We start from the raw sequence: 72,089 nt of genomic DNA, 5'->3' as shown, positions 1-72,089 counted from the left end.
TTTTATTTTATTTTATTTTATTTTATTTTATTTTTGTCCTGGAAAGTTGCGTAATATAATAATAAGGACACAGGGAGTGAAAAACAAAACTTAATACATTCCAAAATGACACACAAGTAAAGATGCCTCCATAAATCAAGAATGATGGTTGTCTCATCTGTATTCATCTCATCTAAACTGTGCCTCTGAGATGAAAGCCTTACCTATCATCTTTGTAGGTATAGACTATGTTTTATATTACTTTTTCCTCTTAAACACACACACACACACACACACACACACACACACACACAGGTGTAGAGTGCCAGTGTTATTACAGTAGAAGATTGGCCTTTTCTTCTTCCTGAGAGATCAACCATCGATCTTCAGAGTCAATACAACACCTCATGCCTGTCTGATATTTGCACATGGGTGCAAACAAACATTAAAACAGGGACATGAGGCAATCACAAAATGAATGTAAGAAAACCCCTGCCATCCTCTCCACACATACACACATGCACACACTCATATAGAAATGATGCTGTGACCACCAGGGTTTTCATTTAAATAAACAGAGATGCAGAACAGTCTTGTGTCCTACACACCTTGTTAGAACTGAAGCAATCACCTGCTGTCTACAGGCAGATTCACACTAATCAGAAAAATGAGCATCTACAACTCAGTGTTGGCCACAGTGACATGGTTTTCTTCTGGGTATACTGCATACCAAATGTTCTCCAACATGTCTATCTGGTGAACACAGCAGTGTTTTCACTGACTACCCACTTTACACCTCCCATTCAACTCTATTTAAATCATTCTTTCAGCAGGATGGAGAAGGAATCACTCTATTTTTGTTCTTGTTGTTTTCTCAGTTGCTTCCCACTTCCCACTTCTGTTAGGACTAGTAGAAAATTCACATCCTGAACAAAACTGGTTGGAACAATGAACAAGAGCTTTTTCTGATGTCAAATGACTATGCTTTGTATGTCAAGTTGAAGTTTTGTAGCTCTCCTTGCCAGTCTGAGTTGTGTGTTGTCACTGGACTGTTACTCAAAGTCAAAGGTTTTCATGTCAGATATTTAATATAAAGTTTTTCCAAGACATAGTTGGCATTCTTTTCACATTTAGAAAAGGAAACAATTCCTCCACTCCACTCTTCACTCTTTATCAGAGCTGCACCTGCCCTACAGCTATATATATCTTGGTGTTTCTCACCTCTCCCACATTTTTTCTTTCAATTTACCACCCTCACACTTGTCTTGCAAGTTCCATTTTTCCTCTGCCTTTCAACTGTCACAGACACTGTAATAGACATGGTGGTCCATACTTTAACCCTTCTGCCTTCAATCATTTAATTAATTTTTAAAAATTCTTTATGTGTGTTTATTGCGTGTGCTGATCCTTTTCTTAGAATTTTGCTACTCTGTACTCTGTAGCAAAACTGGCTTTGACAGTGTGTGAAAGTGAGGGAGAAGAATCACAAGGGGAAGCATAACAGATTTTGGTTGAGAGCAAACAAGAAATAACCTATGGAAATTCATTAATGATTGAAGCAAGCAAGTCATCAGTCTGAAAAGCACGGTTTTAGAATATGTTGAGACTTGAGATTCTTGGCAATATTTTGTGACCAGAGTTCAGTTCAGCTTCTTTTGCTTGTAATCTTTAAAGAGCATGGCTGTGAGAAGGCCATGCAGATCCTCGCTGCCTATGTGCATTTTCCTGTGTTTCTGGAATACTGCCTGACCACAGAAATGCAGTGGGGGTTTTATTAAATTATTTTTGTGGGCACTACGTGCGTTCGTTACATGACAGAGAGTAGTGCGATGACAGAAAACAAAGGAAGAAGAAAAAGTATGACTAAGTTTATAAACATAGAATAGCAGCAATTCTTAAAATATAGCTAAGTATATAAGGTATATAAAATATAACTCTTAAAAATCTAACTAACAAAGTATAGCTAAGTATATAGTTATATAACATGTATTATAATATATAATACATATTATGTGACATATTATGATAACATGATATAATAATATGATATAATTAAGCAATACATCACTCCAGTCTGTGATATGCGCTCATTATACCACAGCTAAGGGGCGTTCTTCGGCCCAATGCGTAGCGTTGATGTATTGCTTTTATAAAACGGTTACTAATAATGGCAATATGAAAGAGGAATACATAATAATTTTCATGTAGGTTTTAATTAAACAGAAATACATATTATCTAACAAAATAGCCCCGCTGTGAAAAAAGTAGTCCCACCTCTCCGTACGTTAGCTCTGCATGTCGCCTTTTTTTCAGGAGAAAGTCACTGCTCAATCAAGTCTACCATTGTTAACCCTATCTGGAGGTGAAAGTTAACCTTAAACATGTGAATTCAACTAATTTAGTCTATTTGTTAACGTTCTCAAAACACCGCAGCAACTTTTTGCTACCTACTGTAAGAGTTTGTTGTCATGGATACATTGTTGCTTCTCTGACAATCAGCCCTGTAACGTAAACAGAGTTTTTTTTTTTTTTTATAGTTTTAGCTTTGAGTGATCACTGACTTTATTAAGCCGACTATATGTGACATCACGGCAGGCACCTGGAGACGCAGCAGCGGCATCTGAATATCGTGACTTTGAAAGCACTAAATTACTTGCCTTAACAAATTTCGTTATTAAATAATGTGAAGAATTGTAAAATATCATTTCCATGAGGCTGTTCAATCAGACATTGACACCAGACAGATCACCCTATAGAGCCCTAAGTGTCATAGTCGCTGTCAAGGTGCTGATCCTGTGACTGACCGTGAACATGTTTGAATGTTGTTAACGCCTTAAAAAAATAGACATCAAAACCGGCTACTTTTTGTACTGTAACAGTTGGTTGTTGTCATGGAAACATTGTTGCGTCCCTGAAGTGAGTGATATGCTGTGATAAGGCTTTTTAGAATAGTAGTTGTGGTATACGCTCATTATATCACAGTTAACAGCCAATCAGATTGCCGGATTTCACCTTTCCGTTTTATAATACAATATAACTAACTATATACTTAGTTATATTGTATAGTTGTATTGTTTATATAAACAAAGAATAACAGCAATTCTTAAAGAGCGAGAGAGAGAGCCAGAGCTATAAACTATGTAGCAGAAAAAATATGAGCAAGTTGCAAGTGATAAATAAATGTAAACAATAAACAGTAGTGTGCAATATTGCAGTAGTGCAAATAATATGTAAACATTGAACTATTGGAGTTTGTGAGGTTGGTGGAGATTAACTGTTTGAATAATGTTGTGCAGTGTGATGGCTCATGGCAGGAATGAGTTCCTGTCCTTCAGACAGCAGAGCTGGAGCAGTGTGTTGGAGAAGGAACTCCACTGTCTGTCCACGAGATGGTGAAGAGGATGTTCAGGGTTATCCATGATGGATAACAATCTGTCCAGTGTCCTCCTCTCCATTACCTCCTCAAATGTGTCTAATTTGCAGCCAACAATGGTCCTGATCAGTTTGTTCAGTCTGTTGATGTCACCGGCTCCAATGCTGCTCCCCCAGCACACTACAGCGAAGAAGAGTGCACTGGCAACAACAGACTGGTAAAAGATCTCCAACATCTTGCTGCACATGTTGAATGATCTGAGCCTCCTCAGGAAATAGAGTCTGCTCATCCCCTTCTTGTAAACAGCATTGATGTTAGTTTTCCAGTTCAGTCTATTGTCAAGGTGCACTCTGAGGTATTTGTAATCCTCCACCACTGTGACATTCTCCCCCAGAATACACCGTGGTTGTGTGGTCGTCCTGTTCCTTCTGAAATCAGTCACCATCTCCTTGGTCTTGGCCACGTTAAACGGCAGGTGATTTCTACTAGACCATTCCACAAAATCGTATACCACTGCTCTTTATTCTTCCTCTCGTCCATCCTTTATACACCCCACCACCACTGAGTCCTCCAAAAAGTAGAGACAAAAAAGCAGACAAAGCTCAGGCAGTTAGTCCATAAATATCTCTGATTCAGATTCAATTCATCAACTACATTTACAGAAGTTATAAAAGAGTTGTAGAAATTGAATCCCATAGAAAATCTGAAAATTCTGTATCTGTAATTTAGAAGCTGTAAAGTTGGTGTAGCTTTAATGTGTGAACTCTGCAGCAACAACACACAACCCTCTGTACAGCAGTTTACCAGCAATGTCGGTATAGACGTAAGCATAGCTACCTTCCAAGCAGTTGACCTGGGTTCGATTTCCGGCCATTGCAGTGTAATTCCTTAATCTTCTCAGGCAATCTTTATATGGCAGCTGTGGCTCAGGTAGAGCAGTCGTCCACCGATCAGGAGGTCGGTGGTTTGAGCCCTGCCCTCTGCAGTCGCACATCGCGAAATATCCTTGAGCAAGATACTGAACTCCAAAACTGCCCCCGATGCTGCCCCATCGGTGTGTGAATTCATATGTTTGTCACTTTGGATAAAAGCGTCTGCCAAATGCCAAATTGTAATTGTTTGGTTGCTGTGTTTATAGCTCTGCTACTGTGGAGTGGATGACATCACGTGCTTTTTCCCTGTGATCACGATGGTGGACGTAAACTCCCGAGGCAAATAATAAGGCCGCTTCCCCACAGCTAGCAGCTCAATGTTCAGGCTACAGAAATGTTCCTTAAAAGTAACATGTCCGAGATAACACCACTTCTCATTCACAAACAGTGCAATCCCTCCTCTGTCTGTCCGCACACAGCTGAAGCCGGGTACCTCCATGCTCTGGTCTGGGACATGTAAGTGAAGCCATGACTTGGTAAAGGCCATTAGGCTGCACTGTCTGTATTCTCATTGTCTCCTGACCAGTGCGACAAGCTCGTCCGTCTGATTTGCCAAAGACCTCGTTCCCTGTGGTGATCACCGGAATGAACGGTCTGTATCTCTGTGCCTTGGCCCTCCGTTTAGCTCCGGCTCTGCTCTTCGACATCGCCTCTTCAACTCGTCTGGGACTACAACTCTCTCTCTGTGCAGTTGCACGGTTTACACAACACAATCAGCTGCTCATGTGTGTAGACAGTGCCCCCACTCCTCTCTGTACGGCCCTCCGTTACGAAGAGTGCAAAAAGAAGGGCCACTAAAAAAGTTGTAAAACCATCGTGACACAGTTACCAGAAACACAGTTGCAAAGATAGAATTTAAAAAAAGGGAAAACCAAATTAACAGAACTGAATGAAAACAACGGAGCTACTGCAACAGGCGGCCACCTAACAAAGCATCATCTCTGCAAATAGAAGGGCTGACTAGGGTTGCCACCTTTCAGAAATGAAAATAAGGGACGCCCACCACAGCTCCTCGGGGCCATGACCACCATGGGCAGTGGTATGTTTTATTTTGTGCCACTGTTTTTAGTAAAGGGGTGATCAAGAAAGCAATAGTCATACTTAAAGCTTGAAATGCTTTATTACCAATGAACACATTGTTTATTGTGCAACACTGTTGCATATAAAGTGCTGTTAATTAGGCTACATAAAGCCGTATTACATGCATCCCTATTTAACATACAATGAGGAAAATATATAACAAAGTGCCACAATGCACACAACTTAGTTATTGCACAATCAATTAACCTAGTTAATGAGATACTGTATGATCTACCACATGGCAGTAGCACTAGCACCTAAAGGAGATCTGTTTGTGTGGGGTGTGCAACAATGAACTTTTAAAATATAAACAAAATAAACTGAGAACTTAAGGGAGAGCCACCAGGTTGTGACATGTCGTAGAATTTCCTGGAACTCAGCATCACAAAAGCTACAAAACTCTTTGAGTGATTCTCTTTGTTTGGCAGATTTGGAAAAGAAACCATAGACCTTCAGCACAACATTTTCCACATCTACAGTAAGCTGGTTAATAGCATGCTTCACTGTGTTATGTACAATGTGGGCATGGCAGTTTCCTTGCAGCAGATCTTTTTGTTTCTTCTTCAAGTTGGTGAAGACAGAGTTGTGAATTCCGTAATTCACATTTGTATTGTCTGCACTAAATGCTGTCACTTGATCAAATGATAAGCCAAATTTGTCAAGCGACTGCTCTATGAGAGCTACAATACCAGCAGCAGACTCATCTGCATTCTCTGTGAAATCAAGCGTTTTGTTGGTGACCCCACATTCTGGACTGAAATATTGAACAGCAAGGAGAAACATCTTCCTGTTGCCTTTATTTGATGCATCTGTCTGTATGGAGAATGGGAGGGGTTTATCTGATGTTAGGGCCGTGAGAACATCATCCACTGCCTTTGGAGCAAGGACATCTTTAACCACTGCCTCTGCCTTTGTTCTCCTTATAGTGATTTTTTTTTTTTTTTTTTTTTTGACAATTTTTGAATCCGGTAGAATCTTTTGATTCAGTTTATGTCCCCAGTCAGCACTGTTGTAGCTGAGGTTGTGTCTGACTGTGTGGTACACCTGTGTCACCTCAGCTGTGGTAACCTAGAGGGGAGGAGTGAGATGACAAATTGTTAATTAAATTGAACAGTATTTGTTTGCTGCCTGTCTTATGACTTGAAAGGAAATCAGGTCATCCAAACAGTTAAACCACACTAATAAAAGAATTTATGTAATAATCACTGAACACTGAACACTGTATTCCTCAAAAATATAAACATTTTGACATAGGATACACAGAAAGCTCTACAAACATTTTTAATCTAGGAAATGTATATATATTTTAAAAATAAATGTTTTCTCTTAACAATATTTATTTATTTATTTATTAACTGCTAATCTATTAGTATGATTTGTTCTTTAAATGGCCATTTATATTGGCTAATACTACTGTATTTTAAATAAATGATCATTCATTCGACTTTAAAAACTCAAAATCTTAAACAATCAATCAAACCACAATAGTCTACTAAAATAGGCTATGCTCATGCACCGACATATTCTGGCAAAAACACAACCAGATAGGAAATTGAATCAATCATGACATAATGTCCCATATCATATCAGTCTCAGGAGACGATTGGGGTATGAAGAACTGTGACACTGACACTTGGGTCTTCTGCGTTCTTACGTGCCTCCAGAGTTACTCTCCTGATGCATGCTGTCTGATGTCAGACAGCATGCCTACCTCTAGGTAACCTGCTCAACCATGCTGTCATCCGATTAAAAGCACCATTTAAGGAGTATGCGACAAAAGCACAAATCTGACATAAGACACTTCACTGAGATAAAGCCATACTCACTTTCAAACCTCTATCATATCAGCTGCTATTGTTCTTTGGTGGTGGGTATTCCCAGACAATATTTAAACTGAATTGCTTCTAAACTGAATTAGAAGGTAATAACTACTAAACTAAACTAACATAACTATTTTGTTGCTTAGGACTTGTTGGTTTTAGCTGTTTGTATCCATCAAATGCAGTCTCCAAGTAGTGTAGCATCTCCATGTAGTTGAAGTGACATCCTGTTAGACTTTCCAGTGTGCTACATTTTTGATTTTGTCTAACTCTGAAGAAATTCCATTATTGCCAATTCTGACTGTGTTTTGCCCAATCTCCTCTCATGATCTCAGCTTCTAATTATGCGAACATGCTAAGCAGCCTGAGAACATAGAGCAGATTTTGGGCCCAGTGCCCATTCAAATCCCAACATTGTGCTTGATTACAGCATGAATTTGATTTGTGTTTGCTCCTAACTTATTTTTCTCTAATAACTCTTCATATGCAAGAAAGAGGAAAATCACTACACAACAAGCAATGACGAAACAAGAGGGTAAAAAGTGAGAAAATCTATGAGCCAATGAGTTGTAGATGTGCGAATAAGAGGGAATGCTCCAAAAGATGAAAGGAAGGACAGCCTGGAAGAAGAGGATGAGAGAGAGAGAGAGAGAGAGAGAGAGAGAGAGAGAGACAGAAAGAGAGAGAAGTGATGACAGGTTATTTTTCACCTTTCCTCTCCTGACAACTGATGTTATTTCCCATTCTCCTCGGACACACAGCAGATCCAATCTAAGGCTTCTCTGGATGGCCATTCTGAAGCCCCATAACCAAATGAAAACCTTTATTACATAGACCTTACACAGACCACACACACATGCACACACAAAGCGGGAAAATGCATTCAGGCAAGGTACAGAGTGCAACTGAAAGCTAGGAGCATGCATGCATTTGAGACTTTCTCTCTGTGCGTGTCTGTACCTGTACTTATTATGTGGTGAGGGTGGGAACAAGATTTTAAACATTGAGGACATTTTGGGCAGTCCAGTTAAATTAGAGTACAAATTAAGTAAGTACAAAGTACAAATGTGTGTGTGTGTGTGTGTGTGTGTGTGTGTGTGTGTGTGTGTGTGTGTTAATAGTGAAGGCAATGTAGTGAGGTTTAATTCTTTGGCTGTTAGTTTACAGAGGTGTATTATTGTTCACAAGGCTGACTGTGTACACTGGAGACATATTCAGTAAATGCACACAAACACACACTTTTGCAAGTACAACAGTGTACGGCGTTGTGTCAGACCATAAAAATAACAGCCCCTTAGAAGATCTCTTTTCTGAGTACTGGTAAATTATTATTTTACCTTTTCCTACCTCCCTCTCCTCTCAGTTTTCATTCATTTTCTTCTTCCTCCTCCCCTCTCTAATCTCAGTGATATCTCATGCGTGTAAGATCTCCAGACTGTGGCAAGACCGTATTTACTCTAATTCTTCGAATGACATTCAGACTTTTGAAGAGAGATTCACACATAAAAGGAGTCCTACGAAGACTGAGATTTAGCAACATTTAGATCTAGAGAACGAGGGTCATAAAGAGAGAAAAGGAGCTCCTCAAAGATACTGAAAAACAGATAAAGACAGAGAGAGAAGGTGATGACAGCTAATCAGATAGGTGTGAGATAGGAGAGTCAAGGTGAATGTTTCTCTTAATATGCCACTACTACTATTGGATCAGTTCAGTCTATTAGCATGACACAGAGAGGGGTCATACACTGGGAACTGTGGGAAATTGAGTTTTTGTATGCATTTGGGGTATGAGTGTGAATGAGAGAAAAAGGAGGTCAAAATCACGCATTTCTCTCTGCAGATCCAATCTTTGCTGTGTTACTTTATTTTCTATTTTCTATAATTTACAAAATAAAAAATGAAATAAAAAAACTCAAAGTAAATTAATTTCTAATAGTACATATTTTTACTACACACATAAATTGTCATTGAATATGAATATCCTTGTCTCACATTACAGTCATTGTTAGATCTTACAGAATGCCATTGGTTACAGCTGACCTCCCTGCCCCTCAGACAATAGAGTGACTACTATGTGTGTGTGATTCCAAGATGTCCAGATCCAAGTGTGTGAAGTGCTGTTTGCGGTTGAGAAAATATAGTGCTGATGGCAAGGTAAAGCTCTGAAAATATTGAAAGCATAGTGTAAACTTACAAAGATATTGATGATTTCAGGTGGGTCTTTTTTTAGGTGAATAAAGTATTTTTGGCTGCCGACCCTGTCCACAGCAGCACATTGCTTAGCTTCTGTGCTGGTACTGAAGGTATACTAACCGCCATCTATTGTAGATAATACACTGACTATTGATAATTACCTCATACAACCCCACTTCACTCTCAAAATCTGCACTCTTTAATGTGGCTGAGCTCATCTTCGGGGCCATAAAGTATCAGACTGCGTAGCCAAAGAGTGAGATGATCAATCCACATGTACATCTTCTGGAGCATTAAGCATTACAGGGGTTTGAGGCTATCCAGGTTCCTCTTAAGGAGAAGACACATAAGGTGGCGGAGCTGCCAGACAGTGAAGTAACGCTATGAACAATCCAGTCAGTTCTGAGAACAGCTTTTGTTTATTACATGCATGTAAATAAGTAAATTAAGAAAATAAATATATGATTAATATGTTTGTTGGGATCAAGGAATTCTTTAACTAGAAAGTAGATAAGGGCTCAAAGTAGTAACTAAAGTTCAGTGAGGGTCTAAAATCAAAACCAGATCCAGGTCTCCCTGGTACTGCAAAATTACACCCTAACCTGACCTGAGATTATATATTTGTTTAAATTTTGTGAGTTTTCTTCAAGACAAAGTTTTATGCTTGCTTTTGAAAGGCTTTTTCATACATAAAAAATAATTAATCTGACAATGGTAAATGACCAACAAAGTATATGGCACTGCCACAAAACATGGCCAATTGGTCATAGCTTTAGTTATAATATACACATTGCAGTCAACTACCATGTATGTATGTATTATGTAGCACATAATGTGTTGCATCTCAAAATAACAAGTGCAAAGTCACAGATGAATGCATCCATGCATTCATGCAACCTCACAACAGTTAATCATCTGTCCTGTGGCTCAGGACAACCCTTTCCACAAAATCTTGTGCAAAAATTATGTGTTTGGGAGTTATGCACCTTTTTGCAATATGCCACTCCCATTATCACACCACTTTTTAGCCACTTTAGCCACACACTCATGCACACACTGGTGATGAAATTTTTGTGGGCTGACTGACCCACCAACTGACCAATTAAACAACCAATCGACAGAGCAAGCTATAGAGCTGTAATTCTAATAATGTATGTGCCTCTCCCCAATATCGATCGCATGAGCATGGCTCATGACGTTTATTGTAAGTCAAGTACAGATTAAAAAAAAAAAAAAAATAGGGAAGAAAGAAAATTTTGCCCCTCGTTCTTTTAAGGCATATTACAGTTTACGAAGTATGAACATATTAACATCTTTTATAGAGGAGTCCTTAGACTTAATATAGCCCGAAATTTCTGAATTATCCTACAATTCTGTCTTACAAATTGAGACTGTAGGGCTTGCTTGGTATAATTGATACCCTCATAACCATTACTTTATTTATGGAATTTATCCAAAGGCTGCTCCACTTTTCTCACTAGACTTTTCATTTGCTCTCTAAACATAGAGAGAAAACATATGCACTCAAGGTACAGTTTCAGATATTAAGTATGTCTGCTCTGAGTGGTTTTACTTTGTCGTTGACAGTAGATGGATATCATGTAATATTGATAACAGATTTCCCGAAGAGTTTGTTGCTTGTTTCAGCTGAGTGCTCTCTCCATGGGAAAAAGGAGCACAGAGCACAGAGCACAGATGGTAAATAAAAAACATTTTCCAACAAACATCATACATTAACTGGACTATAACCAAACACACAATAACTACTAAAGAAATCACTGATCCATTTCTACCTTGATCACCTGTACAAGCCCCTTGTATCACTCCCAACAATCAATTTATAGTTAAAAACATAAGAATATTGTGTTTACACAGAGCTGCATTAAAGCTGCAGTAGGTAAGATTGAGAAGAGAGCAGACTTAGCGTGAAAATTTGAACACAAGTTCCACGTCACTCCCCCTCCCTCTCCGCTGCACTCATGCCCTGCCTCCAAGCCCCTCCTCCCTGCGGTGTCTGCGCAGGGAGGAGGGGCTTGTCTATGTCTATGAACATACCGTACGCGCTGCAGAGTGGTACTGTAACAATCATCATATTAGGTTAATGGTTATTTGTTGTCTTAGCCGTATATGCTGTTGTTGGCAGCGGCGGTATGGGCAGTTTGTCCTTTGCGGGTGGCTGTTGCTCCACCATAGCTTTCACTAGCCTCCTGACGCCGCTCACAGAGCTGTTTGACTGAGTGGCAGCCAGCAGCATGAACGGAGGGAGGGGGCGGTTCGCAGCGTGTGAGTAGTGATCGACAGATGTCAGACACTCCCTCAGACGCTCCTCTGGCTCTGATTGGTTGTTTTGTGTCGGGCATGGTGGATTCTTGCAAATCGCAGTAGGAGCAGTGGGTGGGACCATAGACATATAAAGACTAGACGCCGCATTGGTTGCTGGGGCGCAAGAAATGCGGTGGCCATCTTGGACCGGTCATCGTACTCCTAGTTGAGCAGCAGAAGAAACAAGATGCCAGAGCACTGTGCAGCATATTCCTGTTCAAATCAGCGGACCGTTGAAAACGGGGCACGGGGGATTACTTTTCACAAGTAAGACTGAACATTACTATCGGTTGTATTTTGTGAAACGAATATTACTGTACTGTATTTATGCCCACCAGCGAAATCATAGCCAGCTAGCTAGGCTATGTTTAGTGCCGGTGTTCACCCGTCTATGAACTGAGACTTTATAAGTCATATTCCATAACACTGACTTAGATTACAACTGACACAAGAATACTATTGTAGAAATAAAACAAATACTGGTATAACATTGACCAGGGAATTTTACACAGGTGGCACAGACTGTATTATTCACATGTAGTTCACCCTAACAACAGTAAGCTATCTCTCATGTCTCATACCCACCCACTTAAAAATACAGACAACTGGACATCTGACTGTAGAATAGTTTGCAAGCAAGCTTATTCACAGTTTTAGTAGTTTTGGTTCATTCTCAACAGATATGCATCAAAATAGGAGGTAGGGTGTATCATCATAAGGCTATTAGCATTCGTAAATGTAAATATTCTATTGTCAATCACAGGGCAGGGTGAGATACTTACCCCTGTATGTTCTTTTTCATTTTAGCCAGAAGGGCAGGACTACATTTACCTCCAGAAGAGCTGAAGAGAGCCTGTCCGTGGCCTCTCAGGATGATCCAGAAACTGGAACCTCACACCCACAACCTCAGCCCAATGATGTGAATATTTCTACTGTAAACATCATATCATAATGGTCCTGGACATATTCAAATCTCACTTGTTTGCTGCCACTCACATTAAACACACTCACACATAAACCCATTCACACGCAATTGAAGACATGTTGAACATGCATTCCTGACACACACGCACACACACACACACACACACACTGTGCTGGCAGTGGCTTTGATCGGTGATGACTATAAGAAAGAATGTGAGCCATACACTAGTGGTGTCAAAGTGATGTGTGTGAAGTGAAACATCACTCAAACCATGTTCATCCCTCTCTGTAGGACCATGGCTATGCTTTGCCTGCTTCTCCTACCGCTCTTAAGACCAGACTCAATGAAGCCCTAGCAAGAGTGGAAAGTCTGGAGCAAGAGAAGAACAACGCCATAGCCAGAGAAAAGAGCTCAAAGAGAGGCTTGAATTCTACTCAGGTGAAATGAAATTAGCACTTTGAAATTCATGTACATGTTATTCTTACACTCTTTATTAAACTCCTTAGTTATTATCTGAAGGGGACTTATTCATTTTTGCTCATAAAATTTCAGATCTTCAGATAGACTTCATGGCAAAGCAGGGCCATGAGTATACAAAAGACTACAGGGAGTTTGCGCTCATGCTCCATCTACATGGTCCAAAGGCATACAAGTACCTCAGAGAGACTCAACATTTTTTATTTTATTACTGTTAATCCCCCTATGAATATTAAAATACGCCGAACCATTTGTCCTGTAGCTACATGTATGACGTTTGCAGCAAAAAAAAAAACCTAAATGAGTGAAAATCAGTTTAGTATTCAGAGAGTTACGATGGATTAAATGCGCTGCCAAACAGCATTGAGTGGAGCAGGTGACCGGTCCAAGATGGCAGCCCCACGGCTCCTCAGCGCCAATAGGCAGTAGCGGTCAATGCGGCGTCTACTCTTTATATTTTTTTTCACAGATTACATGTTTCATGTACTGCTGTCTATGCATAGGGAGAGTTTTAAAAATATGCAAGTTACATACTGCAGCTTTAATGTGTCAAAGAACTACTGAAATTTGGTGGCTACTGTAAATGAAAAAAATCAGTTGATCCTTGGAAATATGCTTTCATCTTGTGCTTTTGTAGTTCACCATTTTGGAATTGTAAATGTGCTTATAAATACTGACTACTATTTCAAATATGAGTTGGATAGCCCTGCAGATATTCCACTAGTACCCTTATATACTGTATGTACCATCAGTTGTCCTATGGAAGACTAGATGACTGTATATCTGCAATGATTAATGGCACAGAAATGGGCTACAGACTTGATTCTTGCAAAAAATGGGAAAATTCCACACTAAGTATAAGTGATTGCACATGCATTTTATGTGACCACATACAACTCAAAGAACACACTGTATAAAAGGGTTTATTCACAAAATGCTTTTTGCTACCTGCATTAAAAGATTTTTTTTGGTCACCTGGGGGTGACAGAAACATCATGTAAACACACTACTGAAATATGATCACCTTTAAAGTTGAGATGGCAATTTTGTTAATAGTAACACATCAACATTAGTGTTCATCTGAAGTTGCTCACCACCTGATCAATTATACATTCACTCTCCTTTTAGACCAGTCTTGGTCTCTACCATCTGCTCGGTAGAGGCAAAAAAATTCATTTGTGAAGTAATATTCAATAAGTTGAAAGACAATGAAAAAGTCCATGGAGCTGAAAGGAACCCAGTCAGGGGATAATTAACCACGGGATCTCCACAACAAGCTGTCATAATGAGTGTAGTAAATTAGACCCCAAAACAGAATGAAGGACAGTGGATCCATGTACAAATAAGTGACGAGTAGCAGACAGTTACAGACTGGAGTGGCAAGACAGAGAGAGTTGGCCGGCTTATGGAAGGAGAACCAGGCGGTGAATGGCTCGAAGGTTTTCTTGGACGAGGAGATAAAGCACAGGTATAAGATTGTAAGAAACAATCACCAGTTAAAAAATAACTTCTAAGCAAAAGCGAGAGCAAGATGAGAACTGTGATGAATACCATAGTACTGGATAACAGACAATCTGGTGAAGTGAAGAGTCGTCATTTATACACTGCAGGAGATGATTGTCAGATGAACCTCAGGTCTGCAGGTGGGCTGGCAGCAGGAGGGAACAGGGAGAGACAAAGAGAAGAGGGAGACAGAGAGACACACAAAAAACACATAGGAAAAAATGCCAAAAGAGTGGTACTGACTAAATCCTGACACAAGCAACAATTTCCATGTTGCATGTAGTAATTTGATCCATTGATGATATAAAATTACACACTAGAACGGTGTTAAACATAAATGTTTACAGTAGAATGTGAGGGCAATGATAGGTCCACTAGGGTGACACACAAGTGTTTAGACAACCATATTTCAACCAGGAAAGATGTAATTAAACAGAGCCTTAAAGAATAATCAGGTTAATTTATTTAAGATGTGCTCATAATGAAAATAAATTCAAGAATGTGGGAATTTTTTTGTGATCACACCCCTTTGTGATGTCACTATGAGGGGATAGCGATTCCATGGGTCACTGGTGTAAGGGAGTTATGACGGCCCCAGTGCACACTATTATATCAGGTCCTGGTGCACGCTAGTTACAAGTTATGAATCACATATATATCGTCTCATCACGTGATCAAATAGAAACTGCTTGACAACATCAACATACATTTTACACATCAATCATCAGTGCATATCTGTATATGACAAAAAAAATACAGTTTATGTAGAGTAGGACTATAATAATTTTATCTAGAATTGATACTGTCTATTTTAGCACCAAAAAATATATAGAGCAATTGGCACCAGTTTTGATTTCATGTGATGTCTTGAGCACAGGAGTATGACAGAGGTGGCAATCTGAATGACTCACAAGGGCTTGTTCTACATTGTTAGGGGTCCAGTTCTCTCCATGTGCCCCCGATGCCTCTAGTTTGGGTAAAAATGTTACCATCCGTCCTTGTTCCTCTTCCAAATATTGCAAGTTTAACAAACCTGTTGGCTTGTTTACAACCTATATAATCAACTGATTGTTTATTGCCCCTTTTTTAGTGATACCACCGTGTTCTCAGATCTCTTCAAGATCATTACTTTCATGAGTATAATGTTATCATAACCAACAGAACTAGACTTTCATAGAGCTATGAAAATAAAATGAAAAAAAAAAAAAAAAATCCAAGATATAATGAAACCTGTAAACTTGCTTTTTTTTTTTTTAATTTTGTCCAGCTTCTTATGCCTTCCAGCCATCATATAAGTCACCATTTAACACTTGTAAGAAAATATTTTAATTTTGAAAGTATGACTTGGTTATACAAGTAAGGAACTGTTTCATGTTGTTCTGTTGGTCCAATGGTCCTGAAAATTACTCAGCACATAGAGGACTCTTTTATATAGGACTTGACAACCTTGCAGTGCACTAGACTGTCACGTCCAGCAACCATCAGACCAACCAATGTCCTGTCAACAAAATGTAATCAGGTTTAGAAAATTAGATCATAAACTGCACTTTACATATCAGATTTGATTATTTCAGCAGAGGTGCTGGGTGCAGTGACAGACAATAATTCACTTAATGGCTGGCCCACTTCAAAAATATGCCTATAAATAGCCAGCGTGTATGTTAATTTATCTTATGCCAGGACAGCTCTATATAAAATAACCTATTATATTTGTGCCAGCCTGCTGCATCAGAACTTAGAAAAAAGCATTGATACTGCACAATGTTTTGCAAAGAGGTCAGGAGTTAGGCCACAGCAAGATTAAAATTGTAAAATTTCTTAGGTTAGACAACAAATAATTTGTGAGTAGCAGTGTATTACTGTGGAGAAAGCATGTTATTGTTGGATAGACTGGTATATATCTTTGTACATGCTCTGAGAGATTTCATTTTTCTTTTGTTCCTTCTTCTTACACCATACTCACACCAGTAGCCAAATACATAGACTGCACCAATATTCACATGGATTGTCTTATTTTTCTATAAACAAGAGGAAAAAAGAAGCTATAATCACAAAAAAAAAAAAGATTGTGAATTTATAGATACACAAGTGTAGATTATTATGGTTGAATTTATGCGTTTGTGAAAGTAGATGTCAATGATGATGTCAAGATACACATTTCCATATTATTGTTATTATATCTTACCCATTAGTGGGGATGAGGGTTAGTAGTGGGAGTGTTGTGTAGATTGAGTAGGGTAGATGGTGGGTTGAGTGGAGTGGAAGTTAACAAAATACTTTTACTCAAGTGCTGTACTTGTACTTTACTTTGTATTTCCATTTTATGCTATTTTATACTTCAACTCCACTGCAATTCAGAAGGAAACAAAATGCTCTTCATTCCACTACATTTCCTTGATAGCTGTAGTTACTACTTTGAAGAAGTTTTACATACAAAACCTCAGATCAAATCACTGAATTACAAAAAAACATCTAAAGCAGTTAAAATTAGCTCCACGCTGACCAATTATAACAATGAAATGCTACTTACAGATGAATGCATCAGTAATAATCAAAAAACATACTGTAGTATATACATTCTCTCCATTACCAGTACTTGACTTTTGATAATTTAATTGAATTTTGCTAATAATACTTTAAATGTAAATACTTTTACTTTAAATTTTGCTCATGAAAAGGCTAGATAATTGCTTGACCAATTTAATAGATTATATGCTTATTTGCATCTAAAGCTCTTCGTCCTGTTATCAGCTAACAGATTTATAAAGCAGCTGTCTTGACAAAAATGCATTAGGGAAACATAAAGATAACATGTCTGTATAACAACATGCTGCAGGTGGATAGGTAGTGGGAAGAACCAGGTAACCATTCCCAGGTCAGCACAGAAATGTAATAATAATAATAATAATAATAATAATAATAATAATAATAATAATAATAATAATAATAATAACAAACAATAAACTTTATTACAGACTCAATGGTCCAGATAAGAGCAAGACAATATATATAAAAGATATAAAAAACACAATAAGAGAACCGTACACAACATATTCACAATGCAATATGTACAGATCACTTACGATCAGTCAATGACCTCAGAGGAGACTACTATCCCAATGCTTCCATATCTTGGACAGATAGCGTGTAGTGCTTAATGTGATGCTTGTTAATGCCATGATTATACAATTCTCTGAGTTGTTCAGCCGACATATAAATTTATACATAAAATTTCTCAATGTGGCTTGCAGTGTATTATCACCTGCAGCCAAAAACATCTCGCTGGCGCTACACCAGCGTGGTCCTCTCCGCAGAATTCTCAAGGCATCTTTGTAAGCTACCTGGAGTTTACGCAGGCTTGCTTTGCTGTAATTAGACCACAGGTGGGCAGTATAGAGAGGAGTGCAGTGTGCTCTGAACAAAGCCACCTTCATTCTATCTGTACATGCACCAAACTTGCGAAGCAAATTATTTGCTTGAGCATATAAAGCACGGCATTGCCTGGAAATGTCTTGGTCATCCTTCAACTGGTCTGTAATAAGATGCCCAAGATACTTAACTTTGCTCATGACTCTCAAATTATTACCTGCCAATTTGAATGTAGGAAACATTAGACATTTGTCCTCCTTTGTTCTACAAATCATGACCACACTCTTATCTGTATTAAATTTCATGTCATGGACAATACCATATTCAGAGCAGACATTAAGAAGCTGCTGGAGACCAGCACTGCAGGGACTAAAGACCACAAGGTCATCCACATACATAATATGATTCACCAAAGTATTGCCTATCATACACCCAGTGTTACAGGTGTTCACGCTGAGAGAAAGTTCATCAACATACAGATTAAAAAGAATTGGAGAGAGGATTCCACCTTGTCTGACCCCATTCCTGACCCCAAAAGGGGCAGAGACACAGTGACCCCATTTTACATGCATTGACTGGTTGGCATACCAGTAGGACAGAATTCTCACAATACATTTAGGTACACCTCTGCTACTCATTTTGTCAAAAAACTTGAAATGATTGACCTGGTCGAAAGCTTTTGGGGCATCAATAAAGCTCATTAAAACTGAGGAATTCTTATCTCTATGCGTATTGACAATTTCCTTTAAGGAATATATGGCCATGTCTGTGCTTAGCTTTGAAGCCAAATTGGTTATCAGTAGAAGAAATAATCTCCACAATTCTGTCCAACAGGATGCTTTCAAAAACTTTAGACAATACACTGGCAAGGGCTATTGGTCTGTAGTTATCAGAGCAGCCAACTTTACCAGATTTGTCCTTGATCACCAGAACTAACAAGACAGATATCATTGTATCCAGCAAGAAACCATGAATTAAAAAAAGCATTGAAGCAAATGGCAAGAAGGGGGGCTAACCTCATGCTGGCATATTTAATGTGCTCAGCAGTGATGTGATCCAAACCACTTGCTTTGTTATCTGTGAGCTTATTTATCGTGCGGGATACCTCATGTGAAAAAACTGCCTTAGAATCAACACACTCAACATTATCAGGCACATAAATATCACTTTTAACACAATTAAATAAGGTGCAGTAGTGCTGTCTTCACAGCTCCGAGCACCAAGTCATCCAGGCCGGCGGCACCTCCACCCAAAGCCGTGGACACCTCCAGGCCATCTCCTGGAGCCAGGTCAGACGCTTCCAAAGCACACACTCAACGGTTAATATCCGTTGTAACTTCCCGCAGATCCTCACACACATTCACCTGCAGCTGCATTACGCGCTTCATGGAGCAGACCTCAGAGGACAGCTGCTCCATTTTCCCAAGTAAACGCAAGACGTCCATGTTGAAAAAAGTTACCGGAGGTAGCTCTTCCAAGTAGTGAGAAACAAATCTGGGTGTCTTCTCACCACACTCATTCATCACTTTGAGACAACTTTTTACGTCCTTCTGTGATCCTTTATGGGAGACAATGCGCTGCGTAGTAGTGCAGAGATCAAACAAAACATTTTTGGATGACTCTATCCACTCTGAGTCAAAGGTGTTTGCAGCCAGCAATACAATCTCATCTTGACTCTTCATTTTAACAGCAAGAAAGTTCAACAACTCATCCTCGACAATGACTTTGCCGTCCACAGTTCTGTATAGATCTGGTTTTAAACGAGGGCGGCTGAAAGCTCGAGTCGCCGCACCTGCAGAATCCGCCATCATATAATGTTAAATGTTAACATAAGATAAGATAAGATGAGATGAGATAAGACTTTATTGATCCCACATTGGGGAAATTATGTCTTTTTTTTATAGAATCAAGAAACATGGAGGAAAAATTAAGAAACACAGAGAAAACACAAAGAAGGGGAAAAACATAGGAACACAGGGGATAAACACAGGCATGAAGCCAAATCCCGACAGTCAAGCTCAATTATTACACTGTACTGTAGCTGTGACCACATTCTTGATTATCACTTACACTATTTGGTTGTAGACCTGTTTTAGTTGAAGATTAACTGTATTTTGAGACATTTGTGATCCATGGCCTGTGTTCAGAGTTGTACTGTAGCTTTATTCAGTGGTTTACAGCTTGTTCCTTGCCTGGCTTGATCCAGATAAAAGTTACAGTTACCTGAGTTCAAGACATGAATAACCTAGCTGCTGCTGGCTCTGTTAATTATTTAAATATTTAAGAATGTAACATTTGTGATTTTGCCCTGGCTGCCTTACACAATTATTTAAGCCTCCTCTTTCATTAGGCAGAGCATGCTGAGATTGAGAGCCAGTCAGGTGCATGCAAACAGGAGAGTGTACATAGGCTTGTGGAATAATTGGGACCAGACACCATTTTGCTGACTGCCTCCATACTTGCTCTGTCAATGGCTCCTGAAGAGCTTGCTGAGTAATGTCCCAGTGGTCAACTGCATCCACTACCTCTTTGTGTTTCTCCTTGTGTTTTCCCCCATTTCTCAGAGGTTACGACATGTACAAGCAAGTGGAAAGCTGAGATGAGGCACTCCACTGAAACAGAAAGAGAGCAGCAAGAAAGCAGAGGGCATTCGTTTTTTCCTCCTGGCTAAATCTCTTTGAGACAGTGGTGAGAAAGCACTGTACCTCAAGCAATGTTATGGTGCAATGACAAAGCATGCTCACATGATTTCGCCTACACACACACATACACACACACGCACAGACATAGTACAATGGGGTCTCATGAGGGAGGCCAGTGATCACATCCCAATGATGTCTGGTTAACCGTGATCCCTCTTTGTTTACCTGCCACTGTATGGGCACGTTTTGCTCTGGAAGACTGCCTCTGTCTCTGTGAGAGTTTAGTGTGTGTGCAAACTTGCGTAGGTATGTTGCTTTGCAGAAAACTGTGGGACTTGAGATTTCTCTTCTGTTCTTTCAAATGAAAAAGTGTGTGTGTGTGTGTGTGTGTGTGTGTGTGTGTGTGTAAGTATGTGTATGCATGTATTATGTATATGTGTGTTGCATAAAGTTTCATTCACACATTTTCTCCACACCTTCTCTATAATTTATTCATACCTTTATGCAGCAAGATCCAGGTCACTTCCAATGTTAAACCAAATATTTTTGGTTAAGATTTTTACACTCTCTGGGAAAATATGCAGCACTGAAATAAAAGTGATAAAAACAAGAGTGTTCAGTGCAAAGCACTTGTTATTCTGTGTGTTTCTTCTTATTATTATTAGTGATACAGTGCTGAGCGCTGAACACAGCAGGGGCACTCTTGTTATTTTGCGTGTTTCTTCTTCTTCTTATTATTATTCATCTTCCGTACAAATTTCAATTCGCTACTCGTCAAAAACGATAGCGAGCACCCAGGCACATGATACACCAAAACGTGCAGCTTGATCGGACTCTGTGTGCTATCATTTATCTCCACAGAATACGCATTAAATTTCCCATTCAAAGTGATGGGGACGAGGCGAAAAAAGTGAAAAAAATTCAACCTTTTTCAAAGGACTACTGCTCCGGCATACGTTCACCTAGAGACGCCATTCCAACTTTAAAACGTAGACACAAGTCTTGTGGATTGGTGTATTATTCCACGAATTGATAGGTCATATAGTTTTTGATCAATCGCTGTTCAATGACCATGATCAATTTTGGAGAAATTTTGAGATTATAATGGGTGTGTATTGCACGGAATGTTTGTGTTGATGTCATCAGTCAGAGTGGCAGAGAGCCTAAAAAAACTCCAGATTTTTTGTCTTTCCACACTCCTCCCAGCCACAATTTACGCTCTAGACGCATGATTTTTTCCACATTTGTAGACACATTTGTTCCGTCTCTCACAATGTGCTCAAAAAATCGGAGAGACTTACAGAATTTGAATTGGCAGCCTCTAAGTGTGGCCACGTCTGCCTCCTCCTCTCCTGCTCCTCATTGACTCCAATACAAAGATTTTCTGAGAAGCAGAACGGACCCCTGTTTTAAAATCAAAATATTTTGTGTAGAAACACCAAAAGCACACCAAAGCGTTCAGGAAGTCCTTACAGTGACGATGGTCTGTGTTTTTTTCTGATAGGAGCTACTGTTCTCTCAGGATAAGCCCAAACGTGAGAGCAGTGCAGAGGCAGAAAATGGCTCTGTTTCTCCGCTTTTCTGTCTGCCCCTGTCTGTCTGCCTGAGGGGCCCCAATCGTCAATGGCAACCAGCTCAAGTTGCCGTGACAACCTCTGAGCCTCAGTACTTCTCTGAGCACTCCTCTCCCACACACCCAAACACACATATGAAGCTTCGTGTGATTCCAGATACACACACAGACACCCACAAACACCAACACTTGTAACCAGGGTTAAAATCCTGGAGTAGACCTCTATAGCATTTACAAGGATCTCATGTAGTGTTGTCTGTGGTGTTTACTAACACTTAATTTACTAACACTTACTTTAATAGAACTGCAGTGCTATAGAGGTCAGTGTTCTGTCTTTAGTACTAGCCACACGCCCCGGCGTTTGCGCACTGTATCACTCTCAAAATTTCCCGCTGGGGAGAAATTGTCTAGTTAAAGTTGTTGTTCCTAGAGAGATAGCTTATCTTAGCTTCTTTTTTCACAAATTACAATCATCAGGCAATTGAGACAGAAAGCATCAGAAACACATTATGTCCTGATCACAGAGAGCAGTTCGATGCCTCACGGCAGCCTATATTAGGCAGTAGAAAGACAACATTTGTCTCATTGGATAAGGTACAGAAGGCTTCACTTCAGCTCTTCCTTGTAGGTGAGCAGGTGGTGACAATGTCACCAGCCAAACATTGAAAATGCTGCAGCCAAACTTGTTTACTAATCTTTAATTAGAGAATCATAGAGGCACGTGTGATAACAAACTGTACATTCAAGTTCAGTTTTGCATCGCTCATTGGAAATAAGAACATGCAGAATAAATACAGAGAATGCAACAAACACCTAGAATAAGCCAGCATTCCTCCTAATGGGCTGTTTTGCTACAGACGTTGCACAATACCGTCACAAGTAATTTGACAATTACATTGAGGAAATTATTCTACATTCATCTACATCTACACATTTTACTTTTTTCTATGAATATCAGCTCCAAACAACACACTCTATGCCAAATCATATATCCCTATCCTTTTTATGTATGGTAAAAATTGAGACTAAAATAGAAAAAGTGACAATTGTTCCTTTCAGCATTCATACCTAATTAGCTTACAAATAGTGCATCTTTTTCTAGTGACAACAATAGGTCCAGACAATATGCCATGTACCTAGAGCCATTTCTTCACAGTACACTGCCTGTTGATTATTTTGTATTTCTTAATGCTATCTTCACAATCACAATAGAGTAAATGCATCTTTATCTCATATTTGCTTGATTGGATTATTTTGTTTCAGTCTTTACTTACCCCCCAGAAAATAAACTTTGGTAATTTCCCTTCCTAAATGTCATGGCAGCACTGCATTCCCTCAGAGTCTGAGCCTAGAGACCAGCAGTCAGACAGACAGCCTTGTCGTGCAGAAGTGATGAATATGGTAGCCATGAACGCGCTTTAAACTCTGCTGAGCACAAACCAACACACACACTCAAACATAAATACTCTAACAGATGTATATACACACACACATCGACCAAGTAGGTGTGTGGTGGCAGCTTGCTCCTGTCTGTCACTCCAGTTAAACTGCAGTCAGGCCAGTATCATCCTCTCTGTTCCTTCTGTATGCCAGTGACAACCTGAGACAGCTAACACACACACAACCACAATTTGCCTAACCCTAACCTAAACTTACCCTAAGCTTAACCCAAGTCTTCAGCCTAAAATTTAATGACTTTCATGATGGGGACATACATTTCGTCCCCACAAGTAGGGCAAGTCCCCACAATGTGACTGTGTAAACATATTTATGTCCCCACAACAGAGTAATACATAAGCATACACACACCTCAAAATAAGTCCAAGACAACTCATGTCTTATCACAGCATATAAAACATTTTACAACACCATATATTTGTGAATTCTTCCACATTTTTTTGTCAACCTGTAAAAGTTGTGATTAGTTTTCAGTCTGTGAAAACAATATTCTGATACAGATGGTTTTTACATCAAAATCCAAAGAACCCACCATTTTACATCTTCTAGACAGTCATTTCTGCTTGACCAAAAACTAAATCAAACAAGTGACATTTCACATTCCACTTTTGGTTGTACCTGTAGCCAATGATGAGGCAACATTTCTCCAAACATCCTGACCATTTGCTGTTGAAACAGGGAACACAGTTTAGCATTGTCAATCGACATAATACCATTTAGTCTGTCCTCATTTAAAATTTTATCAATGATTTGTACATAGTTTTGCCTCACATGACATTTAAATTGCTTTTGGAGACTTGCTGGACACCAATAGTTGACTAGAGCAGTCTTTAAAATAAGGAACAAGTGTCAGTGCAGGGAAAGGATTATCAAAATTTGGTTGACAGCGTCTGTTACAGCATGCATTTAACAAAGATTTAAAAAGTAATTTATATCCCTGACAGATCTAACTCCCAAATGAAAGGCCAGATCTGTAGCACTGATCAAACGAGGTGCACTTAAATAGACAGGGAAAGAGAACTAATCAAGACAATCACAAGGGAAAACACAGGAAGTAAAGCAAACGCTGACATCCAGCAAAATGTATTTTCTGTTTTCTGAGTTGTCCTTTAACTTCCTCTAAACCAGTTGCACACAAAAGAATTAACAGCAAGATAAGCACTAAGATATTAAATTAACTCAATACAGATACTTCTATTCTTACTTCAGTTATCACATGTAAAGTTAATGGGAACTTCTACATAAACTATGTGTTTATTCAAGTATTATACATAAAAGCAGTGTATTTAAAATGAGTTACTTTATCTCCTGTAATAAATTACAAACCCTTACAAGCACAGTTCTGAAAATTTTATTGCCACATCTAACGCCTATTCCAAGCAGGCCAGGTAACAACTTCTCAATTGCTGTTACTGCCAAATGCATTTGTTCAATCGGCATTTCCAAAAACAACTGACCCATCAACATGTATTGCATATCTGGGTAAAACATAAACATACAAGGCTTTCCAGTGTGGTAATACCACAGATGAAAATGAAGGCACGAAGACTTTAAGTACACCTGTACAACCTACTGAAATTCAATTGGACAACTCTGCTGTAAATTCTACCTGTACAAAGTTTAAAATGTTCAGTTTTGTGAATTTGTCAGAAATGTTTATTCTGGCCCCCTCATGTATCCAGATGTGAAGAGACCATCACTGACTATGACCTTATTGTTGAACATCTAATTAAGACCTCCATGACAATGTCAACAAAAACAATAAGTTATATGGGAGAAGAGTGTACAGTCATAGCTAATTAAGTGGCCACAGTGTATACTGTATCATTATGTCATCTACCAGATAGTTTGTGGAAGCTGTTACATGGAATGCATTGTTTATTCCTCTTCATTTTTAACAAAGACAAAAAAGTATGATCTCAATGCAAAACTAACTGTTGATGATGATGATGATGATGATGATGATTATTATTATTATTATTATTATTATCATCTTTATTTTAGGTGTTTGGATCTTTTGGGACAGTTTGTTGCCATCCAATTTCATCAGCACTTTCTGGAAGAACTCCAATATGAATCTGAGTTCCTGGGGATAGCTCAGGTTGAGTGTGTAAATCAATTCAAAGAGCATGGCACATCCAAAGGAAATACTTCTCAGCTTGCATAGCAGTTCCACGCCTTTCTGCCTCTTAATCAGAACCTTCATTGCAAATCACATAAAGCTCATGGTGGTCTGTGCGATCCCTCTCTCAGCTTCCTCAGTGTTGATGTTCTAATAATGAGAAACAAATTGATCATTTTGAAATAAAGAAAAGACCTGAAGTTTATTGTTGAAAGCTCAGCAAAATGCCATTACTAACCAAGTACTCCTTCATGAGAGTGTTGCTATCCTCATTGAGGTAGACATAAAGACTTCTAAGGACACAGTCCCTCTTAAATTCAATATCCTCATTCAATACATTTATGGCCCTCTTATTCTCACTGCAGTTGTTACTTTGACACTGAAGACGCAGTAGCATGCTGATACACAACATATCCTTCTCTGGGCTATCAGATTTGATCAGAAATTAGCCCTTCTTAATCCACACCTGGTTTGTTTTACAGAGTTCATAATTCTGAAATGCTGAAAGTGAACTTGTGTTATCCTCCAAAACTGAGTAAATTGTATAAAAAATTGTTTAGATTTAAGAGCAAAGTATGCTGTCAGTTGATGCCAACAAGGACAGGACATAACAAATTACCATCACCTGAAAAGGCACCATTCCTACAACCAAAGCATTATTCTAAGTTACAAGGCAAGCTAACTTGTATTGTTTTGTGAAGGCAAATAAAACATTTTGCAAAGTTAAGTGATTTGATCAAGTCCCTACAAATATATTATTTTAGCACAAAATATGTTGCGAACCAAGCAATGTTTGCCATGTTGTTATGTTTACATCATGTAATTCTATTTCGTATTTCAATAAACTCCTCTAAAGCTTAACTGATGAACCCTGTGGTTTCTTGAGGCTTCACTCATTGTCAATAAACTCTTCATACTGGCAGTATTATAGGAGCCCTGTTAAACACCAATGTAACATGAAAAAAAAAAAAAGATCTTACTTGGCTAAATAATGTAACAGTGTAATGCACTTGTCTTAGCAGTTGGAGCCACGAGGCATTTGATCTTCCTTGCAGCAGCTCCTTCTCTATTGCTGAAGACCTTAATAGGATAAGATATGGTCAGCCGACAGAGGAAGAGAGAACTGTGTGTGCGTGTGTGTGTGTGTGTGTGTGTGTGTGTGTGTGTGTGTGTGTGTGTGAGAGAGAGAGAGAGAGAGAGAGAGAGAACAGTCTGATCTTGAATTAACAATCAATTAATTTTAACAAAGTCAACAAAGGCCACCGCAGTCTGAATGTGGTTCAGCTGACTAAGTGTAGAACGAACCACCAACCATTAGTTCAAGTGCGGAGGAGTAAAACACAATGAGGTCCACAATGAACTCATCTGGAGAGCTAACCTGTGGTCACAAATGAAGACAGCCTGAGCTAGCTTAACCGAAGTGGTTTCCGACTAGTGGCAGTGGCGACACAAGGTCTATTCTCGGAGGCAAGGAGGCTTGCAGTGTAGGCTACGAGCATGTTAGCATATGATGCAAAAGACACAGTGACTAGGTTGACAAAGGTCGAAGTAGCTTGTGCTAAACCACTAGTATTATGCAGCCAGGGCCAGCCCAGTCAATTATGCAGGCCATGAACTCTTAGACACTTGCTAACTTAAATTCACTCAAAATATAACTGCCACAACAGTTGTATTCATCTGTAAAATATACCACAAAATGTAAATTAATACTTCTGGAATAATCTATTTGTACACTCTAACACAACAGATTGCAAAAATTAAACCTTCCTTACAACTTACTTGTCACAGTTGTCAAAATGCCAAGCCTGCGTTGCCAGGGGTCAGGGTTCATGTCCATTCACGTCAGTTATAAAATGACGGGATCAAGTAAAATAAAGTTTTCTTGATTTGTTTACAACCCCATTTCCAAAAAACGTTGGGACACTGTATAAAATGTAGATAGAAACAGAATGTGACAATTTGCACACAGAAAGTCCATATTTAATTGAAAGAGCTCAAAGACAACATATCAAATGTTGAAACAGAAATTTCAATGTTTTTGAAAATGATATCCTCATTTAGAATTTGATGCCAGCAACCCATTTCCAAAAGTTGGGAGAGGGTTATGTTTACCACTCTGTTGCATCACCTCTTCTTTTAACAACACTCAGTAAATGTTTGGAAATTGAGGAGACCAATTGCTGTAATTTTTAAAGTGGAATGTTTTTCCATTCTTGCTGACGACGGCCTTGCAGAAGAGGAAACGGCACTTCATCTTCCTCCAGAGTTGGCGAAGTTGTTCAGAAGCGACACCGAGGATGAAGAATTCAATGGATTCAGTGATGTGGAATGGGATCGAGAGCTTGGTGAACTTGCTTACGGTAACTTGCTTGTTGGACTTGCTGGCTTGTTATGTTAATTTAGTCTATTCAGCCTCCCAGTGTGACTTATATATGTTTTTTTCCTCTTCATTATGCATTTTTTGACTGATGCGACTTATACTCCGGAACGACTTATAGTCCGGAAAATATGATACTTTACGTTTCATAGTGGCCAAACGTTTTGGCACCCGGACTCTTTTCTACAGAGCCATGCTGTTTGGAATATTTGCAGAATGTGTTTTGGCATTGACTTGCTGAAATAAGCAAGGCCTTCCCTGAAAAAGATGTTGTCTACTTTGCAGCATATGTTGTTCCAAAACCTGTATATATGGTTCAGCATTAATGGTGCCTTCACAAATGTGCAGGTTGTCCATGGCATGTGCATTAATGCACCTCCATACCATCACGGATGCTAGCTTCCGAACTGTGCGCTGACAAGAAGATGGATGATCCCTCTTCTCTCTAACCCAGAGGATGCAGCATCCATGATTTCCGAAAACAACATTTTTGGAAGTGTTTCTGAGTCCATGCAGTGATGTCCACTAAAAAATTGTGTCTGTTTTCAATGCAGTGTCATCTGAGGGCTCGAAGATCAGGACCATCCAATATTGGTTTTCAGCCTTGTCTGTTGTGTACGGAGATTTCTTAAGGTTCTCTGAATCTTTTAATGACATTATGTGCTTTAGACAATGAAATCCCCAAATTCTTTGCAATTTTACAGTGAGAAACATTTTTCTAAAATTGAGCACGGTCTGTCACAGAGTGGCGAACCCCTCCCCATCTTTGCTTCAGCCTCTGTGGGATGCTCTTTTTTATATCCAATCAAGTTATTAACCTTTTTGCCAGTTAATCTAATTGATTGTGAGATGTTTCACTGCGTGCTTTCCTTTGGCATATCAACTTTTCCAGTCTTTTGTTGCCACTCTCCCAACTTTTTTGAAATGTGTTACTGGCAAAAAATTGTAAATGAGGATATAATTGTCAAAAACAATAACCTTCTCAGTTTCAACATTTGATATGTTGTCTTTGTGCTATTTTCAATTACATATGGTGTTTATTTTATTTTATTTTATTTTATTTTTTTGCAAGTCTTCACATTCCGTCTGCATTTGTGTTTTATACAGCATCCCACCTTTTTTGGAGTTGGGGTTGTATATTCAGTTTATAATCAGCAAATTTACATTGTGTTGAACTATTTGAATAAATAAAATTTTGATTTCATATTTTTCAGTTACATTTTACTTACAATAATAATTTATATTTATAAGGGCCAAGAATAATTTTTTGAGTGTAAGACAAGCTTCCTTCTCAGCTCATCAGTCACTGCTAAAGCTTCCATTTTTCTCCAGTCAATCTTTGCAGAGCATAGTGCACCAGAATCATTAACAATTTCAACAAGGACATTAATATTATTTTGTTTTTTGACATGGACAACAACATCATCAGTGTTAGCAGATGTCCTTTCTTAAGACCAATGATCAGCAAATCATTACAGTCAAGGACCAGAAAACCTTTTAAAAGTCTGAATGAAGGCAATCAATGCCTGGAGCCTCTCTTGGTTCTGCATCGCCACATTCAGCTCTTGAGCAGAGATATGTGCATCCAAGTTTGCGTTAGCCTCCACAGGAACCTTCTGTAGCCCCTCATACCATGACTGTGCCTCTACTGCTCTCCTGTGGAACTCCTCAAAGAGCTCCTCATAGAAGGTGAATGCACATCTGCAAATCTCTGCAGACCCCTGCAGCAGCTGGCCAGTGTCGGACTGCGGAGAATGCATGAGTCTTTTTGTCCATTTTTGCATTTGAGGCCAAAGAAAGTGAGAGGGAGCATCTTTTCAGGTAACATTTTGAAACTAGGAGCAAAACAAAGCATCCTGAGCTGAAAAACCCAGCAGGTCAGATACAGCTGACTTTTTGCCTTGATAACTTTAATGTGTGTTCTTTCTCCTGTGGAATCTGCTAAATCTTGCCACTCCACTATTTCTCTCTCCTGAGCTTTCTTAGACCTTGTAATGTCCTTTGTGACATTGAGACATTGTATGTACAGATGGTTTATTTTAGCCTTGCCTATATTCTACCACTGTTGAAAAAGAGTGTGTTCAAATTTTGTTTTTGTATAGTTATATATAGTATAAGACCAATCTTGGAGGCTCCATTTGGTTCTGGATGGTTCCTGTATAGATTTGTATTTGCAGTACAGTAAAAGTTACCACCCAGGAACATGTATCCTTAAACAATAACACTTGTTAACAACAGTGTTTGAAGTGTTTTGAAAAAACACTTTCTCTGTGCCTATGATGGAAATATATGAGAATATAGACATTAATGAAAGTAATTTCTACATATTCAAAAGCTTGTATTTTCAACAAGCCCTCAACAATTTCTGATGAAATTATGTTTTTTTTTAACTCTCACAAGCGTATACGGCCTTCTTATGGGATCAAGTGAAATGAAGTTTACTTGATTTGTTTACAACTCTCTTTCCAAAAAAGTTGGGATGCTGTGTAAAAAATAAAGAGAAACAGAATGTGATCATTTGCACAAAACAAATGATCACATTGACTTAATTGACTTAAAACAAATGACTTAATTGAAAAAGACATCATATCAAATGTTGAAACTGAGAAAATTAAAATTATATCCTCACTTAAAATTCTAGCCAGCAACATGTTTCAAAAAAAGTTGGCAGTGGCAACAAAAGAATGGAAAAGTTGCGAAATGCTCAGATCAAACACCTGGTAGAATGTCTCACAATTAATTAGGTTATCTGGCAACAGGTTAATAACATGATCAGGTATAAAAGGGGCAGTAAAGATGGGGAGGGGTTCACCACTCTGTGACAGACTGCACTGGTAAATAGTGCAACAATTTAACAATAATGTTTCTCAAGGCAAAATTGCAAAAACAAAAGAAAAAAAAAGAGTTTGGGGATTTGATTGTCAACAGTGCATAATGTCATTAAAAGATTCAGAGAAACTGAAGAAATCTCTGCATGCAAGGGGAAAGGCCGAAAACCAATGTTGAATGGCCATGATCTTCATGCCCTCAGACACTGAATTGAAAACAGACATAATTCTGTAGTGGACATCACTGCATGGTTTCAGGAACACTTCCATAAAACAATGTGACACAGTTTATCACTGCATCCACAAATGCAAGTTGATACTCTACATTGCAAAGTGGAAACTGTTATTATAGGTAAACAACATCTTTCTCAGGGAAAGCTTTTCTTATTTCAGCAAGACAATGCCAAAACATTCTGCAGATATTCCAAACATCATGTCTCTGTAGTAAATGAGTCCAGGTGCTAAAATGGTCAGCCTACAGTCCTGACTTGTCACCCACTGAAAATGTTGACAAAGGACACCCTGAACTGTTGAGCTGATGAAATGGCACTTCAAGCAAGAATGGAAGAACATTCCACACAGCAATTGGTCTCTTCAGTTCCCAAAAGTTTACTGAGTGTTGTTAAAGGAGAGGTGATGCAGCAGAGTGATAAACATGACCCTGTCCCAACATTTTGAAACCTGTTGCTGGCATCAAATTCTAAGTGAGCATATCATTTTCAAAAACAGTGAAATTACTCAGTTTCAGCTATTGATGTGTGTGTCTTTGTGCTATGTTCAATTAAACATGGACTTTCTGTGTTTCGCAAAACATCACATTCTGTTTCTATTTATGTTTTACACAGTGTCCCAAAATTTTTGAAAACAAGGTTGTATTTACTGTCTGTGCATGTTTTTTTTTTTTTTTTTTTCTTTCCCCCAAGACAGGTCAGCAGCTGTAAATCTGATATAGGATGGCTGTTGAGCAAGCATGTTTTGTTTTTTATTCTTTTTAAGTAACTATTACCACCAGCGAGATTTTGCCCTTTTAGCTAAATAAAAAGGAAAAAAATACACTCTTAACTGATAATTACATATATTCATATATCATATTTACTTACAATGATGAAGAACAAATCCTATTATTTTTTAAATAATATAAAAATATGGACGGTACTTAATATTTGCAGTGGTACCCCTGGGGCAGCTACTGGCACTCTGTGGCAAATATTAAGACATTTTCGCAATTGTAAATTGTATTTTCATTAAATGTTTTAAACTACTTAATTATATCAGTGTCTGTTGTTACTCTGATGCTGCTTAGATGCTACAAAGAAGTGAAACAAATAGGTAACAATGAAAAACAAGCAAAAAAATAAAGAGACATAAAAAGAGACATGAAAATATGTAACCATGTATCTGGATTTTTCCTCATATTTTTATTTTGAGTTTATTAAGTAGCCTACATGTTTTATTATATTCTTAAGGCGTAATAAAATTGAGTATTTATGTCATCATTGTAACCGATTTTTAACAAAAGTCATTATTAGTAGAGTATTTTTGTTCCATTTTATTTAACTAAATTGGCGAAATCATAACCTAAATAATTGCATAAAAAGAAAGCAAAACATTGTGTTCGACAACCTGAAAAAGATTTACAGCTGCTCACCCAACTAACCATGCACAGATATTAATTACTCGTGAAGCATGTATTCTCAATGGCCCCTCAGCTGCACTCCCGCAACATTTCATTGTTTCTGAGGTCATATGCACAGTATAATGAAAGTCATGAACTTTAAATTTGAACATCGGATTCAACTCCTTGTCAAAACACGACATGTTTTTGATGAACAGATGATGGGGATCATCTTTGTCGGAGACATTCACTGTCCGTGTCTCATCAGCTCTTTCTCAAAAGACAATTTTTCAGGGGCACATTAGAAATAATGACCTTTATAAACAGGACTTACTAGTAACGGCACGGGGGTGCAAGCACCTTTAATCTGTACTCTGCTCGTAAGCAGCTGATTCACTCTTTCTGTACTGTCAAGAAAAATCACAACAGCACTGTTCATTGTGGATGCAGAGAAAGTGTGATGGCATTTCAGCGTGTTTTACGAAAGCTGGAGACTTGGCCAGTAGACTGGCCACGCTGACAACCGCCACCATAACTTCATAACTCCACAAAACACTGTTTCCTCAAACAACGCAGCAACTACACAAACAGTGAAAAGGGCTAGAAAAAAAAAGAGTAAGCAAACTCACTAAATTTGTCACGCACTCAGAAGCACTTTGACACAGAGAGAGAGAGAGAGAGAGAGAGAGAGAGAGAGAGAGAGAGAGAGAGTATAGATGTGGCTTGTCCGCTGCAACCTGCATCTCAGATAAGTCATTCTGGCCAATCACCATCAGCTTGTAATCGAGGCTGAAGGAAACCCCAGGGAGAGAGAAACAACAACAAAGAGCAAGGGAGGAAAACAGCAGGAACAACAGAGGGGAGGGAGGGGGAAAATAGAGAGACAAGGAGAGAAGAATCCAGGAGAGAGCGTTCCTGTAAAGAAACTGAGGGAGGAGACAGAATGATGGAGCAAAGGGGGGAGATATGGGAACAAAAGAGGAAGGGACAGTAAAAAATAAACAGTCATGATGAACAAGAAAGTGAGACAAAAAGAAAGATAAAAAAGAAGTAGGAGAAGATAAAAAGAAGTGGGAGAAATTGAAAAAAGAAAGACTGAGACAAAGTATGAAGGACAGACCAGTGGAGGCACACACTGAAAACAAAAGGCTTTAAAATGTGTGCTGAAGTTGTTGCATGCTATTCCAACTGTGTGTGCAATACCACACAATTTGACTTTCTGCTTATCCACTCACATGAAGCTGATGAATCTGCCAAAGTCTTAGTATTAATGGACTGTGAAAGCAGTTGCGTAATGTCCATCGTGGCTCTGCAGGAAGCTTTCTTAAGTCTGAAAAAACTCAAGTTACATCACTTGAATAAACTTGGTTTGGGCTTTACAATCAAAACCCTTGAAAATAGATGTGTGTAACTGGAAAGACACGGGTGTTTAAGCAAACGAGAAGATGCCATCAAGTTGCATTATGGGATGTGTAGGATATACTGTTTTCAGAACTTTACCCAAGGGACTAAAAGTCAGGGTACCCTGCCCTCTGCTCCATCAAATTTCACTTCTTGTACTGTAATACTGTTGGTATGTCTTTGTTGGTCTGGTTTCCAGTGGTCCTCACTTGCACTCACTATGCAAAAATTAGATTTTACATAGCTTGAGGAGGTATTTACCCAACCTGGAGCGGTTTCATGTTTACACCTAATAAGCTGGTTGCCAAGCATCTTAACAACTCTGTTTTTGAGCAGTCTGCTGCTTCAGTGATGATCATGATGATGAACAGAAACACATCATACAGTAAGTGTGGACCGTGCATGTGTGTTCATCTTACATGGCTCCTCCATCGTCAGAACTGCTGCTGCTTTAAGTGGTTCAGCTGTAAGCTGCTGAGAAGACAATGTGTGTGAATGAGGTGAGTAAGAGAGGAAAAGCAAAGAGATGACGAGAAAGAAAAAGAATACAGTAGTATGTGTATGTGAGGGAGTGAAATTAGATAGATAGATAGATAGATAGATAGATAGGATAAAATGAAGACAGTGAGAAAGAGAGAGAGATGGGGAGTGTGTGTGTGTGTGTGTGTGTGTGTGTGTGTGTGAGAGAGAGAGAGAGAGAGAGAGAGAGAGAGAGAGGCCGGGAGGGGGGCGGTCGTCACGCAGTGATTGGAAAATATCGAAGACGCGCACGCGCTAATCCGGAGATGGGTCTCCGTTATGGCGGGGAGGGAGGGGTCTGTGAAAAAAAAAAAAAAAAAAAAAAAAAAAAAAGCAGACTCGGACCAGGGCGGGAGCATCTTGCGCTCGCTCGCCCCGTCTCTTCCTCTCGAGCCTTTTGTGTTTGAAACTCTCATATCTCACTTATCAATAATTCAAACGTGCGAGAGAGAGCAGACGGAGCTCCCCCTGCGCGCTATGAGTTCTGCTGCCTCGTCACTCGTCCAGGGCCCCTCCGCACCGTGCGCGACTCCCGCTTATTGTGTTTCCAAGTGACAGAGAAGCCGCTGAGAAGTGAGAAAAAAGGAAAAGAACAGGTGAAAAGTGGCGACTGGCGACTAGAGAAATTAGGGTAACAGAAAGAAGTAATTTTCGGAAAAAGGAGGGAAGCCTAAAAAATAAACCGTTTGGTTTCCCCTCCAACAGACTCCGCGGGGAAGAAAGTGTTTGCTGTAGGCTGATTATTTGCAAGAAAACGGAGAGGCATCTAGTTCTAAGACACGCTTTATAAAGGTTCATCGGGGAACACCGGGAATCTGTCGCTACCTCACTTTTTTAAAGGGAAATAGACCCACGGTTTAAGGCGTGAAGACGACGGAAGAAGTTCGTCGTTCTGGTCCGGTATGTTGGCTTTTTGCCTGCTTAGTGCCGTGTGGCTGGCGGCGATCCCGGGACGCGCTCAGAACGAGACTGAACCAATCGTCCTTGAGGGGAAATGCCTCGTGGTGTGCGACTCCAACCCGACCTCGGACCCTACTGGCACGGCACTCGGGATCTCGGTGCGCTCGGGTAGTGCCAAGGTGGCGTTCTCCGCAGTCCGGAACACCAACCATGAGCCCTCCGAGATGAGCAACCGGACCATGGTCATCTACTTCGACCGGGTAGGAGGAAAAAAAATCAAAGCAGCAAACTAACTTGACAGTTGTTTTAGTGAGTCTTGTTTTAGGTCTGTTTCATTTTAAAAGAATGCCACCTGGTGAAGGAATGGTGTAGATCAGTGCAAATATGAAGTTTGAAGTGGTGGGGGTGTATGTGTGTTTCATGTGTGGCATGCGTTTTGCCGAACGAGGCAGTCGCCAAATAACCTGTGGATGGCAAAAACCTGTCAATGGACTCAAGAATAAAATCTCATTTATTTTACATCAACACCAGAAATAAACAACAAAAACAGGTCGTTTTTTCTGCGCGATCAACCCCCCAGAAGAATGTACCGTGTGGTCTCTTCTACGCATCTTAAATGACATCAGAAAAAACTCCAAACACTGAATAGGTTACATGCAATAAAGATTTAACTTACTCTCGGGGCTTGCTGTGTGGAAAACTTGATTAGGCTGTGGATATAGGCTACAGTGTCTGGACGAACGCATTGCTGCAGGTTCTGTGTCTCTGTTAATCGTCTTGTGGACAGTAGAGAGCAGTTCCATTCAGCAAAACTAAAAGTGGAGCGGAAATTAATCTCTCTCGGTGACGATTCTTTTTATACTGTGGATAATACATTTCCAAAGTAGTTAGGTAAGTATAACCTGGATGGCGAGCCTTTTGAATATTTCAACTTTTTGAGGAGGCAATATGGGATATGGGAACTGACACCCCGCCAAATAATTCAGTAACAGCAGGTCGCAAGGGTGATGTCCTACCCGCCTGCCGTTAAAGGTTAATTCTCCCTCAAACTGCCGTTCAATTACACGCCATAGTTCGCCTCCATCCATAAAACTAGACATTTGGCTGCAGAAATGCATAATTGAAAATTTAATTTGAAAGACTGATTCAGTTCCTTTTTCTTCTTTTCTAAAGTTTGGAAGTTCTGACACGGAACTGATTCCACTGCATCAATCAATCCGAATCTGTGGTCCGGGGCCAGAGGGGTCTTTGGAGTCCTGTATCAAACACACAAAAATAAAAAATAAAATCAAAAAAAAAAAAAAAAAAAAAAAAAAAAGTACAACAATGACATGTGTGCTTGGTTTCAGGTTCTATTGTGAAATTAGACAAAATAAACTATGATAAAACTATGCAGTATATGAGTCAATTTCGGGTTTGCAACAAGAAAACTTTTGAAATTTTCTTTTTTGATGTGGGCTATGCCTTTGGTTGCTGATGTTTGTCAAGATGTCCTTATAATAAATGTTTTATGCGCCCATGTGATCTAGTGACTTCGGAGTGTAACTGCTGTGTCAGACAGCAATTTCATCGATGCACTTTCTTTCTTTCTTTCTTTCTTTCTTTCTTTCAGGTTTTGGTAAACGTTGGGAGGAATTTTGACGAGGAGAGAAGTAACTTCATTGCGCCGCGCAAAGGGATTTACAGTTTTAACTTCCACGTAGTGAAAGTCTACAACCGTCAAACTATACAGGTAGCGCGTTTCCGTGTGTTTGTCTGTCTGTTCCGTGTGTGTGTGTGTGTGTGTGTTTATTTTATGGGTGTTTGTGTGTCTGTGCGTGCGGACCACACCAGGCGCCCTCATGCTGTTTTTCCCTTATAAAAGTTGGATATCACCCGTACTGGAAGTCATTTTTTAGATGTTGAGATGCCATTCCGGAGAGACAACGACGGAGGCGGGTGTTAAGAGATGAAAGCTAGTCGCCCACCACCCATAATCATAATTAATCAATACATGCACAGAGGACTGAGCCAAATTAAGCGCGTGTAGCCAGCAGGGGGACGGGGTGCTGTGTTGAGCGCGAGGAGGGGCACGCCGCTCCAGCACTTTGCTTTCAGCACCGTGGACAGCGACGTTCCCTTCCTTGCTTCTTCTCATGAAAATCAAGATTTTTGATTATTTAGAGGAGCAAAACATTAAGTTCATTCATCCAAAGTGCAAACAGAAACAAGAAACTTTAATTTTCTGTTACACACAAACATTCATAAACACTTTCACATGGGTTCTATGTGCAAATAACATGTTTTCCATTTCGTTTCTCACTCACTCACACACACACACACACACACACACACACACACACACACACTGCCTGCAGTATGCCCCATCACAACTGTCCTTTCATCCTGCTAACATCTTGTTTTCACTATGCCTTAGATGTAGTTTTCATATTCGTTTGATGTGTCAAGTGATAGGAAGAACTTGAGCAGTCATGAGACCATTTTCATTTAACATGCACGTGATGTTGCTTTACAAGGCACACAGTTTTAATTATAATGTATCTCTTGCAAATTAAAATGTTGTGTAATTATGCTGTTGGCTCCCTTGGGCTTTGGCATTATGTTTTGCTACTTATACTTTATTACTGGAGTCTTTAATTAATAAGCATGGCAGCAGCAGTAACAACAATATCAACAACTAGAAGGGCGGACAATATGTGAGCGGGAAGAGCTGTGTCAAGCTTGGCGAATACTTCCAGTTATCCTTGTGTGACTGATTGCAAATAGGCCATGGATTGCAAACACTTAACTCATGGTGGTGAGGTAATTAGGTGTGTCATATTATGCAGAACATAATAGTGATAATGCCTGTCACATTGGTGCTGTTATTTGTGCTATGTATTTACATTCTTTCACTATGAAAATACACTATTGTTATTAGACATCATTAGCAGTAAAAGAGTGAAAGAGGGAGAAAAAAGGAAAACAGATAAATTGTCATTTGACAATTGCCTGACTTTTACAATCAGGATCTTGAGGCTAGTGTACAACACGTTTGGGCAAAGTCCTGTGAAGTTAAGTCCTCTGAAGCCCAAAAAAGTTTTAAATAGTAACATTTCAAGATTTAATTTGAAACTTTAGGCTTAAATGGCTTTAGGAAAAGCATCTGTTCTGTCCTGTCATGTTTCTGACATGAAATAGACAGGTGTAGGTTGTCCTCTCTCCTCCAAACATCCAGTCTGTTCTCTGCTCACCTTCAACCTCTTCCACTTATCCTCCCATCCATCCAGCACATCTGCTGTGTTGAAAACTCCCACTGTTTGATTGCCTTAGAGGCAGCTACTGTGGTGCATGCAAGAGATGAGAGACAGCAGGGAAAGGAGAGTGGTAGGGATGACGGAGATGGGAAAGAGAGGAAAGGATGAGAGTAAATGTAAGTAGTACATGTACCAGTAAGAGGGATGAGGGGAAAAGAAAGAGGGAATGACTGACAGAGGGGAAGGAAGTGAGAAGGAGAAAAAAGAAAGTAACCGGGGAATGGAAGAATGTACAGCAAATGGAGAACTCAAAAGGTGGGAGAACTGAAAGGAGGGGCTGTAGAAAAAAGGGAAAAAAGAGAAAAGAGGGACAAATTATGGAAGAAGAAAGGATGGACAGTAAGGAAAGGGCAAGAGGGTTCAGGCAGGTGAAGAGAGCTATGAAAAAGCCAGACACCATAAGTAACCATGGATCAGTGGATGCTGGGATGATGTACAAAGGGAAGAATAAACAGTTTGTTCCATCTATCATTAGTCCTTACCTTGCAGGAATCAGTCTATTTATGTGTGAGGGGTGAGAGAAGTGGTATGGTTGTCAAAAAGCAAAAGTATAGAAAATGAAAAACAGTATATCCTCTTATCTAAAGCTGTGTCTATACTTCTACTAATTACTTACAATATACATATCAAACATTTCCCGTTGTTACAGGTTTTCATTTAATTTGCAACTTCTTACATTTCCTACACGTGCCACTGCTCTTTCTCTGAAACAAATGAATTCCATCACCATAAATGAACACCTTGTACGTGTGGCAATTCAATAGGGGTTAATGTGCCTTCTGTTTGAGTACTGCACAGTAATCAGCCTTTCAGTGTTAAGTTGATGTTGGAATTGCTTTAAAAATGACCTTCCACAGAGCAGTGGATCTGAATTTTAGAAAAGATCATTTAAAGAAAAAAGCTTCTGGCCAAGAGATGTAAAGCATGTACTGTCATATTAAAGTGCTGTTTATTGTGATTTTGCACTGTGAATAAGCAGTATTTTACAACAGTATTTTGAGCACATGACCATTCAGAAATGGCACTCACGAGGCCTCTGGTCACAGCAGCTCTGTAACGGTGAAAGCTACAAAAGGAACGCACCTAAAATGCTTCATGCTTTGTTTGTATTAACACCTTCATATTCCTATTAAGAGAAAAAAACTTTGATGCATTGTTTCAAGCTGTTGATTTGAATTTGAAGTCATACTCCATTTTCAAATGCCATGTAATTCATTCAGAGCAGCAAATGCTACCCCTGGTAAGTGTCGTACAAGAAGATTGTTAGAATACCAAAATGGTTCAGTACAATTTCAGTGTAAAATAATTATGTCCTGTTGAAATCCAAGTGTATTTTTCCATCAGTTTTGTTTTTAATTGTGTTAATAACATTGATATTATTATGAACTATGTTAACAACAATACTTGGTTCTGATTCAGCTAATTATATATACAGTACACAAACTAGAGGTAAATAGGGGATAGAAATCATCATAGCATTTTTAAGCAGAACTTTGAACAGGGCAAATATCCAGAGTTGCTACTGTAGTTTTTTATTAGCCACCCAAAAAGTTTTGCTTGTCAATAGTAATCATTCTGAGAGAAGAAACACATCTATTAAAATATTAACAAAATGTAACATAGATCATTGTTTTTGTTGGATGCGTTTTTCACAGCGTACAAACAACATAAAGACCCAAAATATTATTATTAATGATATTGACCAGGTAGGTGGATGTCTATTTTGACACATATAGACTGCATGAATATTTGCAATGATTTAACTTTTTTCTCTCTTTTCATCTTTTTTTTTTTTTTTTTTACAATGTAATTCTATTATTTATATAATATATAATGAATGCTGTGTGACTGTTATATGAGCCTGTTTTCTCATTAAAATGGTTGTAATGCTTTCATGAAGTGAAATGCCCAATAAGCACCACTTTATGAAAGTGTTGGCAAATTCTGTCTCAAAAACACTTTTGAAACATTGATACATATATAGTACCACTGAGATGAAACTTAGCAAAAGCCACATACCCTCTAGACACCCTTAGATATCATCAAACAGTTTATTTAATATAGTCCGATTCCCTGTGCAGCTTTCCACTACTGACTCTGAGACACTGGCTAAACGCAAAAAATGTCAGCCCTTTCTGTAGGAAACACAAATTTTTAAACATACAATAATAGTATAAAACAAAATGAACTTTTTTGAAATTTTTTGCCCAATCAAACAGAAGATCTTAGAAAGAACTTTTAATCTTAATCTCCTGTTTTATCTTGCCTTTACCTCTCACAGCTCTGTCAGATCATTGCATGTCACTGTATACACAGACACATTTGAACCATGGTAATACCTCAATAATACACCTGGGGGTCAAACAGAATTCAACTGTAGTTACATTAGTTACAGTGCATAACTCTCATCAAAGCATTTGTGTAAAGGCTCACTTTTCAATTGCATGACCTGGAGCACCTCGAAATAAATGTGAATGCAGTGGTGTGGTGTGGTGGCTCAGAGCCATTTGAACTACTATTTTAGTTCAGCAAGGCTTCAGCAGATGCACAAAGGCAGTGGAGAAGAAGGGAGGATGTAAAATTGCCCCAAATGCTATGACATGAATTAACATAGTAAATTGCTGAGGAAAAGGCTTCATGTTTGCCTTGTAGCATGAGAACTATGTGACATGTGTTTGGCAGGGTTTTTCAATGCTGCAGACGACAGAAAGCAGTTTGTGATTTGTAGTTTTAAGCTGAGGTAGAGGCCATAATGAGTAGGGTTGACAAGTCAGAGTGCTATGATATAACTTGATCCTTGGTTTGAGGTGCCAGTTTTTTCACAAGATATAAAGAAGTGATAAAAGAAAGATAGTATTTTGCTCAGCATTATTTTTGCACTTAGTCATGTCATTATTTGATTCATTTTATTGTTAGTTCGAAGAGAGTAATATGATGCATGTCTTTTGTAAATTTCATCTCATGGTGCTTTCTTGTTGCATCAAACTATTGATTCTTCCAGGTTTTTGGTGTGTTTAACTAATGCTGTCCACATAATTTACTCTAACTATAAAAAAGTGGACTTAATTTTAAGGTACTTTTAAACAGTGTTGATCAGGAAATCACTCAAAAGGCTATGAGATGACAGTGAGATCCTGTAAATGAGTCTCAATTTACCAATTGAGAATTATATTTTATGGTCTCTAAATTAACCTCTCAAGGTTAATCTCTAAAATATCTCCATCATTCATCCAGGAAAGGGGGTATTAATCTTTAAGCATTGTTTGTGAGTGCCTCAATAATACTGGTAATATGCTATTTGAGACCAACAGGACCTCACAAATACAACTTGAAAAGTGAGATTGTTAGAAATACAACAATATATCATGGAAGCTGTCAGGCCTCACACACAAAGTATTTTAGTTGCTTGTTCAAAATAACATAAACAAGTCTGTTCCTGAGGTAGAGTCATTTTTAGCTATGTTAGTTGTATGTCTATGTTGATTGGTCTGTCCACCACTTTGGTCCAGACTGAAATTTTTCATCAGATACTAGATGGATTATCTGTATGTTGTTTATGTGTTGTATGGTTCATTGATAACAGAGATAAAGCCTCCCATCTTCTTTTTTTACAGTTTATGTCATTATGTGTGTGAAGATTATGTCATCTGCACACATGCACGCATGCGCGCGCGCGCGCACACACACACACACACACACACACACACACACAAACAGAATGAGTCTACATGCCAGATGCTTGGTTTCATTTTTATCCCATCAACCTATGCTCAGTCTCCCTCTGTTTGGCAGAACATTATAGAAAGTTGCCCTGGTTTGTGCTCATGTGTGAAAGAGAGGAGGTGTGAGAAAAAGCATTCTTTGAATAATTATTGTTTTGAAATTCAACAAGATTATTACCAAGACCCTACAAAACTGAATCATTAGGACTGTAGACATAGTCCAAAAAAAGAACACTGACATTTCTTGCCAACTGCTCTTTAGGCCTAAAGCAATGTTTAACTTAGTCACTTTTCTCTTCATTCTTGGGTTAATAATTGCAAAAAAAACTAAACATTTTATTGGTTGTAAAGGTCAGAGGAAATCTCAGTTGATTCTATTTTTGTAATGAAAGTTAAAAACACGGTGCTGACATCAGGCTTGTTTATTAATAGGTATATGCCTCAAAGGATGTGCATGAAGTGTATAAAGCATTACGAAGTCTTTCAGTTGATTAGTCACACAAATCATTCCTGTCCACGTATGTGTTTAGCTAACAGCTTCAAAGACTGTGAGCCTCCAGTCAATAGCTGGGTTGCAAAGAGAGCAGGAACATCTGCCAGACATTTGCAGTTTTGCTGGGGAGATCTTGTCAACCAGCAGTATTCAGAAGAAAAGAAAAATCTCATGTTTAGTAGCACTTTCATCTGATTGTTTCTGGATTTAATTTAGGGGGCTTCTGATGCCTGTCTGTACAGTGCTGGCGAAAGGTGACAATAGCTGACTAGAAAAGTATTTTTTTTATTATATTTCCACCAGCAGAGTTAGACAGGGTATTAGGTTTGCCACATCCTGTCTGGTTAGTAGTGTACCTAAGAAAGACAACTGTGTGGATTTCAGGGACTAGGGACAATGGCTTTAATTGTTCAATCTGCCCAATTATAATAATGACTGTGAAAGTACTGAACATTACAACAGCGGCAGACATTTGAACAAATAGTTTCTCCTCAACCAGTTTGCCCAGAAATTCCAAACTTGTTCACAGAACATTGCATGCCTGCATCATCCTCAGGTCTTGTTAATTCAAATAGGTGGGTGGTGATATATTGCAACTGCAGTCCATTTACCATTTGTCTGTATGGTTTACTCAGGAGACAGTTATGTGTGTGTGTCAGTGTGTGCATGGACATGTATTACTCATGTTATGGGGACATCAATGCTTTGTTTTTCTGTATGGGTTCCCATAACATAAATCATTAAATTTTAGGGTGAATGCTTGGGTTAAGGCAAGGCTCGGGTTAGGCTAAGTTCAGGGTTAGGGTTATGGTGAGTCTCCAGGAAATGAATCATGAATAAAAGTCAAAGTAACGTCTTCTGAAGTGATGTGTGTGTGTGTGTGTGTGTGTGTGTGTGTGTGTGAGAGAGAGTGTGTGAGTGAGTTAGTGGGTATGTGTAAGAACCTGTGTGTAAGAACGATTTGAAATTTGTTTGGCAGGCTCTGTTAGTCCTGGAGAAGGCAGAGAGCAGTTGTAAGTGGAGCTAGAGGCCACAGTGGGTAGGGTTGACAAGTCGTGGCAGAACACTATGGCATAACTTGACCCTTGGTTTGAGTTGCCACTTTTTTCATGAAATATAAAGAAGTGATAAAACAAAGACAGTACTTTGCTCAGCATTATTTTACAAATATTTATTTAAGTATTTGATTCATTTTATTCTTAGTTGAAAGAGAATAATATTAAAGCATGTCTTTTTGAATTTCAACTCATGATGCTTGCTAGTTGCATCAAATAATTAATTCCACCAAGTTTCTTTTGGTGTAAAATGATATTTGGTGTAAATGATATTAAAAATCATGCTCCCATGAATGATTGGAGCATGATTTTTAATACAGAGAAGAATAAAATTACATAAGACACCTCACTGAATTAGATTTCAAGAAATCCATCAAACTAAGACCACTATGTGTACACACTTAAACAATAAATTCTAGATGACCAGAGCAATAAGGACAAGGCCAAGACAACAGTAAATTCATATTGGATTCACTTCCTAGAAGAAGCTAATCAAAATTCTAAAGCTTGATTGCTGATGGACTCTCTGCCATTATGGTATTCAGAAATGGCACTTGGAATGATGTGATTGCAATATTTTTTCCTGTAAGTTTTCAACTGTGATGCTAATAAATATTTGCTGTCTTTTATGAATGAAAGAATTAACCCTCCCTGAAGTTGTCAGAGGTCAGCTTGCCAACCCCTGGCAGTGAGCCCAAAAGTTCAGAATTCATAGTTTACCCATTTTATAGAGTCAGATTATTCTCTAGACTCTCTACTCCATGGACCCACCATAAAACCACTTCACTCCCAAGCTCCCTGGAGCTGACAGCAATGCTCTGGCCTAATTACAGCAGATAACTCCTGAAGTGTCAAAGAATCACTAAGTTTGTCTATTAGACACTTGGGTTTACATTGGCCTGCTGTTGTATTTAGTCTCGACCTCAATAAGCTAATTAGTTTTTTTTTTTATTTTTAATGTCAAGTCTAGCCCTCACAGTGTCTGCTTAGAAAAATTCTGGCAGTTAGACAAATGTAGTTTCAGACCCTTCATTATGTCCTCACTTCAGTTATTGTTGCTTAAATGATTAAATAAAAATGTTAACATGTACATGTTCAACCCAAAAACTGATCACAGCTTGTAGCAAAAGGAATGGTAAGATGGAGTGAGATGCCACACTAAGAGGGCATGCATGTGCATAAGTGGGCACTGCCACTCTTCTTTATTCCTCAACAACAGGGAGGAGAAAGTAGGTGTTTTGTTTTTTTTGCTTCTCTCTCTCTCTCTCTCTCTCTATATATATATATATATAATTTACTATATATGTTAAGCAGTTTCTTTAGTTTGTCCTTCATCTGTTCTTCAGTTCAGTCTTGTCAAAGCTTTTCAGCCTCGTCCCAGGCAAGCAGGTGGTCTATTTGTCCAGAGACTAACTCACTTCCACAGTGCAGTGATCAGCTGAATCCCAAGCTGTGTCAAGCATACTGAAGACAGCCACTGAACTTGACAGAAAGAAATCTTCTTCGAGGACTCTGCTCCAGTATGATCAATGATATAATCACAGTTGATCAGAGTTACAAAAGTCAGAACTGTGACAAATTCTGTCAAGCTGCCACCACACCTCCCGCACATCCAAGCTGGTGTGTTTTGAAGAGGTTATAATCCTGCTGCCTGGTGAGAGACATGGTCAAAATTGACATGTGGTATCCCTGATGGCTGAAATCCAGAGCGCTCCAGGAAGCTCCAGACAAGAGAAAGAGACACATCAGCTGCCCAAGCTGACTAGGAATATTTTCAGAAGCGTAAAATAAAATATTTGTATTTCCAGTCAGTATAGTTGTGATATCTAATTGCTTCAGTTTCTTTTGGCTTCCCATCCCTCTTATTTGCTGAATGCTCCTTAAGCCTTATTTCACTGTGTTATCTTTCATCCACTTGATCTGTGTTTCCACTAACTAATGCATCTTATCAAGATATCATGCTTGATCTGGTCTGATGGCCCTCAATCACAATCACAATGTAAGTTGCTGCATTCGTGACTTCATCCAGTCCCTTATTCAGGAATTTTTCATTGCTGTGTTTGTATATATGTGTGTGTGTGTGTGTGTGTGTGTGTGTGTGTGTATATATATATATAAAATAAAGAACCTGGTAATGTGAGTTTTTGTACATGAAGTGTTACAGTCACTGTGCGCAAGTCAAGAACTCTGTAACAAACTCAGTTAATTAGTTGGATGTCAGTTTCTCCCTTGGGTGGTGCCAAAGGTGAATTTAAAGTTAATTTCTGTTATTTATTATAGATACCGAATTTATGATAGCCAGAAGTGCATGTAAATAATTCCTCTTAGAAAAGTAAAGATATTGGCTCCAATAAATGAGTATCCTTTTAGATAAAATATTCCAAACATTGATTTTTTTCCTTACATATCACCACTTGGCTATTTGAAATAGGCCTAAAAAATTAGACACATGACTATGGTGTTACGTGCATCCTTTTGAAAATTCTTGTTTGAAGCCATTCTTACCAGTGTGCCTGCTTTGGTCAGTTAGAGTGAACCATGAGTAAGTGTCTGTCCAGTGTTTTCAAAATGAACTCTGGAGGACCATTTCTAATTTTCTGAGACTTCATGCTAATGAAAAAAAGGATGCACTGAGGTAAAAATAAATGGCTGACAGGCTCTGCTGAGTGCGGAGGCAAAGAGGCTGCAGCGATCACTGTGGCAGTGATGGAGCATAAGAAGAGTAGAAGAAACACTGACTGTCTTTTGTTTGTAATAGCACTCTACAATGGTATTATAAGATAGTGTGCTTAAAAGGTAATATTTATCTGGAATAATGATGGCTTGGCAAACAATGATGTTCTATATAGAATGTAAATAAATTTCCTTTTTAGTAACCTGTACACACATGTTGTCATGTAATAGTTATACTAGATGTCAAAATCCACCTTGATTTTCTTTACTCTCATTGCAGTGATAATTTAAGATTTCGACAAACACACTACTTACAAAAATCCTATTAATTTATTTAGAATATTCAGGCATTATAACTCCATATTTATGTACAAATTTCATCCCAAATGGAAAAACTGCTTATTAAAAATGGTTACAAAATACAGCCATGGCCCACTGAGAGCTGCAGGGTGGTAATTGAAAAAAGAAATCATCAACTGTAGGTTTCCACAAAATCAAACAAAGAACAGAGATCTGAAAATGAAAAAGCTATTTGAAACCACCAAATAAACACACAGTTGACCTATATAAAATCTCCTGGTCAGATGTTCCAGATACAGGACCTACGAGAAAGCCTGTGCTGCAGGAAAACATTTCTTCCCAGAATGCAAAATATGTTACTAGAAACTGCTTTGGTTCCCACCTCAAAACTGTTGGCAGCAGGATTTTGGTAATTAACCAGCATTACCAGCATTACACTGTTCCACAACATTCATTAAGAAGTAGCACCACTATAATAATTGTGAGTGAAGTTGCTGTATTGATGACTATGACTATGGTGGCATGGTGGAACAGTGGTAACACTGTCGCCTCACAGGTAGAAGGTCCTGGGTGCGGGTGCTGTGGGAGCTGGGGGGCGTGTCCTCCACCATGCCCTCAGTGCCTGCTGCCCTTTGGGAAAAAAGGGGCCTTTTCTGTGTGGACCTGGGGTATCCTCCACAAAAAAAGGAAAAAAAAGAAACACACTAAAAACATGCAAGAAGAACCTGACCAAATAGTGACAAAGAGAAACTAGGTCCCCCAGGCGGCTGGCAGCCCGCCGCTCCTGGTCTGCCACGGAGGAAGGACTTACCAGGATGGGTCAAACGTGGAGGAATAGTTTCACCAAAAAGCATTGCATGTGCATGTTGTGTGGTTATTAATAAAGTAAAGGTCTTATCTTATCTTATCTTATTTGCCAGCAGTCCTGTAACTCAGGACTGCATATTTTTCCAAAAGAAATACATGTTTTACATTAAAGAGGTGGTGAGCCTTTTGTTGTGAAACAACAATAGAAACTGGTGATAATACTAATGGACTTAGTTTCTAGACGTTCACTATCTGTACAAACAAAGTGGGTTTGTACAATTTTGTAGGATTCGTAGAAAGGCCTACATGTCACTTTGACATTGGTGTCTGTATGGAATAAGACTATACTGTATAAATCCAATCCATGTACCCTGTCTTTCATCCATTGATGTCAGTTTCATTTTCTTTTTTTCTTTTTTACTGTGTATCCATTTCCTGAATGAATGACTCTAGAGTAACCTAAGAAAGTTACACTATGGGGAACTTGGACATTTTAAAGACCGAGGTTGTCACACACCGTAGATGGATGCACCATTGTATCTGTTGTGTATCCATCACCATGTCTAGAGAGATGTTTGAGAAGAAAAAGAAAGAGAGAAAAAGAAAGAGGTGACAAGAAACAGATCCATGTAGGCAAAGCAAAAGAAAATCTGGAGATGAAAGAAAAAGGACAGAAATGAAAATGAGACAAAGAGGGAACAGAAAATAAAGACGTGGAGAAAGATGTCATGTGAAGACAGTCGATTTGACAGGAATTGATAATGCAATAACAGGATGTCATGTCATGTCGTTGGCATTAAGTGCTGCACTGAGATGTTGGACAGCTTCTATTTACATATCTAACCTTCTGCCATTTCACCCCTGTACCTCTTTTTATGTATCCCCTTTCTGCCTCTACCTCTTCTCTCTCTTTTTCTCTGTCTCTCCATTACTCAGCCAGTTAATTGGTGCTTATGTGTTGCTGAAAGCAGATCGATTGAGGCCTGACACGATGTGCAGCTGTATTATCAAGCTTTTATACTTATGGATGGTAATTGTAAGAGTGTAGTTGTCTGTGTGTGTGTGTGTGTGTGTGTGTGTGTGTGTGTGTGTGTGTGTGTGTTTTTTTTTTTTTTTTTTTTTTTGGGGGGGGGGGGGTGTACAGGTGTGTGTGTGTGTGTGTGTGTGTGTGTGTGTGTGTGTGTGGTGACCACAGTTTGATCTATCCAGAGCCACTGTCACAGCTTTATTAGAGCTATACATCACTGGCACACACCACACACTGACGGGGGGTGGGGGGAGGGGAGAGATCTGTTAATGTTCTGCCAATTTTACATTTTGACGTGTTGGAGGTTTTCCTTCAAAGTCATTCTGGCAATTTCCTTCATTGCTTAGATATGAATAAAAGCTGTCAAGTTGCCAGTGAAAACACATGTAACCCTAAAAAGATTTACAAAGTTATAAATGCTGTATTTTGATCACAGTGATCATTGTAAAGTTGCAGATTTGACTTTAAATAAGGACTTGCAAGCTACTCTACTTTTGTGAAATGAGAGGAGTTTAGTATGATGCCCAAGATAAGAATGATAAGACAAGACTTTATTGACCCCACACTGGGGAAATTAAGTCATTACAGCCAACAAGTATTAACTTACTAAGACCTGAACTCTTGCATGGCATGCATTTTTAATTTCTCTTTGCTATTTGGGCTGATTGGGACCTTAAGAGTGTAAAAACAAAGAATTGTCAGTCCATCCATCCATCCATTACCCGCTTATCCGGGGCCGGGTCGCGGGGGCAGCAGTCTAAGCAGGGATGCCCAAACTTCCCTCGCCCGGGACACTTCCTCCAGCTCATCTGGGGGGGACCCCGAGGTGTTCCCAGGCCAGCCGAGCGACATAGTCACTCCAGCGTGTCCTGGGTCTTCCCCGGGGCCTCCTCCCGGTGGGGCATGCCTGGAACACCTCCCTAGGGAGGCGTCCAGGGGGCATCCGGTAGAGATGCCCGAGCCACCTCAGCTGACTCCTCTCGAGCAGCGACTCTACTCTGAGCTCCTCCCGGGTGACAGAGCTCCTCACCCTATCTCTAAGGGAGTGCCCCGCCACCCTGCGGAGGAAACTCATTTCAGCCGCTTGTATCCGGGACCTCGGTCTTTCGGTCATGACCCAAAGTTCATGACCATAGGTGAGGGTAGGAACATAGATTGACCGGTAAATCGAGAGCTTCGCCTTTCGGCTCAGCTCCTTCTTCACCACGACAGACCGATACAGCGACCGCATTACTGCTGCCGCTGCACCGATCCGCCTGTCAATCTCACGCTCCATTCTTCCCTCACTCGTGAACAAGATCCCAAGATACTTAAACTCCTCCACTTGAGGCAGGATCTCTCCCCCAACCCGGAGTGAGCAAGCCACCTTTTTCCGGTCGAAAACCATGGCCTTGGACTTGGAGGTGCTGACTCTCATCCCAGCTGCTTCACACTCGGCTGCGAACCGTCCCAGTGCACACTGGAGGTCCTGGCTCGATGGAGCCAACAAGACAACATCATCCGCAAAAAGCAGAGACGAAATCTGCCGGCTCCCGAACCGAACCCCCTCCGGTCCCTGGCTGCGCCTAGAAATTCTGTCCATAAAAATAATGAACAAAACCGGTGACAAAGGGCAGCCCTGGCGGAGTCCAACATGCACCGGGAACAGGTCCGACTTACTGCCGGCAATGCGGACCAAGCTCCTGCTCTGGTTGTACAGGGACTGCACAGCCCTCAGCAGAGGGCCTCCAACCCCATACTCCCGGAGCACCTCCCACAGAATGACTCGAGGGACACGGTCGAATGCCTTCTCCAAGTCCACAAAACACATGTGGACTGGTTGGGCAAACTCCCATGAACCCTCAAGCACCCTGTGGAGGGTATAGAGCTGGTCCAGTGTTCCGCGGCCAGGACGAAAACCGCATTGTTCCTACTGGATCCGAGGTTCGACTATCGGCCGGATTCTCCTCTCCAGTACCCTGGAATAGACTTTCCCAGGGAGGCTGAGGAGTATGATCCCCCGATAGTTGGAACACACCCTCCAGTCCCCCTTTTTAAACAGAGGGACCACCACCCCAGTCTGCCAGTCCAAAGGCACCGTCCCCGACTGCCACGCGATGTTGCAGAGGCGTGTCAACCAGGACAGCCCTGCAACATCCAGTGACTTGAGGTACTCAGGGCGGATCTCATCCACCCCCGGAGCTTTGCCACCGAGGAGCTTGCAGACTACCTCAGTGACTTCAGCCCGGGTGATGGACGAATCGACCTCCGAGTCCCCAGTCTCTGCTTCCTCTGCAGAAGACATGACAGTGGGATTGAGGAGATCCTCGAAGTATTCCTTCCACCGCCCGACAATATCCCCAGTCGAGGTCAGCAGCTCCCCACCTCCACTGTAAACAGTATTAATGGAGAGCTGCTTCCCCCTCCTGAGGCGCCGAACGGTTTGCCAGAATTTCTTCGAGGCCGACCGGTAGTCCTCCTCCATGGCCTCCCCGAACTCCTCCCAGACCCGAGTTTTTGCCTCTACGACCGCCCGAGCTGCTGCCCGCTTAGCCTGCCGGTACCCGTCAGCTGCCTCAGGAGTCCTATGAGCCAACCAAGCCCGATAGGACTCCTTCTTCAGTTGACAGCTCAGCCCCTCTCTTCACCCGAGTGTCCAAGACATACCGCCAAAGGTCAGATGATACGACTACAAAGTCCATCATTGACCTCCGACCTAGGGTGTCCTGGTGCCACGTGCACTGATGGACACCCTTATGCTTGAACATGGTGTTCGTTATTGACAAACTATGACTAGCACAGAAGTCCAACAACAGAACACCACTCGGGTTCAGATCGGGGAGGCCGTTCCTCCCAATCACACCCCTCCAGGTATCACTGTCGCTACCCACGTGGGCGTTGAAGTCCCCCAGCAGAACGATGGAGTCCCCGGTTGGAGCACTTTCCAGTACCCCTCCCAGGGACTCCAAGAAGGCCGGGTACTCTGCACTGCTGTTTGGCCCATAGGCCGAAACAACAGTGAGAGACCTGTCCCCAACCCGAAGGCGCAGGGAAGCGACCCTCTCGCTCAGCGGGGAGAACTCCAACACATGACGGCTGAGCTGGGGGGCTATAAGCAAGCCCACACCAGCTCGCCGCCTCTCACCACAGGCAACTCCAGAGTAGAAGAGAGTCCAGCCTCTCTCAAGGAGTTGGGTTCCAGAGCCCGAACTGTGCGTGGAGGTGAGTCCGACTATCTCTAGTCGGTACCGCTCAACCTCCCGCACTAGCTCTGGCTCTCCCCCCCCCAGCGAGGTGACATTCCATGTCCCCATAGTCAGAGTCGTTGTCCAGGGTTTGGGTCGTCAGGGCCCCCGCCCACGACTGCCACCCAAAACGCAAAGCACCGGCCCCTTCTGGTCCTTCCTGCGGGTGGTGGGCCTACGGGAAGGCGGGCCCACGTCGCTCCTTCGGGCTGAGCCCGGCCGGGTCCCGTGGGCAAAGACCCGGCCACCAGGCACTCACCTGCGAGCCCCAACCCCAGGCCTGGCTCCAGGGTGGGGCCCCGGTGACACCAATCCGGGCGACATGAACATCCTCGTTTTTTCAAAATCCAATGGCAGTATATTATTATATTATTTTTATATATTATTATTATATATATAATATATAATATATTAGTAGTAGTAGTAGTAGTAGTAGTAGTATTAGCAGTATAATGTCCTTGTGTGTGGACACCAGGCACTTCGTATTATAAAATAGATTATAAAAATAAAAAATGCCATAAAATACTACCGCACATAAAAATAATATTGCCAATATTCTTATGAGAAAAACAACCAATGCCATACATTGCATTACATTTGAGAAATACTGTTTCATAGAAAGAACATCAATGCAGTGCTACATTACATGATGCTGGCGTCTGACAGCTGTTGGGATGAAGGGCCTGCCGTAGCATTCTTTATTACAGACTGGATGCAGCAGTGTGTTTCTGAAGGAGATGCTTAAGCTCCCCACTGTCTCATGCAGGGGATGGGATGGGTTGTCCATGATCGACGTCAGCTTGGTTAACATCCTCCTCTCGCCCACTTCCTGGATGGTGTCCAGAGGGCAGTCTAGGAAAGAGCCAGCTCCCCTGACCAGTTTATTTAGTCTTTTCCTGTCCCTCTCTGAGCTTCCACAGCCCCAGCAGACCACTAGATAGAAAACTGCAGATGTCACCACAGAGGCATAAAATGTTTTTAACAGTGTCCTACATGCTCCAAAGGACCTCAGTCTTCTTAGCAGGTAGGGACAACTTTGGCCCCTCCTGTACAGGACATCTGTGTTTGTCTAGTCCAGTTTGTGGTTAAGGTGAACACAGTATTTGCTGGTGTGTATTTGCAGATGGTTCAGTCCATACCAGTCGACAAAGCTGGTTATGAATTCCCTGTATTCCAGTTTGTATTCCAGTTTGTTCCACTGTTACACACGTCCAACAAAGGCTGTATCACCAGAGAACTTCTGCATGTGACAGCTGTCGTGTCTGAAGTCCAACATGTAGAATGAGGTGGGGGGAGGGGAATGTAGTCTGTGATGTGGAGCAGAGGGAGGTTAAGTGGTGTGACGAGGGTGCTGCTGGTGTCAGGGGTTCTGCAAGGGAGAGGGAGGGGGTGTGGAGAAGTGATGGTGTTAGGTCTAGGTTCTGGTGGGTGGTGGAAGCGTAAAATCAAATCAGCTGAAAAACATTGCTGCTCTGTACACCAAATATCAAAAGACATCTTAGTGACATGTTGCAGTAAACAATTCTATATATAAATATACAGTGCTTGATAAATTTATTAGACCACCTGTCATAAAAACGAGAAAACATAAATATTTTAGAAATCTTTCAGAAACTTGTTTAAAACTAAAAATGTTATTGTTATTTATTTGGAAAATAACAAACTGAAACGACTAAATAGTCCTTTTTCCACACATAATAACCAAAAACGTTGAGCTTGCATTCTTGCTGGCATTGTTTTTATGTACTTTTCAACAGTCTCTTTTGTTATTGAGTTCCAAATAGTTCCAAATAGTTTCTAGCTGTTCCCACAGACTTGCTTTAGGTGAAACTTTTGTTTGATCAATCTTTGAATCTACTAAATCTCAAATTTGTTCAATAGGATTCAAATCTGGACTTTGACTTGGCCAGTCCATCAGTTCCAGTACTCCAGATTCCTTTTTCTTGGTCAAATAGTCTCTACACAGCTTTGAAGTATGCTTGGGGTCATTGTCTTGCTGGTATATGAACCCACGCCCAATCAGATTCAGTCTATAAGGGATTCCATGATGCACTAAGATGTTGTGGTAGACGGTCTTGTTCATGATACCATCGATTTTCACTAATTTGCCCATGCAGTTTCCACAAATGGAACCCCATACCATAATGGAATCTCCACCGTATTTCACTGTGGGTGCAATGCGTCTGGCATCAAAACATTCTCCAGCTTTTCTGCGGACATAAACACGACGATGCTGAAAGAAGAGTTCAAACTTGGACTTGTCCGTCCAGAGTACCATCTTCCAGTCATCAACAGTCCAGTGTTTGTGCTCCCTGGCAAATCTGAGGCATTTCTGGATGTTTGCAGGCCTTAATAATGGCTTCTTAGCAGCTATTCTTCCCTTTAAGCCTTGTCCCGTCAGTCGTCTGCTTATGGTCATTCTTGAGACTTTCTCAGACTCTGATCTAGAAGCATTCATCTCTGCCTGAAGATCAGCAGTGGTCTTCCTTCTGTCTCTAGTACTTAAAATCTTGAGGTGTCTGACATCTGCTTCAGTTAACTTTCATTTCCTGCCTCTTCCTTAGTGCATTTTATAAGTAGAAATCTCGCCAATTGACTCCCAAGCATACTTGACCACACTGTGAGAACACTTTGTGTCTTTCCCCATGTCTCAGAGACCATCCAGCATCATGAAGTGCTTTAATGCGGACTCTCTCATTTTCAGTGAGCTCTCGACATTTTATCAGTTTGAACAGGAATGAGGAATTTCCAACTGAATTCACCTTTTTATACCCAAATTTGAGCTGGCTCACTGGGCTTCTCTGAGAAGTCAGAAATTAATCAAGCATAACATTCAACCACTAAAACAAATTTTTCTGTCCAGGAATGCAAGTAAATAACTATAATTTGACATTTTAATCAAGAAATAATAATGTGCTTTACTATTTTTTCCAGTTTTTTTGTAAATCAGTAAATTTGAAAATTCATGGATAACAATAATAATTATATTTTAGCATTAAGAATATCATTTCGGTTAAAGAGCTTCTACATATTGGTGTATTAACCATTACAGAAACATAAAAAATGATTTTGGTAATTACCAATGCTGTTAATTTAGGGCAGCTGTGGCATAAACCTTACTTTAGGTGGTGGTCTAATAAATTTGTTAAGCACTGTATATACACACATTTAATTCATAAAGTCCTGAGTTCCGCATGTACTGAAAGCCAAAAATCACAAGGGCACTGCAGATCTGTCAGATGAGCCCAGAAAGGTGAGATTCTAGATCTGATTGGCACTTGAACGAGAGAGCCAGCAAAGGAACTTGTTTAAGTAATTGAGTGAAAGAGAGATTGTGTGTGTGTGTGTGTGTGTGTGTGTGAACGTGTTATGTGTGTATGGAGAGAAAATAATATATGGGTTTGGGGAAGCTAGAAGCTAAGTGTGAGTTCCACATGAGTGACTTGCCTGAATGGTTGGGTAGTTGAGAGGCTGTCTTTTTGTCTCCATGATTTGTGTGTGTGCTTATGTGTGTATCTGAGGGTAACAGAGTGATGTAGTGGTGTAGTGCTGGCTTTTCTTTGTCTGTCATCTCTGTCTCTGTTTGAAGCATTACATGCACATTGGACAGGAACCATGTCTCCCCCTCCCTCTCCCCCTCCATCCCTGTCTTCCTCTTGTGTATGCCTTTCTCTCCCTTGTTTCGTCCTGCATCCTCTCCCTTTTCATTGACTCTCTATTATTGTCTGCCATTGTTTTCTTACACACATCCATCTATGCTATTGTTCTAATGTTTTGCCCGTCTCTTCTCCTTTCCTCATATGTCAATTTCATATTATATCTTTAGGTTAATGAAGCTAACGTGAAACCCTTGCAGAGAGTTGCGGACCGCTCTACATACAATGTTGTTTTTATCTTAAGTGTCTGTCATCTGTAAATTAAGAATATCTGCTTGATATGTTGCAAGAAAGGGGTGCTTAATAGTTACTATATCCATTAGAATTTAGCAGTCATCAGGCATCACTAAAGATTTTTACTGAAATTAGACAGAGAATTGTTCACTTTTTCCCCCCAAAACACATCATTTGCACTCCTCTCCCTCACTAATTGAAGATTCTTGCAAACAGGGTTATGTTTGTTATCAATCAAGATAGATCCTAATGAAGCCTTCTCTAATTATTGCACTTACATTAAACGCTGTGGATGTAAACTAGACATGTGGTGGTACTGGTCTTAATGGCATCATTATCAGCTGAATTTTCAAGGGAAATTATTGTTTATATGCAAGAATGTCAATGTTGTGCATCCCTGCGATATACACAAGGGGATAGACCAAAAATTTGCTGAAATTTACAGTGCAACTGTGTCAGTAAGTAGCATGTTCAGTGAAGATATTCCTTCAGTCTAGTTCCCACCAGAGCCCAGACCTAAAACTTGGAACTTGGGTCAGAACAGGGAGAAAGAAACAGTCAAACTGAAAAAAAAAAAAAAAAAAAAGGCTGTAGATGAATATACTTGCTCAAGGAGGTGAGTTACTTTCCCCATGCTACAAAATGTTTTCAGCAGAAGCCAAGTTCAGATCAGACAACCAAAACACAGTTCTCTCATCTCATACCATGGGATGCCTCCTTGGTCTCATATTTGTCTCAAATGGCTACTGTACATAAATTACATACTGCACATAAATATGTAGGTATATTACATTTGTGGTAGCTTTAACTAACTTAATTTTCAACATTGTGAAAAATAAATGCCTGTACTGTGTTTCCATTCTGATAATTAAAAAAATATTTTAAGTATACTATAGAGTGTTTTCATCAAATTTGCAGGCAGGCTGTTCAGAGCAACACACACACACACACACACACACACACACACACACACACACACACACAGAGTCTGAGTTGCTATGTTCGGTTTGCTATTAAGAGAAGTGCCTGGCCAAGAGAGCTCTTGACTTTGACAGGCTCTCCATCTGCTGTACACACTCACAGACACAGACACAGACACACACAGACACACACAGACACACACACACACACACACACACACACACACACACACACACATATACTCATTCTCTCCCTCTCCTGACCATCAGGTAGAATGAGGTGGTGGATAAGTGTATAATTATGCAATGTTTATGACTGTGCTCCATCAGTTAGCAACAGATTTACAGTTACTTACTGTAAGGAACAACATGGACACAGTGGCTCCTCTCTGTCCCGATAATGTGGTGTTTACATGTTTGTCCGTCCCAATGCACGCATACAGCCGTGGGACTCTTCTTGACATTGGCAACACTACAATCTGCAAGTTAAACCCAGCACACGCTATGGAGTTACTCGATCTCGGCCTATTCCGGCGGCCTGCTTTGACATTGACCCTCCACTACTGCAGCGCACCTGCAGAGTAAGCGCCGCAGGCGGTGCGAGTGGAGGCAGAAGTGGGGAAAGAGTGGGGGTATCCGGGCCAGGCTATCAGCGAATCCACACAAGCCGGCTATACCATCTATCATACTCGCCAATGTATGCTCCTTGGACAACAAACTGGACTATATACACCTTCTGAGATCGACCCAGCAGACCGTGAGAGAGTGCTGTGTTTTTGTTTTTACGGTAACATGGCTCAACAACAGCATACCGGACACCGCCATCCAGCTCGACCGGCTAACATGCTACCCAACAGACAGCCCTCATTGAAGGAGGCGGCGGCAGGGTCTGTGTTTACATCAGGGATGCTTGGTGTCAAGACGCTGTGGTGATTTGTAGACACTGTTCACCCCTCGTGGAGTTTATGATCATCAAGTGCCGGCCTTTCTATCTACCAGAGACAAGGCACTGAGTGAACTGTACAGCGCCATCAGTGAGCAGCAGACAGCCCATCCAGAGGGACTTCTCATCGTGGCTGGAGATTTCAACCATGCAAATCTCAAAACAGTGTTTCCTCAGTTGTACCAGCACATTGACTTTCCAACAAGGGGAAACAACACACTGGACCTGGTTTACACAACACTGAGAGGAGCATACAAGGCCTTAGCCCTCTGACACCTCAGTGCTTCAGACCACATCACTGTGATGCTACTGCCAGCATACAGGCCGAAAGTCAAAGTCACCAGACCGGTCCAGAAGCAGGTAAGGGTGTGGCCAGAGTGTGCCTCCTCAGCACTTCAGGACTGTTTTAACACCACAGACTGGGACATTTTAAGCAGGCAGCCACCTCCAACCACCGGATCAACATCAAGGAGTATTTAGATACTGTTATTGCCTACATCAGCAAATGCATTGATGATGTCACGGACACCAAGTCTATCACAGTATGGGCCAACCAGAAACCATGGCTGACGGGAGAAGTCCATAGGCTACTGAGAGCCCGGAATGCTGCTTTCAGTGCATTGTCCCCTCCACATGACCAGGTGCTGTCCCTGTCTCCAGCCAGCATGAGGAGATCCCTCTCCAGGATCAACGCCTGCAAAGCTGCAGGTCCTGACAACATTCCTGGTTGTGCGCGCAATGCATCCAGCACCATCATGCTGAACACAGGGGCCCCCCAAGGATGCGTGCTCAGCCCCCTCCTCTTCACCCTGCTGGCCCACGACTGCACACCAACACACAACACCAACCTCTTCATCAAATTTGCGGATGACACTACTGTGGTGGGGCTCATCAATAACAATGATGAGTCAAACTACAGGGATGAGGTGAGCCAATTGGCCGCATGGTGCAGAGACAACAATCTCTCTCTCAATGTGGAGAAGACGAAGGAGATTGTTGTCGACATCCGGAGAGCTTCCACCCAGCACCCCCCACTGACCATCAACGGTGCTGCTGTGGAGAGAGTGAGCAGCACCAAGTTCCTGGGCATGCACCTCACTGAGGACCTCTCCTGGAGCAGCAACACCTCTTCACTGGCCAGGAAAGCTCAGCAGCGCCTCTACTTCCTCTGCAGACTGAAAAGAGCCAGAGCCAGAGCACCAGTCCCCATCATGCACACCTTCTACCGTGGAACCACTGAGAGCATCCTGACCAGCTGCATCACAGTGTGGTACGGCGGCTGCACTGCATCCTGCCGGAAGACCCTACAGTGCATAGTAAGTGCAGCTGAGAAGATCATCGGTGCCCCCCTCCCCTCCCTCATTTACAGCACACGCTTGACCCGCAAAGCACACAGCATCGTGGGTGACTCCACCCGTCACCCACTGCCTTTTCAGCCTGCTGCCCTCCGGGAGGAGAATGAGGAGGCTACGGGCCAGAACCAACAGACTGAGAGACAGCTTCATTTACCAGGCCATCAGGATGCTTAACTCCCTCCCAGCCCCCCCATTCCACACTGTTCATACTACACTGTTTATACTGTTCATACTGTTCATATTTTGCCATATCATACTGTATACCCATATCATTCTGTACATACTGTATATCTTAGATTGTCATTTTTTTTCCCATTTTTTTTGGGATAGGCTCCAGCCCCCCGCAACCCCGAAATGGGATGTGCGGGTAAAGAAGATGAATGAATGAATGAATGTTTATTGCTGTTTGCACCAGGGATTTGAGGGAAACGATATTTAAATTCTGTTAATGTCCTGTACATATAGCAGCATTGACAATAAAGTGTGAATTTCTGTCAGATGATGAATCTTGAAAACCGTGCCAGCTATGTAAATAATGTAAAGCAACAAATACATTGCTAACATACAATGGGTGTGATCTGTGAATGCATTGTCCCTCTAAACTGTTTTAGACCACAGTTAACTTCTTGCTGTCATTTATATAATAGCAAAAACACAATACTGCACTAAGAAGAAGGGGAAAAAAGTGTTAACAATCATTTTGTTTTGAGGCAGTTCTCTGTGTTCTCTCTCTCATGTGAAGGCACAATTTCAGGGTTTGTAATGGTGGTATCTTTGTAGAGGAGATAGCATTTGTTTGCTGTCGCCATCACTGATGTTAAAAAAAATGGCATAAATGCCCCATCAGTTTTTGTTTATACTGGAGACAGTGGAGGGATTACAAGTGGTGGACAAAATATCATGAACACCTACACTATCTAATGCAATGGATCCATCCATACAAGCAATCCAGTACTAGAGGCTATAGTAATTACAATGAAAACAAAGTAGGAAGTCAGGTGACATTATTATAAAGCCTTATTATTTTATTTACTCTATTTCCAACTCTGACATAGTAAGTTTTTACCATGTCCATAATCAGTCCTAACATTAACTCAATAACTCCAATCTTTAACCATCTCATATCTTTCATATCATTCAAAAATAAAATAAAATGACAGAATTGATTTACAAAGATGGATTAAATAATAAATAATGGATTCTGTAGTTTGCTGTTCCAATGCTGAACAGTCATCATGTCATGGAGTGTACAAACTTTCCTAAAATGCAGTAAAACACAAGCCATGTGTTTTTTGTTTCCTTATGAAGTTACAGAGAGTTTGCTCGTAGGAGGGCTGTAATCTCACAGGTTTTATAAAGTGCATAAACAAACATTTTGCCAAAATTCATTTCAGTCTATGTTAGTGCTGCAGTGGTGCTGGGATTAACATAAAACCATTTCTTAGTGAAGCATGCACGGGAAACGAATCTGCTGTTCCTCAAAAGAGAAGTGATAAAAGCTATTCCTTGGTCTGTGTGTTGGCTTACCCGGGAAGGGAGGGGAGGTATCACTGACACCTACTTCTCTTTGTAAGAAGATGTTATTCCCCACTGAAACATTTGTTGAGTCAGACACCGTGTGTCTTTGGGTGCATGAATGTCTTAGTCATTGTAAAATCTTCTAAACGTAAGAATTGAAAAAAAGGGAAGTGCCCATGATATCCATTGATAATGTGCTGACTGCACAGTACAAAGCTGCAAATATTCTGATATCACGACCACATGCATTTCTGTAATATTTTTGTTGTGAAATCATTTAAAGACTTTAAAGACTTTTTAATGTTATAGCTCAGCAGAAGTCTGAAAGTATAACCCTGACTCCACATGAAAGCATGATCATGATATTGAGTATTTTGGGTGGTTGTTGTAACAAATGTCCCTGCTTTTTCAGTTTCTTTCTTTTTTTTTCTTTTTCATTTTGTAAACTGTCTGTCCTCTTATGTCTTATCCAGGTGAGTCTGATGCACAATGGCTGGCCAGTTATATCGGCATTTGCCGGCGACCAGGATGTGACACGCGAGGCAGCCAGTAATGGTGTTCTTATCCAGATGGAGAAGGGAGACCGGGCCTACCTCAAACTGGAAAGAGGAAACTTAATGGGAGGATGGAAATATTCCACCTTCTCTGGCTTCCTGGTGTTCCCCATGTAGAGGAAGAGGGAGAGGAAGAAGAGAAGGAGCAGCAGTGGGTGGAAACGAAGGAGGAGGAGCTGGTGGAGGATGGAAAGTATGATGATGATGAGGAAAAGGCAGATGGAGGAAGAAGAGATACATGAGAAAGAGAAAAGGATGTGAATAAGATGGAAAAAAGAAAAAGAAGAGAGCATGTGACAACAGACTGGGACGCTGTGGATGGACGAGGGAGGAGGAAGGGTGAAAAATGTTAGAGAGATGTAAGAATATGACACAGAACGTTTATTTGTTGGTAAAATGAGAGAATTATGAAGCCAGTACATCAAAGTGTATGGCGAGCTTCTTCACTTCCCTTCCTCCTTTCATCCATCCTTTCATCCATCCTTTCCTCTCTGTTTTCTTTGTGGCTTGACTACAAATTTTTGGGCATCCAAAACTTTTTTTTATTCTCTGCTGAAAGATGCACTTGATCATTGACATGTACTAGTGCTCTCAAGCCCATGTGTACCCCACCCACCCACACACACACACACACACACATGCACACACACACATTGATTCATTGAGCTTTGAAGAATACTTCTTGAAGAGCTGCTCCCCACATCTCCTGTTTACTGTGCCACTGATTTTGGATCAGCCTCTACCCCAAAGCCAAACTAGAATTTTTATAGGGGAAACACTAAACTCTGATAACAAAATCAGGTGCTCAAGACACATTTGCATTCCCTGTAAAGCTGTGTTTTATAGTTATAGTAATTATTGGCTTCTCCTGCCCATTTCTCCTACTCTGTTACTTGAGGCCTGACTGCACAGCTTTGCTCTTTCCATCATGCCACAATCATTTTTTTCTTATACTTTGTCTTTGTCAGATCACCTTACCTTATTTGTCACAACAACTAGCTAATGTTAAAGACATGCCCACCAGCATCAAATAGTCAACCCTGGCTTCTGGCTATGACTGACAGCAACAAAGCTGTATACTTACAATTTAAAGGTCATACAACAGCTGACACAACAAATAAATTATGCACATGCAACATACAATATTAACCAAATAATGTATTGTTGCAAACAAATTTTTCGATTACCACTTTGCAACAGCAAATACAATTTGAAAGGAAGATAATGCTGCCCGAACTATGTTTTTATCAACATAATGAGCCAACTCAAAATGTTCATACTGAACCTTACCTACAATGTCCACTCATTGTATTTTAAAGTATGATTAAACTTTTTTTATTTTATAATTAGGCACTCACAGCACTTGTTCACGTGTTAGCAAGAGATTGTGGTCTTAGTTAATACAGCAATAACAGCTTTTTGGACCTCTTGGGAACAGTGTAAACAAGTTGTAAACACAATATTGATATATTGTCACCTTTATAGTTGATGTTGTGGACAACAACAAGCCCTTGTCTTGCTTATCTATTCATCCCACAGTTACAGAACAACATTAGCATAATCTGAGAGTTGTGTTTCTGTACACCAGATGAATGTAAGTACAAAAGTCTTTTGCTCTCCACTAAGTCTGGAGGAAATATTTGACTCTCTAGCTGCTAAATGCTTCACTGTGTTCAGTAGCTAGTTGCTAACTATGTCTGTTTACCATTTGGTGCTTAACAGGTATTGTACAGTGGGTTATTAGAGTTTTATCACTGCAGCTGAACAGTACAGTTGAGGCCAGACAGCTAAAAAATGAGCTGAAACCCACTGTAAAACTCCACAAAGCAGAGTGGAGCAATGTTATTTTTTTAATAAAAAACAAGCTCTTTCACGTCACATTGTTTTCACATTGTCATTTGATTTTGAAATGAAAAGTACGTTATAGCTGCAAATGTATATTATAGCCGCTTTAAATATTGGTGAAGTCAACTGGAACTTGAGGGACGAGACACAATTCTCTTTTTATTAACTTATAACTAAAACCACAACATTTTTGTTAGGTAAAACTGACCACACTGCAAACCATGGGTCCAGTTCTTTATAGGCACATACATGGAATACTTCCAGACATAATTCAGGCAGCAATTACACTTTTGTGGAAACTGTAACTGGGAAAACAAATGAGTAGTTTATAAATGTATGGTGACAGGAGCAGACAGCTAGTCAGTTGCTAACTGAATTCGATCACAGAACTAAAAAATTTAAACTGAATATGCTGCTACCTACCAAAATCATTCAAAAAGTACTATAGAAAAAAGCTAAACGAAAAATGCAGTTTGACATTTCTCACTGTACTAAAATGTGTATCATAGTAAATGTGTAAAGCAAAGCAAATGTAGGTATAACAAAAACATTATCCTGTCTCCAGTCATGTACTCAAGACTAGACTACTTAACTGTGACACTCTTGTGACTATGTCTAATGAACCTATCATCTGCATTGATACAAGTCATACAAAAAGTATTGCTACACCTTGCTTCATTAGTACTTTTAGTACAGTATCTTTCTGACAGCCACACAAACATTCAATTTTGACCTCAATCCTATCCTACCATCTATCTATCCAACCATCCACAACTTCATCTCCCCTCCCTAAATGTGTTTCTCTCCCTTAATCACTGCTGCAGATTTGTGCCCCTCGCTCTCCAGGGTCATCTCCTCTGTTCGACTATGCTGTTTACCCACAAGTGGAGATTTCTCTCTCTGCCTTTTTTGTATACCTCTGTTAGCCCCTCACTCACCTCCCTCTCTCTTCCTTTCCTTCATAGTTCATCTCCCTGTCTTTCCTCATGTCCACTATCTGCTGCTGTACTCCTTTGCCTCCCAGCATAGATCCTTCCTTGCTTTTCTTCAATGCTGGACTTTGGACACTGAAACCAACTTACAACTATATATATATATATATATATATATATGGACACACACATATATATATAATACAAATGTATATATAAATTGAAATCTAACATATTGGTCTAAATCTAAGCCACCATTTCTATTCTACTTGTATTATGATGATAATAATGATAATACTAATACTGAAAACTGAATCTGGTTGATGACTATAATATCTGTATTTCCGTACTTCAGTGTTATATAAAAGAAAAAATATTCTACAAGAAACTTACTAGTGATTGTGTGTGGAAATCTGAGGCTGCCATTCTGCTCTTCTGATTAAAAACATGCTTCTTGTTTTTGTTTTGGGTCAAACCAAGTTGTGGCTAAAAAGCTGAGACTAGTACTTGTTTAAAAATCTACAGCTGAAAAGGAAATTATTATTATTATTATTATTATTATTATTATTATTATTATTATTATTATTATTATTATTATTATTATCAATGAGATCCATTTATCTACTGTTTTCTTATTTTTGCTCTGATGAAATCAATAAAATTTAAATGGAACTTTTATTTTTCTTAAATCTACTTTAAGCCTGGCAGTTTTTTTCTTTTTTTTTTTTTTTTTGAACCTTGAGAAAAAAACTAGAACATACACAGCTTGAGGTGTGTTGTGAGTAATTGTGTGTGGTGTCTCCTCCTTTCTCCATATCTCTGTGGATCTTTACTCAGTCACCTCTACACTCAATTGCGTTGTCTTTTTACTTCTGCATTCCTCCTTTTTCTTCCTCTTTTTCTGTCTAAAGTCAACCAATTAGGGTTCCTCGTTTCTTTGCTTTTTCTGACCCTCTTTGTCTTGGTCCCTCTGAACTTTCTGTCTCCTTTCCTTTTCCTTGTCTTTGTTTATTTATTTATTTTTTTGGATGCCCCCCCAACCGGTTTTGTAGCTTGTTTCTCTCAAGACTCTAATGAGCTCCAGGGGGAAAATTAGAGCTGGAATAACAAGCAAACATCAACATCATCACCCCTCTTCCTCCAGATCCCTCCTTCCTCCTGCTCTTCCTTCTTTTCCCCCTTCATCTGACTTTGTTTCTTGTCTTTATGTCTAGCTTATCTGTTTCTCTTTATCTGTTTCTCTTCTCTGACTTGCTGTCCTCTTCCCCTCTATTCAGACCTGTCTCAATGACACTTCTTGTCTTATACATTCGCTTGTTGTCTTCACTTTCCTCCTTCCTCTTTCCTCTTTTATTTTATTTCTTTTAACTCCCATTTCTGTCTTAACTACAAAATAGTGTACTGGCACAAGAAGACATTTTTCCTCTTAATTACTTTGGAAAAATGAGTTCTTTTTACTTTCCATATGTAACTTTCAACATTGTCTACATGTTACTATCTCCTTGTCTGTTCCACTATTTTTGGTCAAAAGGCAGTATTATATTTTTCTTTTCAAACATTATTATATCGACCACTAACATGAATCCACTGGTTAGTGCTGATTTTTGGTGAAGTAAAGTAAAATTATTCTAGATTATGATGCCTACCAAAAAAGATTCAGTACAGCTGCAAGGTTTCAACATCAGGTCTTTATCAAAAGTACTCCCAGTGTGAGCTCTGCCATCTATTATAATCGCATATACACAACCAAAACACTTAAATTCAAACATCAGTTAACATATCAGTTAGCAATATAATAAATACAGTACATCTTGCTCAGAGAAATCTTATTTCACTTTGGAGTAAAATATTTTTATATGAGACCTTTCTCGTAAATAATGTTTGTCTTGAGCTACATTCATTGATAACTGATTGTCATTAAGTACAGTAAATTTGGTTAATGATGTTTATGTGAGCCGGGATCAGACTACATGACAGCCCAGTAATGGCCCAACCCAACAGATGACGGGCATCAGGAATGAAAATGAGCACTGGGTGTGATGTTTGCTTGTTTTATCCTGCATATTGTGTCATAAGTGGAAGAAAACCCACAAAGCATATGGGAGCATCCTGACCAAGAGAATTCTATGTCAAAATTTCTTGATGTTCTGATGCACAGTGCCTTTTACCATTTGACATAGCAAAACAAAAGATCAATCATTTTTTATTCAATTTCAGTGACCCTATAACAATTTGACTGAAAGTACCAAATTAATTGCACCTGTGCAAACTACACCCTCTTTGTACTGACTGAGAAGAAAAAAGACATAGAAAAGACAGAGATATTGATATATCTCAGTAGTTTCAAAGGTACTAAATACACCATATTTACACTGTTTCTTATCTCCAAAAAGACTTTAACCACAATCAAATTCTGCATAAAGAAGGGGAATTGTTGTGTTTTGTAATCAAACTGTTTTTTATATTCGCGCCGTTTTTTGTTTTTTTTTCTTTCTTTGTAGAATGTTAACTCAATCGCTACTACAACAATATGGGTGTGTGGGTGTATGATGAGATGTGTGTGTGTATGAGAGAGAAGGAATGTGTGTGTGTGTATCTGTGATCATATTTCTCACAGCAGCAGGTCTTTCAAGAGGCCTTGTCCTCCAGCAGTAATTTGATTGTGGCAGAGCAAGGGAGACGTAATTGTCTGCAGCAGGTCACTGCATAGCAAACAAAGTGTGTGTGTGTGTGTGTGTGTGTGTGTGTGTGTGTATGATTTTTGCTCTCTCCTGTGTCCTCCCCACCGATGTCTGCTTTGCTATACTACTTACTTCCTTTTTGTTTGTCTCCTTTCTTCCTTTCCTTCTTTGTTCCTCCCTTCTACTCACCTCGTCTCTCCTCTCAATGTCAGCACAGAGCTGACAGTTGGTTCTGATGCAGCATTATATTTTCAGCTCTATGGAAATGTGCACACTCATATTTATAGTTGCCAACACACACACACACACACACACACACACACACACACACACACACACACACACACACACAGTTCCTGCTGCCATACACACTTTTGCCCCTGTGCTCTCTCATTCCAGCCAGATGAGCATGAAGGCAGACAGACAACCATCAAGAAAGACCTACAGAGAGTGAATTAGACTGGCAGAATCAAGACAGGAAAAAAGAACAGCCCAGCAATTTATTTGTCCCACTGACAGATAACCTTTGACCTCTGCCACACTCACCCATTCCTCAAGTCACACACTCTCACACACAAATGCATACACAGTCATGGTAGCTTAACCTGTTTTCAGATCATCTGACACCTAATCCTGAAAGCCCTCCTTTTTGTCTCACCTTTTGTCATTCAAACCACAACCAAATATGCCTGTTCAAAAGCAAATATGGCAAAGTACATATTCAGAAAACAATGATAAAAGTCATAGGTACATACAAACAGTATGGATAAATGTTTCAGTGAGTTTATGCATATGAGGGACCAGGTCTGTTTCATGTCACAAAAGCGAAGTGAAATCATCACGTACATATATATAGTACAGATTGTGACTCTTGCAGAAACAGTCCATTGAGACAGTCCACTTCTTTACTTTACTTCAAAGTAAAAACTACATATCCCATGTAGCCTGTACTACTTCTCCATTCTTGGAACTGTAAAATTAACATAAGGAAATAATGAACTGAACATGACATATAGAATGAGCATGTCAGCCAGTAACTAGCATTTGTCCAATATGAACATAAGAACATCCCATCAATGACAAATATTCTTCAACACTGAAAGATAACTTTGCAATCAGTAAGAAATAGTCACAGATAATGCTTACAATGGGCTAATTCAAAGATAGATATCAGAACACCATGCTGATCTACGGTGATCTCCCTTGCTACTGAAACATGTGGTTCTACTTCCAGTTTCCTGGTCATACTGCTGCAATACTGCTGCAATACTGCATTTAACTAGAAGGTCGTAAAGCAAACAAAATATTAGACCAAATGCCTGGAAAGCTGAATACTCCTGCAGTGTCTATGATGCCACTATTAAATATTTACCCTTTTTACACATCAACTTAATGTTTGATCCTCTTCAAGCAAAAGAAGAATAACTTTTTAGACAGATCTCAGGAATGTTGTTGGACATCCTTGAGCTGTCGTCTTTACTTCGACATTATGCAACTTTACATCCTGCTTTGGAAAGGTGGACAACACCAGTGCTCTGGACCATTCAAGTCCATAAAGCTTAGCTGCTTTCCTGTAAGTTGCAACAATTCTCAACCCACTTGTGGCTACTCTGATGTGCTGAGGCATTCAGGGGGCAAGTCTGCCACAGTTTGTGCCTCCATTTTGACATGGAGCTTCTGACGATGCCACCCTCTATACCTTTAACATAGTCTCAAGACTTGTGAGATCAAGCTATATGGATGAGGAAGGCAACAACCTCTGTGATGAGGATTTGTCTTGTTTTTTTTTTTTTTTTTTGTCTTTGTCTTATATGTGGAAGCTTGATACTTCAGGCCGAACAATGTCATTTTTGAAAGCTGGGATATAGGGACAGCCCTAGACACATGATCAGCCAGCTTGTGCTCTGTTGGTATACAACCACTGCTCTGGCTTTGTCAACTGACATATCTGCTTTCTGACTTGAGAAGCCCCAAAAGCGCTTGCAGGAGCCCACCATCTTAGCCCACTTAGCCCACCATCACACAGACCACTGCAGCCAACAACTTCAACAACAGTGGCAGAGGAAAGCCAGGCCCACAACTGAAATATTTTTTAATTGTCCTACGGGTGTTATTTCTGTTGCTACATTATATTTTTGATGTATTTTACAACCCCATTTCCAAAAAGTTGGGACGTTGTCTGAAACATCAATAGAAGCAGTGATAATTTGCAAAACATTGAAAGCCAATATTTAATTGAAAACAGCACAAAGACAACATAAACTGGCAAATAGTGCAACAAGTTAAGAATTATGTTTCACAACATAAAATGCAAATAATTTGGGGATTTCATTGTCTACAGCTCATAATGTCATTACAAGATTCAGGGAATCTGAAGAAATCTGAAGAAAAACGGACAAGGTCGAAAACCAATATTGTACCGTGATCTTCAGGCCTTCAGGTGGCACTGTGTGGAAAAGAGACATGACTCTGTGGTGGGCATCGCTGCATGGGCTCAGGAATACATGAAAAAATCATTGTCTTTGAGCACAGTTCATCACTGCATCCACAAACTCTACCATGCAATGATGCCACCTTCTCTGATCCCAAGCTAATTTAAGATGGACTGAGGAAATGTGGAAAACCTGTGATGTGGTCTGATGCATCAAAATTGGAAATTGTTTTGGGGAATCATGGATGTTACATCCTCCAGGCTAAAGAGGAGAGGGGCCATCAACACACTGTTCAAACGCTGGCTTCCATGATGGTATGTGTGTGCATTAGTGCACATGCCATGGGTAACCTACACATTTGTGAAGGCACCAATACTGCGAACAATGTATACAGGTCTTTGGGCAAAATATGCTGCCAAGTAGATACACCTTTTTCAGGGAAGTTGTCGCTTATATCAGGAAGACAATGCTAAACCACATTCTGCACTTATTACAACAGCATGGCTCCATAATAAAAGAGTCCCAGTGCTAAACTAACCTGCCTGCAGTCCCATTTTTTTCAATTCAATTCAATTTTATATATATGTAAAATGTCAAATCACACAGAAGTTGGCTCAGGATGTTTTCCTTATTGAGTTGATGCAGACCATGATCTTTACCTACAATTCCCTCATGAGCTAGCACTTAGGGACTGTGGTGAGGAAAAACTCCCTTTTAACAGGCAGAAACCTCAAGCAGAACCAGGCTCTGGGTAGGCGGTCATCTGCCTCGACTGGTTGGGTTTGGCCTTGGCAGCAGACGTAGCTATAATCCACAGTGCATGTTCAAGCACAATCAATGTGAACCTGCTAGACAAGACAGCACAAAAAATCTGGGCAAGAACCCAAGTTACTAACATGCCTTAGTATGCCATAGTTGCTATATCATCTGATAGTGAGTTTGTAAGGTGTTTCGGACTAACTAAACTAAAAACAGTTTTGTCTGAGTTTAGTTTCAAAAAGTTGCTTGTAATCCAGGTCCTTCTCTTGCCAAGACACCCTTGGTTTAGTTAACCGATTGGTTTCTTCTCGCTTCATTGATTAATTCATTAATTGACTGGGTATCATTGGGGTATGGAGTGTTTCCTAATAATGTTTCCTAAAAGAAGCATAGGGTGAACATTATCGGCTGAAGCACAGAACCTTGCAGAACTCCATGACTGGCTTTAGTGTGCACAGGGGAAGCATCTTTAACATGCACAAATTGAAATCAATCTGAAAAGTAGGATTTAACCATCTTAGTGCAGTGCTTAGTGTTCCAGTCTCTGTAATAGTACACCATGCTCAATGGTGTTGAATGTAGCACGAAGATCTAACAAGATTAGCACAGAGAAGTCCTTTGTCTGATGCAATTAGAAGGTCATTTTTAACTTTAACCAGTGCTGTCTCTGTGCTATAATGCACTCTAAATCCTGACTGTCAAACCTCAAATAAACTAGTGTTGTGTAGAAAGTCACACAAGTGATTAGCAACTGCTAAGGGAGGGAGGGAGGTTAGATATAGTTCTATAGTTGGCTAAAACCCCTGAATCAAGATGGGGCTTTTTAAGAAGAGGTTTTATTACAGCTACGTCAAAGGACTGTGATACATATCCTGTTGACAAAGACAGGTTGATCATATCTAAGAAGAGCCAATTAAGGGTAAATCTTCTTTAAGCAGCTAAATTGGGATGGGGTCTAAAATACAGGTTGATGATTTTGATGATGAAATTGTTAAAAATATTTGGTGAAGGTCGATGGGAGAAAAGGTCAAAATATATGACAGGTTTAATAGCTATTTCTATGGTTTCTATGTTTGAAGATAAATCAGTACCTATTGAGGGCAGGAGGTGATGAATTATGAGTAAGAATTTCATCATTTAAGAAGCTCACGAAGTCATTGCTACTGAGAGCTAAGGGAATACATGGCTCAGTCAAATTATGACTCCCTGTCAGTCTAACTACAGTGCTGAAGAGAAACCTCGGATTATTCTTATTTTTCTCTTGTTGTGAAGCGTGATAGGCTGCTCTGGCACCACAGAGGGCTTGCCAGGTGAAACAAAATTCTTCCAAACTGGTGGAATGACATTTCCTTTAAACTTTTAGTGAAGTTTGCTTTAATTTGCAGGTTTGAGGGTTATACCATGGCACTAACCTCCTCTGTTTTATTGTCTTCTTTTTTAGAGGGACAATAGAGTCAAGTGTCACATGCAATACACCTGTAGCACTATCAACCAGATGAACAATTTGGGAGGGACTAAAGTTAGCATAGGAGTTCACAGTTGTATTGAAACATGGAAAATGCTGGATCCCATTTCATTTGTTATAGTGTACCATGTTCCTGGTCCTTATTCTGAATTTTGATCTGAATTATCTGAGCTTTTGCAATTACTATTAGTGATTTGAATGTTCATGTAGACATTGATAATGATGACCTTACTACTCCATTTATCTCATTATAAGATTCACTTGGCTTCTGTCAGAGTGTACATGAAACTACTCACCGTTTTAAACACACCCTCAACCTTGTTCTGACATATGGCACTGAAATTGAACACTTGAACTCTCTGTTTTTCTCTCCCTGTCTAACCCAACCAGTCAAGGCAGATGGCTATCTTCCCAGAGCCTGGTTGTTCTAGAGGTTCCTGCCTGTTAAAAGGAAGTTTTTCCTTGCCACTGTTGCCTGTAGACAAAGAATACAGTCTGTACCAGCTCTATATGGATAGTGTCTTCAGACAACTTCTGTTGCGTTTTGGCGCTATATAAGTAAAATTTAATTGAACTGAATAAATGGTGGTGGAAGGCGGCGGGCTGTTGCCAAAAATATGGACTTGCACCTGGTACTTGATAATATCCTTAGTTGGATCATTATCCCTGAACCATAAGAACCTCAAGAATTTGCAGTGGTCCTCTCTGACAAAAACAGCAGTGCAACATTTTTTGGATGTCTGCCATGATTTCCACTTGCTCCTTAAAAAACAGATAAGGGCTCCCAACA

At 40.1% G+C, this 72,089-nt stretch overlaps 1 protein-coding gene across 1 annotated transcript; it reads left to right on the top strand.

Moving 5' to 3' along the window:
* Positions 1-34,751: 34,751 nt before the first annotated feature.
* cbln1 (cerebellin 1 precursor) lies at positions 34,752-64,655 on the top strand. Its single transcript, XM_076732317.1, has 3 exons — positions 34,752-35,668; positions 37,021-37,140; positions 61,105-64,655. The coding sequence occupies exons 1-3, from the start codon at positions 35,411-35,413 to the stop codon at positions 61,300-61,302; spliced, it is 576 nt and encodes a 191-aa protein (XP_076588432.1). The 5' UTR covers positions 34,752-35,410; the 3' UTR covers positions 61,303-64,655.
* The last annotated feature ends 7,434 nt before the right edge of the window (positions 64,656-72,089 follow it).

The sequence above is a fragment of the Chaetodon auriga genome, chromosome 6, assembly GCF_051107435.1.
Source record: "Chaetodon auriga isolate fChaAug3 chromosome 6, fChaAug3.hap1, whole genome shotgun sequence".
Lineage (NCBI taxonomy): Eukaryota > Metazoa > Chordata > Actinopteri > Chaetodontiformes > Chaetodontidae > Chaetodon > Chaetodon auriga.
This window is presented reverse-complemented; position numbering and strand designations above follow the sequence as displayed.

What these genes read in the sequence shown, in the direction of transcription:
- cbln1 (XM_076732317.1), top strand. Translation starts at nt 35,411, where the DNA reads ATGTTGGCTTTTTGCCTGCTTAGTGCCGTGTGGCTGGCGGCGATCCCG. An exon ending in TGGTCATCTACTTCGACCGG is followed by an intron (nt 35,669 to 37,020) that starts GTAGGAGGAAAA and finishes TCTTTCTTTCAG; the next exon opens with GTTTTGGTAAACGTTGGGAG. An exon ending in ACAACCGTCAAACTATACAG is followed by an intron (nt 37,141 to 61,104) that starts GTAGCGCGTTTC and finishes TGTCTTATCCAG; the next exon opens with GTGAGTCTGATGCACAATGG.